The 69319-nt window shown below is 51.2% G+C and overlaps 3 protein-coding genes and 2 long non-coding RNA genes across 20 annotated transcripts; 2 read left to right on the top strand and 3 right to left on the bottom strand.

Annotated features, from left to right (window-relative positions):
* Positions 1 to 17925: 17925 nt before the first annotated feature.
* LOC143438032 (uncharacterized) lies at positions 17926 to 33057 on the bottom strand. 9 transcript variants are annotated; one of them, XR_013107135.1, is made up of 6 exons: positions 27800 to 28318; positions 26844 to 26978; positions 25389 to 26203; positions 22219 to 22394; positions 21441 to 21549; positions 17926 to 18880 (listed from the first exon to the last, which is right to left on the bottom strand). It is a non-coding gene; the product is annotated as an uncharacterized LOC143438032 (long non-coding RNA). The 9 variants fall into 9 exon arrangements; XR_013107130.1 differs by lacking the exon at positions 17926 to 18880 and adding an exon at positions 32836 to 33057 and having other exon boundaries at positions 21272 to 21549; positions 27800 to 27951; XR_013107132.1 differs by lacking the exon at positions 17926 to 18880 and having other exon boundaries at positions 21272 to 21549; positions 25389 to 25500; positions 26098 to 26207.
* Positions 28360 to 31696, top strand: Psmg3 (proteasome assembly chaperone 3). 2 transcript variants are annotated; one of them, XM_076923494.1, is made up of 3 exons: positions 28360 to 28730; positions 29160 to 29396; positions 31246 to 31696. In XM_076923494.1, the coding sequence occupies exons 2-3, from the start codon at positions 29181 to 29183 to the stop codon at positions 31396 to 31398; spliced, it is 369 nt and encodes a 122-aa protein (XP_076779609.1). In that variant the 5' UTR covers positions 28360 to 28730; positions 29160 to 29180; the 3' UTR covers positions 31399 to 31696. The 2 variants fall into 2 exon arrangements, with proteins under 2 accessions (XP_076779609.1, XP_076779608.1); XM_076923493.1 differs by having other exon boundaries at positions 28367 to 28817.
* A 1450-nt stretch (positions 33058 to 34507) lies between the features above and the next one.
* LOC143438030 (uncharacterized) lies at positions 34508 to 35920 on the bottom strand. Its single transcript, XR_013107127.1, has 3 exons — positions 34973 to 35920; positions 34764 to 34815; positions 34508 to 34657 (listed from the first exon to the last, which is right to left on the bottom strand). It is a non-coding gene; the product is annotated as an uncharacterized LOC143438030 (long non-coding RNA).
* A 126-nt stretch (positions 35921 to 36046) lies between these two features.
* Tmem184a (transmembrane protein 184A) lies at positions 36047 to 50453 on the top strand. 7 transcript variants are annotated; one of them, XM_076923486.1, is made up of 9 exons: positions 36047 to 36189; positions 42781 to 43008; positions 46938 to 47103; positions 47389 to 47479; positions 47565 to 47640; positions 47725 to 47816; positions 48305 to 48474; positions 48985 to 49179; positions 49673 to 50453. In XM_076923486.1, exons 2-9 carry the CDS (start codon positions 42781 to 42783, stop codon positions 49930 to 49932), a joined length of 1278 nt encoding a protein of 425 aa, XP_076779601.1. In that variant the 5' UTR covers positions 36047 to 36189; the 3' UTR covers positions 49933 to 50453. The 7 variants fall into 7 exon arrangements, with proteins under 7 accessions (XP_076779601.1, XP_076779606.1, XP_076779599.1 ...); XM_076923491.1 differs by lacking the exon at positions 36047 to 36189 and adding an exon at positions 41710 to 41734; XM_076923484.1 differs by lacking the exon at positions 36047 to 36189 and adding an exon at positions 41741 to 41908.
* Positions 50454 to 53009: 2556 nt separating this feature from the next.
* Mafk (MAF bZIP transcription factor K) lies at positions 53010 to 64018 on the bottom strand. The gene is made up of 3 exons (XM_076923492.1): positions 63829 to 64018; positions 56386 to 56465; positions 53010 to 55490 (listed from the first exon to the last, which is right to left on the bottom strand). Exons 2-3 carry the CDS (start codon positions 56419 to 56421, stop codon positions 55056 to 55058), a joined length of 471 nt encoding a protein of 156 aa, XP_076779607.1. The 5' UTR covers positions 56422 to 56465; positions 63829 to 64018; the 3' UTR covers positions 53010 to 55055.
* Between the last annotated feature and the right edge of the window lie 5301 nt (positions 64019 to 69319).

Below are 69319 nucleotides of genomic sequence, written 5' to 3'. Positions count from 1 at the left end.
CAGACTATGGCAGTCCTCTTGTCCCTGCTCCATGAGTGCTGGCTGTCATGAGAGGTGTATACTACCATGCCAGCCTGTGAAGGAGTTCAGAGCTTTGACCAAGAATGTGTTTAGAGACTAGTCTGACAGACAAGTGAGCCAACCATCCTCTCTGAGCCTTCATTTTCTCCTGCACAGAGCCTCGGGGATGGCTCCAGGAACCTGTAGGATACAGGTAACTTATTTACATAGACATGGTTTCCATTAAAGATGGCCATTCACCCCACGGCTGTGCCCAGGAAATCAGCTGAAAGCTAAGGACTAGAAAGGCCTCAGGTCTTCTCACAGATCTCTACATGTACCTATCTCCCTTTGTGGTGACTTACCTTGGACAGCACCTTTGGTCTACTATTAGTTCATGTGTGTCCCTACAAATTCCTGTGTGATGGCCCTTAACCCAGACTCTCAGACTGTCTGCATTTCAGCCCATCTTATGAGGTCATCAAAAGTAAAATGAGGTCATTGGCTGGGCTCTAATCCCACCTGTTTGCTATGCTATGGGAAGAGATCAGGCTGAGTTTAATGGCACAGCCCTCCCAACCCAGAAACTTGGGAAAGTGAGTCCAAAAGGTCAGAAGTTCAAGGCTTAAATGAGCTACAGAGTGAGTTCAAGGCCAGCTCGGATAATTTACTGAGACCCTGTCTCAAAATAAGAAATTAAAAGAAGCTGCAGGCATGGCTCAGTGGTAGAGCCCCTGCCTAGAATCCCCCAGTGAGGGGCTGGGGCGTGGCTCAGTGATAGAGCCCCTGCCTAGAATCCCCCAGGGAGGGGCTGGGGTGTAGCTCAGTGGTAGAGCCCTGCCTAGAATCCCTCAGTGAGGGGCTGGGGCGTGGCTCAGTGGCAGGGCATATGGGTGGCCTTCAGTCCTATCCCCAGTAACACATGAGGAAAGCTATCCTCTAAACTTGAGTGGGTGTAAAGTTAGATTCTTTTTTTAATCCATTCTTAGGTACTGAGTGACCTGGAGAAGTCCTGCCTTCCTGGGCCTCCCTTGCATCAGCTGCATTTCCTGTAGCCTCCTGCCACCTCCTAATCATGGGCCCCCAAATCTGGCAACTCAAATCGTCGATAAATGCAGGATCTGAAAGACTCTGCCAGGTCATTAGGTCCTCAGGTAAATACACAGCACCTCCAACCCACACCTGTTTCCTCCCCTCATGAGACAGGACCCATGGCTATCAGAGAGGCTACATTTGAGAAGCAGGTAGCTGAGGGCTGGAGAGATGGCTCAGTGGTTAAGAGCACAAGCTGCTCTTCCAGAGGTCCCAAGTTCGATTCCCAGTAACCACATGGTGGCTCACAACCATCTGTAATGGGATCTGATACCCTCTTCTGGCAGGCAGGTGTACATACAGATCGAGCACTGATAGAAAGTTAATAAATCTAAGAGAGAGAGAGAGAGAGAGAGAGAGAGAGAGAGAGAGAGAGAGAGAGAGAAGCAGGTAGCTGAGTTGCTGAACTTCCTTGGACCAGCCTGACCAGCAAAGGCAAGCTCAGTGGACTCCAACATTTGGTGGAGGGAGCAAAGATGGGTGGGCATGGGCTTGGCATCAACACTAGTGTGCACACAGTTGTGTGGCTCCACACCCAAGACCCAGGAAGCTGTGTTACCCAGGTCTCTGAGACCTGGTGGACCACCAGCCCCAAACACACAATACAATCCAGAAGGAGCTTGGCATTGGAGCATCTATTTTATGGCGTGTCAGCCTCGGGAGTCCTTGTGGTTTAGCCTACAGAGATATAGGAATGGCAGCAGGGTGCTTGAAGAATCAGGTGTCAGGTGGGGGCTAAGATCCAAACTGATCGCCAGCTGGGAGTGGCCAAAGCCAAGGAATTGGTGTGGATGAGCAGGGAATAGGAATGGCAGCAGGGTGCTTGAAGAATCAGGTGTCAGGTGGGGGCTAAGATCCAAACTGATCGCCAGCTGGGAGTGGCCAAAGCCAAGGAATTGGTGTGGATGAGCAGGGAAGATGGAGCTGACTTGAGACCTTGCGGTTACTCCATGGATGGTGTCCGTGAATCACTGTGCTCGGAGTTCAAGTGAAGGCTCACAGAGCCCTGCATGGCCTAGGCAGCCTATCCAAGGGCAGCTGCTCACTGAAGAGTACTGTGAACAAAGGGGTTGGGCTCAAGGTTAGCGTGCTGTGTGCAAACCTCCAGCTCAGCTTGAGGAAATAGGGCTGACCTTGTAGAGCTCACAAGGATTTGAAAAGTCAGGAAAACTAGGGTGGTGTGGCCTCTTCCTGGGACCCTCAGTCATGGTCTGCCTGCTTCCAAAAGGACGTGGAATGGAGGTCTCTGAGAAGTCGGGGGGCTCAGGAATAGGAGATACCCAGAGACGGGTGGGGTGGGGGAGGTCATAGCCTGGGGGATGTGGTGACCAAAGTAAACGGCCTTGAGAAAGGACAGTGCAGAGCCATCCTCGGGAACGAGGCAGCAGAGTGGACGCCAGCCCTTCCTGGCTGGTGTCCCCATGGAACCCCAGGCGCTCACGAGCTTGGCAAGCGTCTCCTAAACTCTAATTTGTGGACGAGGCGACCTTTTATATTTCAGATCACATGAAGTTAATTTGCACTCCAAGTTCAAGAACGCGCAGTGAAGGCAGGGACGAGGCTTCCCAACAGCTGTTACCGTAGGGCTCAACATGACAGAGAATGTCGGGTTTTATACAGAAAGACTCTCCTCCCTCTCCCTCTCTCCCCTCTCCCCTCTCCCCTCTCCCCTCTCCCCTCTCCCCTCTCCCCTCTCCCCTCTCCCCTCTCCCCTCTCCCCTCTCCCCTCTCCCCTCTCCCCTCTCCCCTCTCCCCTCTCCCCTTTCCCCTCTCCCCTCTCCCCTCTCCCCCCTCTCCTCTTTCTCCCCTCTCCCTCTCCCCTCTCCCCCTCCTTCTCTCCCTCTCTGCCACAGGGCAGGTCAGAAGAGAAGAATCCAAGGAACTGTGAGCATCAAGTAGACACCTTATTCAACATCACTGTCACACAGTGGTCTTCACACTGAATGTCTCCAGCGACAAAGGGCTCATTACTCTCAGGGTCAACCAGTCTATTCCTGGCCAAGTGGGCTATGACTGGGTCTCACAGGTATTAAGGTATCTGATTTAACTGGCTCCATGATGCCCCACCTGGAGTCATGTGGAACCCCCTTCCATAGTCCCATGACAGTCCTGTAAATGTTCACAGTAGCAGAGGCGGGTGGATCTCTATGAGTTGTTTCACGGTTAGTCTGGTCTACATATCGAGTTCAGGTCAGCCAGGGCTGTAGACAAAGACCCTGTCTCAGAAACAAATAAACAAAAAAAACAAATGTTATAAGTGGCCAGCCTATTAGACTACCTCTGGTTTTGTCTCTGTGTCTCTGACTCTCTCTTTCTGTCTCTCTCTCTCTCTCTCTCTCTCTCTCTCTCTCTCTCTCTCTCTCTCTCTCTGTGTGTGTGTGTGTGTGTGTGTGTGTGTGTGTGTGTGTGTGTGTGTGTGAATATGTGTTTGTGCATGCATGTAGTGGCTAGAAAGCAGTGTTGATCTTGCATCTTTTTGTGTTTGTAGTTTGTTTATTTGTTCGTTTGACACAGGGTCTTTGCGCAGCGCTGGCTGTCCTGGATCTTGCTATGTAGACTAGGATAGCCTCAAACTCTCAGAGCTCCACCTGCCTCTGCCTCCTGAGTGCTGAGATTAAAGGTGTGGGCCACCATGCCCAGCTAGGTCTTGTTCTTTATGTGCTGTCCGCCTTGGGATTCCTCCTGTCCCTGGCTCACCAGTGCTGAGATTACAAGTGCGTACCATCATGCCCAGCAATTTTACATCAATTTTAAGGATCAAACTCAGGTCCTCGGGACCTGGCAGTGAGCATTTTTCCCACTGAGCTCTCTCTTCAGCCCCTCACTTCTGATTCTGGACACCACATGTCCCTGGGTGGATGTTGAACCCATCCTGGTCTCTGGGATGTTCTAGTTTGGGCTGAGCTGCTGAGATCCCTGATGCTTCCCTGTCCTGACGCCTGTTCCCTACACCATTCCGCTGAGCTCCAGGGTGTCCTGCAGCCTCTTGGAAACTGTCCACAGAGTAGATGCCACCTGCTGGTCCCATGTCCTTTACCATCAGAGGCTAAGTGGGTGAGCAGCAGGAGGGAAGCCTCTGTCCCTGTGTCCCAGGGGTTGTGTTTTCCCAGGGCCCGTCACATGGCAGCAGCTGGACTCAGCCTCCTCCTCACCCACTGTGGAAGTCAGGAGGAGCTCAGGCCCCTGCAGCGGCTGTAGGACTGCTTTCTTCTGGCCTTCCCAAACCTGAAATGGGGTTAAAAGAAAGGCAAGCAGAGCCTGGTAGGGGGTGGGCAGAGCTTCAATTCTGGGTGAGTATGAGGCCAGAATGGGCTACAGAGGAAGGAATATGGAAAAGGAGAGAGATAGTCAGACAGAGACAGAGAGACACAGAGACGGAAGACAGAGACAGACACAAACAGAAAGACAGAGACTAAAAAACAGACAAAAAAGAAAGGTAGAGCCAGGCAGTGGTGGCACACACCTTTAATCCCAGCACTTGGGAGGCAGAGACAAGTGGATTTCTGAGTTCAAGGCCAGTCTGGTCTACAAAGTGAGTTCCAGGACAGCCAGGGCTACACAGAGAAACCCTGTCTCAAAAAAACAAACAAACAAACAAACAAAGGTAGAGGTAGGAAACATTGAGAAGGGAGACAGAGAAGACAAAGGAGACACTGAAGAAAAACAGGATGAGCAAGCACACTGAGCTCTAGGGGAACTGAAAGGAGTAGTAAAATAAGGAGTTGTGGAGAGAAGCTACACCCTAATCCCTCCATGTGAGGTTCTGGGCAGGGGCTCTACCACTGAGCCACACCCCAGCCCCTCACTGGGGGATTCTAGGCAGGGGCTCTACCACTGAGCCACACCCCAGCCCCTCACTGGGGGATTCTGGGCAGGGGCTCTACCACTGAGCCACACCCCAGCCCCTCACTGGGGGATTCTGGGCAGGGGCTCTACCACTGAGCCACACCCAGCCCTTCTCTGGAAACTGTTATTTTGGCCAGGGTCTTTGTGCAATGAATATGCATGGAATCTATGATTCAAGTGATGGTCCCTGGAAAGGAAGACCCATGGCTTTGAAGAGAAGGTGTCTGGGGTACATTCCAGCCCTACACATCACTTACACTAGGGTTCACCATACCCCAGTTCAAGGCTAGAAGAAAGACTAGGGGTTCAGGTCTCCAGTAGACTGATGGGCACAGGAGGTTCTGGTTTCTTAGCATGTCACACCTCTCACAGCCCCCTGAGTCACCAGGACAGAAACATAAACACACACACACACACACACACACACACACACACACACACACACACACACACGTCATGTTGTTGATTCTGCCTGAAAACCCAAGCTCCATGGAGAGACGGACAATCAGCATCACCACCTGGGGTCATCACACCATTCTGTCCTATGTCTGATGTCCCTCGGGCTACATCATAAACCATCCCCACTCCCAGAGCACCCCAGGTTCAGCTGGGGCTAGAAAGAGGTAACTGCAGACTGGCGGGACTGTTTTTCTCTGGCTGGTTCAGAGGAAAGCCTTGTAGCTATGAGATACCCAGAAATGGAAGCGTTTAATTAATTTTTGATGATCTATGTTTGCGAGGCCTTTTACAGAGGAGAGGCCCCTGGGTCCCCACCGTGTGACTTCGCTAATGAAGTAATGAAGTAATGAGTCTGTAGGGTGGGTTAAATAACACCCAGTCCCCAAGGATCTGTGAAGCCAGAGCTGGTGCCTGGGTGAGTAATAAGCTTCAACTGGAGAAGCAGGAGGTGACTTGGGGCGGGTATCATCCATTAAACCTCTCTCCCCTGATGCCACTTCCCTCTCATCTCAGATGGGCTGACAGGTTCCTGTCTAGCAAGAGAAGATTTGGGGAGGGGCAGGGCAGGATGGACACTTTCTGTGAACCCCACCTACTCATGTGGTCTTTCTGTGTTGTGTCCCTAGCCAACCTCCACCCTCCCAGCCAGAGTGCCTTCTCTCTGGTCCTCTGGGCCCCCATCCAAATGGGTCCCTTTGGCCCTTGCTTGCTAGCTTGCTCGCTGCTCAGCGCTCACTGCACACGTGAATGTGGGTTGTTCCTGTTTGTTGTCTTCTCACTCTCTTACTGAGCAGAGCTCTACAGAAGTGAGGGTATTTCCGGGCTTGCTCACCCCAGTGCCTCTGAGCAGCTCAGCTGCCTCCCTGTGCTGATCAGGCAAAGATTGGCTGGAGAATTCTATGCTGTGATTGGTGGGGGAAGGGGAGGCAGGAGTGTGGGGAGGTGGGTGGATGGGAAGGATAGTGAAGAGGGGAAGGAGGGGGAAAGAAGAGAGAGAAGAAGAAAGGAAAGGAAGAACAGGAAAGGAGGCTAGAGGAAATGAGAAAGGAGGGAGGGGGGAAAGAGAGGGAGGAAGGGGAAAAGGAAAGGGTGGGGAGGTCAGGCAGAATAGCATCCTTGACCAGAGTCTCCAGTCCTCAACTAGAAGGGTGGCTGGGGACCTTGGGAAAATCAACAACTATGTTTCTGACCTCAGAGGTCTTCTGACAATCCAGCCTCTCTACCCTGTTGCTCTCTGGTCATTACTCTTTGTGACAGCACCCTATGGTCCCAGTGAGAGAAATAATATGACCCAGCTTAGGTGTTTGGCTAAGAGCAGAAAGCTGTTCAATGCTGTTAAATCATGAACGTGTGATTTTGATGTTTCTTTCGCCTTTAAATAAGCCAAGATGTTGGGGTCCAGATAACTCTTTTAATTTGATAGTTTCTAGACCCTTCCCTGGTGCTCAAGCTGTCTTGAGTTGAGGACTGCTAGCCAACAGTTGGCTGCGTTTCTTTGAACTCTGCACTGATACCTTGAGGAAACTGCACAGCACATACTACTACTTCCTGCTGAAGCACAACTCTGGTTGCTGAAGGAGCTCTCCCCGCCATAACTGTTTCAAACAGTTTGCACTGGACTTTTACCAAAACATACCTCAAGGAAGTCTCCATGACACTGCAGACATTTCCACCCACACCAAAAGGGAACAGCTTCTCCTACAAGCTCAGTGGGAGACCCGTGGGTGGTGCAAACACAAGCCTTCATTGCCTACAACACTGTGCTGTGATTGGTGTAGATTCAATCCTTCATTTGCATGAAGAATTCTATGCTGTGATTGGTGTAGATACAATCCTTCATTTGCATGAAGCATTGTGCTTGGATTGGTGCACATATCCTTGTGATACCCTTTCTCCAGCTATATAAGTAGGGTGCTTGGCTCACTATTTCAACTAGTCAGGAGAAGCTCTGGTGAGCTGCTCACCTTGTATTGTAGTATCAGACTCAACAAAAATCTCCCAAGTCATTGAACTGCTCAGAAGAGTATATGCGTTGGTGACATAAGGAAAAGCAACAGCAGGTGACAACCCGCCTAGATTGTAGGAAGCAGCAGTGAACGCTTGAATGACTAAAATGTCCTAGGCAAATGCCAGAGAGAAATAGAGACAAGGGATATTGGTGAGGCAAGTGAGCAGAAGGAACATAGGACCCCCATTTGGTGTGGGAGACCCTTGTAGTAAAGCACTTGACAGTCTAGTTCCTTCATATGCACATACTGTACACACACCTCTCTCAAAACAATGCACCTAGCAGCCTCAGAACATTTTGACACCCCTCCCCCATACGCCTGCATCAGGCTACACGTACTCCCACCTGAACGTGTCCTGCACCTGGTAACACGCAATTTTAGACAGTTTCTATTCAAGCGTTTCCCCAACTCTTCAGGAATGAAGACTAGAAGGGCTGATCTGGTTTGGAGTGGTTTTCAATGCACACTCAGTAAGGCAAGATCTGTGTCCTCTGGTAACCTTTTAGGGAGTATCCCCTATTTACCACCTTATGCCTATGCATAATTGAGCATGCGTATTATTAAAACCAGGTGCATTATGGGAAAGGATATATAAAGTAGAGAATAGTTCCATGATCCAACTTGTCAATCAAAACAGAAAAGGGCCTACTTCTGCCCCTTAGCAACAAGCCCCTCCTTCCACAAAGAGACACAGGCTATACCCAGGGGGCCCTTGATACCCTCACTGGGTAGTTTGTCAGTACTGACCGTGGGCCCCTCCATAGCTTGAATGGGATCACTTTACTCTGAAGAAAAGTGTTTGGCTGCATCTACAAACCTGCATGAGTCCTTGTTCCGAATTCCTTGGCTAAGCGGCCAAGGACCTGGAAACACTGGCCCAGCCCCCAACCACTGGTAATAGTGGAAGTAAGGAGAAAGCTGGGCTGAGAGAGCAGGCCATGAAAAGCCAAAGACAAGAAAGCATATGGCCCAGTCACGGGAGGCAGTCTGGAAGCTGTTGAGGCTTAAGGGTTCAGGTTCTAGATATTCTGCATCTGAGAAACTGGACTTTACATATGGGAATCTCAATACCCAAAGACCACCTACAATGCTAGCAGACACCCCTGCCGATGTTCTTAGCTACTCCACTGAGGAACACTTGCTGGGCAGCTCCAGGTCATGGGCATAGTAGTAGGCTCACAGTTATTAGTCTCTGCTTCTTGAGCCTGGAGCCATACACCCCTAGCTCTCTGAGTCTGGAGCTAAAAGTTTCCAGATGGGTCAACCAGCACATAGCCCTTGGCACTCCAGGGCCCAGGACTGATCTCCATCCTACATAAACTCACCCCTGATTAGCTGTGATTTGTAGTTGGATGGAGCAGGATCCCCAATCACGTCCGTCTGTAACATGAAGCTGAGAGCTGGAAGAGTTTAGCATGTGCAAAGCCCTGGGTTCTAGTCCCAGTATTGATATGCCAAGCATAGTGGTTGTCTTAGTTAAGGTTTCTGTTTTTATGAAGAGATGCCATGACCATGGCGACTCTTATAAAGGAAAACATTTAATTGGGGCTGGCTTACAGTTTCAGAGGTTTAGTCCATTATCATCACAGGGGAAGCATGGCAGCATCCAGGCAGACATGGTGCTGGACACGGAGCTGAGAATTCCACATCCAAAACTGTAGGCAACAGGAAGAGAATATCACACTGGGCTTGGCTTGAGCATCTGAGACCCCAAAGTCCGTCCAGAGGAACACACTTCCTCCAACAAGACCACACCTACTCCAACAAGGCCACACCTACTGCAACAAGGCCACACCTACTCCAACAAGGCCACACCTACTCCAACAAAGCCACACCTACTCCAACAAAGCCACACCTACTCCAACAAAGCCACACCTACTCCAACAAAGCCTCACCATCTTTTTTTTTTTAAGATTTATTTATCTATTTTATGTGTATGAGTACATGTCTTCAGACACCAGAAAAGGGCATTGGATCTCATTACAGATGGTTGTGAGCCATCATGTAGTTGCTGGGAATTGAACTCAGGACCTCTGGAAGAGGAGTCAGTGCTCTTAACCGCTGAGCCATCTCTCCAGCCCCAAAGCCTCACCTTCTAATAATGCCACTCCTTGTGAGCTTATTGGGGACATTTTCATTCACACAACCACAGTGTGGTACATGTCAGTCATCTCAGCATTCAGGAAGTAGAGGAAGGAGGATCAGAAGTTCAAAGCCAGCCTTGGACCATTGCAAGTTCAAGGCCAGCTTGGACTACATGAGATTCTGCTTTTAAAGTGGTGATGATGATGATGATGATGATGATGGTGGTGATGATGGAGGAGAAGGAGAGGAAGAGGAAGAGGAAGAAGAAGAAGAAGAAGAAGAAGAAGCTCCAGATACCATCCCCAAGCAGAGATCCACTCTGATTTCCAGGACAACAACTTCTAATCTGAACACACAGATCTCTGGAGCCCCAGTCTCCAAAAGGATGGCGGGGTAGGATGGGTGCAGACGGAAGAGAGCAGCTGCCTTCCTTCCGTGTGGCTTCTGCCCCACTGCTCCATGCCAAATGGTTCTGCCGAGTGGTTGAGGTGCCTATAAACTGTCATCTTCCTCAGACACAAGTGTGGTCAGGGATGGCCTCTCAGCCACCTCCTCCCCAAACACCCTCTCTTCCCTTCTGCCTCCCAGTTCTCAGAGCAGGGGCAGGCCAGGGAGGGGGAGGCTTTTGGCGCTGAAGTTCTGTGGGTGCCAGAGAGTTAGCAGTGAGCTACGGAAACCCCAGGTGCGGCCTAACCTACAAATGCAGAATTATGGTAATAAGGATGCAGGATATTTGATGAGGCAGAATCTTGGGGGAATTGGATTTTGGCTGACGTGCAAGGAAAAGGCAGGCTGGGGGAAGGTAGAAAACTGCTGCCATCAGGGAGGGCAGGTGTGGGAAGCTCCAAGAGCGGATGTGGAAGTGTGGCAGCGGGAGAGGAAGGAAGTGGCACCCACAGCCCCAGAAGGACACTCACTGCCAGGCAGCTGGCCCCAGGGACAACCAAAAAGAGCAGCAGCCTGATCCTCTCCCATCCATCCTACAATAAGTATGCACCTGCTGAATGCTCCCAGGAGCCCTGATGGCTGAGGAAATGGCTCAGTGGCAGTCATATCCCAGTGTATGATGGTCCCCAGGTTCTACCCACAGTGCTGCACTTCTGAGAGCAGCCTCAAGTTGTTCTAGGCTTCTGCATAGGTCTGCAGATGCCAGCAAGCTGGGCCGGCTTCTGCTGGCAGAGGCCACACCCAGACCATGATGGAAACCGGCACACTCAATGTCTGTGTGATCAAGGCCCTGAGTATGGGCATGCGTGACAGCTGTGACCCAGATGTTCCACCTGGACCCTTCCTCACCTGACCTTCTGGGTAAGTGCGCCCCAACTCCGACCCATACAAAATCGGACCTCTGCTCATCATCTTGGCTTGTGTGCCCACAGGTGATCAAAGGGAATGCCACAACTACAGCCTCCCTTGCCCACCTACCCATCCCGAGCTGGGTATCCAAGTTCTCAGAAAGGGGTCCAGACAGCTGAGGATCTGTGCCCTCCTGAGTTGGTTCTTCATACCCCACTATTCTGTGTGGACAAGCACCTCACTCTTCCTTTGCAGCAGTTCAGAGGCGATCCCAGTTGCTTACCTGAAACCTAACAGCCAACTGACTGTGAGTCACATCTTCTATGAGGCCCCCGTGCCCCTGTACAGCCACGAGAGCTTGCCCAGCTACACCCAGGGGAAAGAGATGCAGGGTACCCCATGTGTGAATGCTAATATAGAAGCCTGAATACAACCTGCAGGGATGTTGCCTTGCAGACTCTTTTGGGCCAAGGCAGACCCACAGGCTAACAGAAACAGCAGTGGAAGGAACTAAAACCATCCCCACCAGCCCCACAAAGCCTCCAGCACTCTTGTCACCTTCATGACAGTCGTCACCCTCAGAATAGTGACCTCATACACCTTCGTGACACTTAGCAAATCTGGGCATCAAAACCCCCCACGTCCAACTGAATTAACCTCTGCCTGATTAGCTCAGCTAAATAAATTACTCTCAGCCCCAATGAGATTATGAGACCCGACGTAGACTGCCCTCATTCAGTGGGAGATTCAGTGGGCTTAATGAGTTCCCCAGCCCCGTGTCTTCCTCCCTGTTTCTCTCTAGCTTCAGGCCTCCTGGGAACCACAGTCCCTGGGGTTCTGCAAAGGGAAGCCAGGCCAACTGTTGGTATAGTGAGGAGAGAGTAAAGGTGGCAGAGGGTTCGGAGACACTCATGATGATCAAGATATCCATGATGGTCCTGATATCCACGGAATATGCACATGCTGGCATCAGGAATATTATCACTACACACCTACCTACCTGAGCATCTTCCTGTATACCACCCCATGGTCAGGAGACCCCAAGTAGAGAGTCCTGCAAGGTCTAACTCCAGACTTTACCTCAGTCACATAGGCACACAGGGGACTGAGAAGCTCCCCCGGGTAGGCACCTCCAACAGCACAAGATCGTGAGAAAGGACAAAAGACTAGAAATGTCTTGAGACGGAGTCTCATTATATAACCCTGGCTGGCCTGGAAGTCACTGTGTAGACCAGGTTGGCCTCAGAGTCACAGAGATCCACCTGCTTCTGCCTCCTGAGCTAGAATTAAAGACCTGAACCACCACACCCAATGAAACTTTATGTTATGTTTTTTGTTTTGTTTTGTTTTGTTTTGCTTTGCTTTGTTTTAAGACAGATTTTTCTCAGTGTAACCAACCCAACCTGACCTGGAACTCCTTCTTTAGACCAGACTGGCCTAGAACCCAGAGATCTGTCTGCCTCTGCCCCTGCCCCTGCCTCTACCTCTGCCTTGTGAGTGCCAGGATTAAAGGTGTGCACCTGGAACTTCACTTTAAAAAAAAACAAAAACAAAGAAGCTGGGTAGTGATAACACATGCCCTTAACCCCAGAACTCAGGAGACAGAGGTAAGTGGATCTCCTGAGTTCAAGGCCAGCCTGATCTAGAGAGTGAGTTCCAAGACAGCCAGGGCTAGACAGAGAAACCCTGTCTCAAACAAACAAACAAACAAACAAACTTAAACAAACAAAAGCTGTTTTAAACAGCTCAGCAGATAAAGGCGCCTGCTGGCAAGACTGAAGAGTTGAGTTCTTCTACCCACATGGTAGAAGAAAACTGTCTTCTGCAACCTCTGCACATGCGCTGTGGTACACACACATTAATGAAAGAAAGAAAGAAAGAAAGAAAGAAAGAAAGAAAGAAACAAAGAAAGAAACAAAGAAAGAAACAAAGAAAGAAACAAAGAAAGAAACAAAGAAAGAAACAAAGAAAGAAACAAAGAAAGAAACAAAGAAAGAAACAAAGAAAGAAACAAAGAAAGAAACAAAGAAAGAAACAAAGAAAGAGAGAAAGAAATTAAATGTGATGGCAAAGGTCCGTCATCCCAGCTCTACTCAAAGAGTCTGAGGCAGGAGGATTGCAAGTTAGAAGCTGCCTCGGCTGGATGTGAGATCTTGCCTTGGCAAAAATGAATGGCTGAAGAGCTGGCTCAGCTCCTAAGTGTTTACCGCACGAGCATCAGGACCCAAGCCACATCCCAGGACCCATGTAAAAGGCCAAGAATGCTGGTACACACTTGTAATCCCAATGCTGGAGAGGCAGAAACAGGCAGATCCCTGGGTCCTCTGCCCAGCCAGCATAGCTCATTTGGTGAACTCCAGGCCAGTGAGAGGCCCTGTCTCAACAAACAAGGTGGATAGACCCTGAGGAACAACAGTCAAGACTGACCTCTGGCCTTTGTGTGTATACATGCCTACAAACACATCTGTGAGAACAGGAGTGAGCACACACACACACACACAGAGAGAGAGAGAGAGAGAGAGAGAGAGAGAGAGAGAGAGAGAGAGAGAGAGAGAGAGAGAGAGAGAGAGAGAGAGAGACAGAGACAGAGACAGAGACAGAGACAGAGACAGAGACAGAGACACAGAGAGAGGTGGGAGGGAGAGAAGAAAAGAGGAAAGCGGAGAAACCATGCCCACTGTGCCCCAGTGTGGTGCCTGGACACACACTTGTGTGAATTGAGTCCTTCCGGGATGCTGCTGGGTGGTGTCCACACAAAGCTATCGGAAACAAAGGTGGAAGTGGAGAAAGGGTCCAGCATTGTCACTTCTAAGTGACTGCCTACGGAGGAAACATGATGACCATTAATTCCCAAGGAGTAGGCTCCATGTGGAGGCCCTGAGGTGGACAATGGATGGGATGAAATACGCGGGCCATCAGCAGACACAGACAGACTGGTTGGAAGGGAGACAGCACAGTACCAGCCTCAAGCCCCACCAGAAACCTGGCAAGTAGCAGGACCTCCCTCCCCAGAGGCTGGGGGCGGGGCATACAGGAACAGTCACAGACTTGTCCTGACCACAAGAGGCCAGGGAAAAGTAAAACTCAAATGCAGATCCTGAATGGACTGGTTGGATGTCATGGTGGTGACATCCTGCGTGATGAATGAAGGACTGACTGACTGGCCAGTGTCCCCAGCACAGTTTATCTAATGACATTCTAGGGCTGACATGGTGCTCCATCAGTACAGGGCGGGCCACAGCTGCAGAAAGCTCTGGTTCCATTCCTAACACCACGTAAACTGAGATCAGGGGCTCAGGCCTATCACGTTAGCATTTCGGACATGAAGGCAGGAGGATCAGGAGTTCAAGGTCATCCTTGGCTACATAGCAAAGTTAAGGCCAGCCTAGGCTACAAGAGACTCTATCTATAAATTAATTAGTTAATTTGTTTGAGATAATATTTTGGAAAATGGGACTAGAAAACACAGAAGAGGATGCTGGAGACATGGCTCCAAGGTTAAGAGCACGCCTGTTGTGGACCTGGATTTGGTCCCGAGCACGCACAAGGCAGCTCACAACCATTAATAATTCTAGTTCCAAAGGATCCATCATGCTTTTCCAGCCTCCTCGGACACCGGGTACATGTGTGGTGCACAGACATATACACAGGCAAAACATTCATACACATAAAATAAAATAGATTAAAAAACAAAACAGAAAACACGGCAGGGTCATGGGAGTCAGGGACTGGCTGCCTGTAGAAATGGAATTTGATTTGGGAAGATGGCAACACAGGCCCACATCTCAGCTGTAGCCTAAGGTTTTGTGTGTGTGTGTGTGTGTGTGTGTGTGTGTGTGTGTGTGTGTGTGTGAAAATTCATACAGCTGTGCCCCCAAAAGAATGACTTTGGTGTGTGCAAATTATACTTTTTTTTAATTTAAAAAAAAACAGGCACAGTAGTGGTCCCACTGGGTCTGGTACTCAAGAAGCTGAGGCAGAAGGATAAGGAGGAGGTTGAGGCTAGCCTGAGCTACAATAAGCACAGCTTTGGCTCCATATTGAGTCCTTGTCTCAAAAAGCAAGCGATGTGCTGGGGGTTAAAAGCAATTCCTGTTCCTCGGGGAACCCAAGTTCAGTTCCCAGTGCCCATGGTGGGTGGCTCACAGTACCTACAGCGCCAACTCCAGGGGGCTCAGATTTGCTATGGCCTCCACAGGTGCCTGGGTTTACATGATGGACATTTGACAGACAGACAGACAGACAGACAGACAGACAGACAGACAGACACACACACACACACACACACACCCCTTCACAGAAATAGTAAAACAAACCACTTTTTTAAAAGGAAGAAAGACACTCCCAGACAAGAAGGCCCCTTGTTCCATGAGCCCTAGAGACGCGTTTTTCTGCCTGTCTCTGTTCATTGCTGGTGGCTGAGCAGGTCAGAGGACCCCCGCCCTGTCCTGACACCTCAGCTCCTCTGGAGAAAAATTTCACGGTCATTGGGGGCTTTGGAAAGCTTCCCCCTCGAAAACCACTCATCAGTTAGGAGCACCTGCTCCACTTCCGGAGAGCCGAAGTTCAGTTGCTGGCACTGACATCTGGAAGCTCCCTGGCTCCACTCGCTCTGGGAAACCACCATTCTGGCTCCATGAGCACTTGCACACATGTGCAAACACATATAATACATATAAATAAAAAAAATAGTTTATAGAGAAGAAAGAAGGCTAGCATAATGGTACATGCTGTTAATTCTAGCACTCCAGAGGCAGAGGCAGGTGGATCTCTGAGTTTGAGGCCAGCCTGGTATAAGACCCTGTCAGAAGAGGAGAAAGAAGAAGAAGAAAAGGTGGAGGAGGAGGAGAAGGAGGAGGAGGAGGAGGAGGAGGAGGAGGAGGAGGAGGAGGAGGAGGAGGAGGGGAGGAGGAGGAGGAGGAGGAGGAGGAGGAGGAGGAGGAGGAGGAGGAGGAGGGGAGGAGAAGGAAGAGGAGAAGGGGAGGAAGAGGAGGACAGGGAGGAGGGGGAGGAAGAGGAGGAGGGGGAGGAGAAGAAGGAGGCAGAAGAAGAGGAAGAGGAGGAGGGGGAGGAAGAGGAAGAGAAGGAGGGGAAGAGGAGGATGAGAAGGAGGAAGAGAAGAAGGGGAGGAGGAAGAGGAGGAGGAGGAAGAGAAGGGGAGGAGGAGGAAGAAGAGGAAGAGGAGGAGGAGGAAGAGAAGAAGGGGAGGAGGAGGAGGAAGAAGAGGAGGAGGAGAAGGAAGAGGAGGGGAGGAAGGCGAGGAGGAGGGGGAGGAGGAGGAGTGGTGGAGAGGACAAACCAGCTTTCCTCATGCTATGCAGCTGGTGAGAAGGAATTAGGACTCTGTGGGCCTTATCTTCTTTCCCTTTTGGACAGAGCTACCAGGGAATCGAAAGCTAAATCTGAGACCTGAAGTAACAACCACTAGCAAGCCTGTATCAGCCATGCACAGACTTTATGTTTCCACTAGTTCCTGTCCCCAGCTTTTGGTCTATGCCTCTATATGCTTTTGCCCTTGAACATCCAAGCCATTCTCTGTGCCATAATCCTACCATCTGTGCACACTGAGGATTCACCCCAGACAGTGACAAGCTAGGCCTGTGTATACAGCATACGGAATCCATTCTAGCCTATGTCGTGGGCTCAGCAGGCATCTGAGTGAATGAGTATAGCAGCAGGTGAATGAATATAGAGGTATCAGATAAGATAAAGAGAGGGAAGAAGGACAGGCATAGACAGAAGGACAGAATTGTCTTCCATCCCTTTGGAAGACATAAGATTTCCTGATGCAGCCAAAGGAGTGGGATTCATAGCTTTCCCTGAGAGAGGAAGCTGGTTCTCAATTCACAAGGGTTGGGTTTGCATGCTTCAGTATTCTATGGCCTCTGCTGCCCCCTGCAGATGATGTCTGGAAATACATGCTCTTTACCAGGCGGGGAACCCTGAGGTTTTATTTACTCAAGGTGCCTGGGTCCACCTTAACTCTCTCCCTAGGTTCACACAGGCGTTCATAGATGGACCCCCAGCCTCCAGGTCTGTAAGGACTCCAGCATTTTTCTTTCTTTTCCTCTTTTTCTGATTTATAATAAATTATTACCTACATGATGGTGTGTGCTTCTGTTCCCAGCACTTGGGAAGCAGAGATACGTGGATCCCTGTGAGTTCAAGGCCAGCCTGGTCTTCATAGGGAGTTCCAGTCCATCCAGTGCCGCATAGTAAAGTCCCATCTACAAAATAAATGGAAATACTAGCTATTCCACCAAGACCAGAAGTGTGAAATCCCAGTTCAAGGTTGCCTCTGCCCGCACAGAACTGCTACTGCCCAGGCTGTGCACAGTAGACAATGTGCTTGCAAACCGTAAGCCAAAACAAATACTTCCTGCTCCAAATACATTGTGCTTAGTTGTTTGTGTGTGTGTGTGTGTGTGTGTGTGTGTGTGTATGTGTGTGTGTGTGTGTGTGTGTGCGCGCGCGCGCGCCCGCGTGCATACAGGATACTCTCATGTAGCTCAGGCTGGCCTCAAACTTCCTCGTAGACAAGAATGACCTTGCACCCCAGGTTTTCCTGCCTCCCCTCCTAAGTGGCGAGATTACAGAACTGCAACGCCACACCTGACAAAATAAATAAGCGCATAGCATGTACATGTGAACATGGAATTGAATTCATCTGTGGCACATGCTTGTGGCAGTCAATCCCAAGTGTCATTCTTTTTTTTTTTTTTTGGTTTTTCGAGACAGGGTTTCTCTGTGTAGTCCTGGCTGTCCTGGAACTTACTCTGTAGACCAGGCTGGCCTCGAACTCAGAAATCTGCCTGCCTCTGCCTCCCAAGTGCTGGGATTAAAGGTGTGCGCCACCACCGCCAGGCCCAAGTGTCATTCTTTATGTGCTATCCACCTTATTCTTTGAGGCAGGGGTTCTCCCTTGGCCTGTAACTTATCAGTTAGGCTGGCTAGCCAGTAAGTCACAGGGATCTTCCTCTCTCTGCTTGCCTGGTGTTGGAATTATAGACACATACCTCCATGCCTGGCCTTCCCACGTGGTTTCTAGAGCTGAATCAGATCCCTGTGTCACAAGCGCTTTTCCATCTTAATTACTTTTTTTGTTGTTGTGAAACAAAAATACTCTGACAAGAGCAACTGAAGGGAGAAAGGTTTTATTCTGGCTTGTACAGCCCATTGAAGCTGGGAAGTCAAGGGTCTTGCAGCAGCTGATCCCACTGTATCCACAGTCAGGAAGCAGAAGGCCATGAGTGCATGCTGCAGCTCCGCTCCCTTTCTCAACCTGTACAGCCAAGGATGGAAGCCAGGGAATGGTGCCGCCCACAGTGGGAAAGTCTTTCCACCTCAGTTAACACATCCAAAATAATCCTGCATAGGCAGGCCCAGAGGCCCAGCTCCAAGATTATCCTAGAAGCAGATGGGGTAGGTTGGCAGAGTGTTTACCTTTACCAACTTTATTTGACTAAAGTGCATGTGGGAGACTCTAAGTTCGATTCCCCAGTACTGACAAAATAAACTGCCAAAGCAGGATTGAAGGTGTAGCTCGGTGGTAGAGCATTCGCCTTCCATATGTGAGGCTCTGAGTTCTACTCCCAGCACTGAAAACAAAGCAAAGCTGTTCACCCAACTGCTTTCCAGCAGGTCAGGATTTCTTTGCATGCCTGCCAACAATAGTAGGCATTCCAGTTGACCTGCACCCTTGTTAGCTCTTGGCTTGTCTTCAGCACCGGGCTTGTTTTGCATAGGCAGGATTTAGCAGCAGCTGTCTCATGGTTGAGCATTCGGCATTACACTAACTTGCAGCGCTGTCAACACTGGGTTGTGGGAAAACCTTTCTGACTCTTTGCAAAGCTGCAGACATTCAAGTGTGGGGAAACCTTCCAAACATACGAAGACAGAAAGCCCTGTTGAGTCCTTCCACATAACCCCTGGGGTTCCATTTAGTTCCATTCATGAAAGTTTTGTGACCAGAGAGCCCCATGTTGAGCCTCCTCCACCACTGTCCCATGCACCTCTGCACCAGCCTCAGGACATACATAGGCCATTTAGAAGAGTCACACCTTACTGTGTCACTTCACAACACTGCTTTGCTCCTGAAGGAAAAAAAAAAAATCAGTCTGCAGCTGGACCTACTGTCCCAGGCCTGTAATCCCAGCTCCTCAGGAAGTTGAGGCAGGAGGATTGCAAGCTCAAGGCACACTTGAGCTACACAATGAATTCAGGGCCAGCCTGGGGGAGTCATTCTGTCTCAAAATAGTAAAGAGGGGGCTGAAGATGCAGCTCAGTAGTAGATTTCCTACCTAGAATTTCCCCAGAAAGGGACAGGAACATGGCTCCATAAGAGATCACCTGCCTAGACTTCCCCAGGAAAGGGCTGGAGACGTGGACCAGTAACAAAGCATTTACCTGGTTGGCAAAGTATCTGGGTTCAAACTCCATCAAAGCTGGAGGTGGAGGTGACCAAAACAGGACTACAAGGCCATGGCCTGGGGCAAGGAAGAAGACAGCAATGCCGGATACAGCACCCTTCTCTGACACGGAAATCGTTTTCAGAAGCTCTAGAATAATTCTATTCTCTTCTGAAGGCCTCTACTCCCCTGTCTGTGAAACGAGCAAACAATGAGATGGCCCAAAGTTTCTGCTACTATGATTGCCTTAGTCCTAAGCAAACATAAACCACTGAGCCACACCCCAGCCCCTCACTGGGGGATTCTAGGCAGAGGCTCTACCACTGAGCCACACCCCAGCCCCTCACTGGGGGATTCTAGGCAGAGGCTCTACCACTGAGCCACACCCCAGCCCCTCACTGGGGGATTCTAGGCAGAGGCTCTACCACTGAGCCACACCCCAGCCCCTCACTGGGGGATTCCAGGCAGGGGCTCTACCACTGAGCCACGCCCCCAGCCCCTCACTGGGGGATTCTAGGCAGGGGCTCTACCACTGAGCCACACCCCAGCCCCTCACTGGGGGATTCCAGGCAGAGGCTCTACCACTGAGCCACACCCCAGCCCCTCACTGGGGGATTCCAGGCAGAGGCTCTACCACTGAGCCACACCCCAGCCCCTCACTGGAGGATTCTAGGCAGGGGCTCTACCACTGAGCCACACCCCAGCCCCTCACTGGGGGATTCTAGGCAGGGGCTCTGCCACTGAGCCACACCTCCAGCCCCTCACTGGGGGATTCTAGGCAGGCCTACTACTGCTGAGCCACACCCCAGCCCCTTACTGGGGGATTCTGGGCAGGCCTACTACTGCTGAGCCACACCCCAGCTCCTCCATATCGCTTGAAGGGAAAAAAAGCACATGCATCTTTTTACATTTTTTACATTTAGACTGACACTCTTGACAGAGGCAATGAGAATGGGCTTCTTTGTCAAGGAAAATTCTTCTTCTACTTCTTCTTTGGTTTGATTGTTTTGGGTGTTGTTTGTTTGTTTGTTTGTTTGTTTTGTTTGTTTTTTGACACAAAGTTTCTCTGTGTAGCCCTGGCTGTCCTGGAACTTGCTCTGTAGACCAGGCTGGCCTTGAGATCTGCCTACCTTTGCTTCACTAGTGCTTGGATTAAAGGCATGTGCCACCACCTCCGGACACATCTATTTTAATATATATATATTTTTTCACATGATGCCCAGTCTGGCCTCAAAGCCTCTGTAGAATCCAGAGGAACCTTGCACTCCTGGCCCCTCTGCCTCTGCTTGCCAAATGCTGGAACTGCAGGTGTGCAACCACACTGGGTTCTGTTGTTTCTTAACTGTATGATAGTAAATGAAAAAGGCCCAGGGCTGGTGAGACGACTCAGCAAGCCTGCCAACCTGAGTCCAATTCTCAGGACCCATGCGATGGAAGAAAGGAATCAATCCACTCCTACAGGTTCTCCTCTGACCTCCATGTGTGCAGTGACACAGTGCGCCCCTGTGTGTGTGTGTGTGTGTGTGTGTGTGTGTGCACATGCATACCTGTGCGCACACACATGTGTATGTGTTAATGTATAATGTGTAGGTATGTGTGTGTATATGTATCTGTGTGTGCATGTGTGCATGTGTGTGTATATATAATGTGTGTGTGTATATATGTATCTGTGTGTGCATGTGTGCATGTGTGTGTATATATAATGTGTGTGTATATATATGTATCTGTGTGTGCATGTGTGTGTATGTGTGTATACACACATATATTAAGTTCAGTGGTCAGAGCCAGGTGATGTGGACGGTGCCTGTCATCCCAATATTGGAAGTAACTGTGAACTAAATCCCAGTATTGGAAGTAATTGTGAAGTAACAGGAAGAAGAGTCATGAATAATCGATTAGTGACTCATCTCCATAGAAACAGATGTGGTGACCTCTGACCCTGTGCAGGTCAGACCAGACCTGACATGTGAATGTTCCTTGATTGTAGGACTTCGCCTGTTTCTGAATATTCTCTCCCTATAGCAGCCGTTTTCAACCTGTGGGCTATGGTGACCTTTCACAGAAGTCACCTAAGGCCATGGGAAACACAGATATTTATTTACATTATGACTCATAACAGTACCAAAATTACAGTTATGGAGTGGGAATAAAAATAATTTTATGGTTGGGGGTCACCACAACAGGAGGAACGGTACTGAAGGGTCACATGTTAGGAAAACTGAGAACCACGGATCGAGAGCCTTACAAGCTGGATTCGGTTCTACTGGAATCCACAGTTCCACTCAGTGAAGCCCAGAGCATCACACAGCAGGAGACAGGCAAACATCGATGAAGCTGTGTGTCAACTGCAGAGCCTGAGATGGAGTGGAGGGATGAGACATTCATATACCCACCATCCACCCATCCATCTGTCCATCCACCCATCCATCTGTCCATCCAACCACCCACCCATCTAATCACCCATTCACCCATCCATCCACCCACCCATCCATCCACCCATTCATCCATCCATTCACTTATCCATCTACCCACTCACCCACCCAGCCAGCCATTCATCCACCCACCCATCCACCCACCCATTCCATTCATCCACCCATTTATTAATCCATTCATTCATCCACCCACCCACTCATTCATTCATTCATTCACCCACCCAACCATCCACCCACTCATCCAACCACCCATTCACCCACCTACCCATCCATCTGCCTTCAGGTGCAGAGTGGCTAGCATGAGGAAGGCTCCCCAAAGCAGTCACTCTCCATAGCCTAACTCCTTCTTTGTTACCTACATCCTCTAAGCCATCATCCCAGCACATCTGGAGGATGGAGCTGTGTCTCTGAAGCTATTTAAGACTTACCAAGCATGAGGTGTGAGCGACAGAGGCAGTACAGCTCCCACACCGCCAGCCCTTGTCCTTCTTTGAATTATTTTTATTAATTTTTTTTGAAACAAGATGTTTAAGTCAGGATTTTCTAGAGGAACAGAATGGCTTGTTAGTTTTATGTTAAAAGGAGACTTACCAAATTGGCTTATATAAAGTGGTCTGAGTAGTCTGGCAGTGACTGCCTCACACCGAAGGGGGTAAGAACTTGGTATCGGCCTTGTCCATGCCCAGGCTGGATGTCTCAGCAGTCTCAGTCAGTGCTGAAGGCAGAGGATTTCTGCAGAGGTGCTGGTCTTTGGTCCATGCTGGGTTCTGGTGGCAGTGGCAGCAATATGATAACAAAGTAGATGCACTTGTTAACATGACATGAAAGCAAGCAGGCAAAAGAACAAATGCTATTCTTTTTTTTTTTTTCTTTTTTTTTTTTTTTTTTGGTTTTTGGTTTTTGGTTTTTTGAGACAGGGTTTCTCTGTGTAGCCCTGGCTGTCCTGGAACTCACTCTGTAGACCAGGCTGGCCTCGAACTCAGAAATCTGCCTGCCTCTGCCACCCAAGTGCTGGGATTAAAGGCGTGCGCCACCAGCCACCACCGCAGGGCCACAAATGCTTTTCTTTCTCAGACTTTTTTTTTTTTTTTTTTAATCTGAACAGTTAACAGAAGGTACCACCTGCTGGTAGAATCGGTCTTTCCACTTCAATTAGATTGAGAAAGTCCCTTTCAGGGGTGCTCAATGGCTTACCTGTTGGCTGACTCCAGATCCATTCACATTAATAAGCAAAAATGATCACTTCACAGAGTCTCAGTAAGTAACCCAGGCTATCTAGAACTCATGCTTCTCGTGTCTTGGCCTCCCAAGTTCTAAGAATACAGGTACACCCACTGGCCCGACTCACCATGCTTCCACTTGCAAATGAGAGAGCAAGTCGCTGACCTACCACTGGTCTGTGTGTCCAGCAGCTACAATGGTTCTGTTGACCCAGAAGGGGATGAAAACTCTAGCAAGCCCCAAGGATGTGTCAGGTTCCTCAAAACAAAGCCTTTTGGCAAATGGTGTGTCAGTCCCTGAAAGGATGCAGCAAGAAGGAACTACAGACACAGGCCATGCTGTGAGAGAGCTTTCTAGCTTTGGTGCTCAGTGAACAAGACAGATGAGAGACACACCACAGCCATGGGGACCCTTTGTATGAACTGTCTAAAAAAAAGTTGAATCACCGACAGAAAGCTGATGGTGGGCTCCAGGGACCTCTAGAAGCACCCAGGCCAGCTACTCTAACCTATACAGTGAATTCCAGACCAACAATACATCTTGTCTCAAAACAAAAGGTGAAGAGAGCCCAAGGAAGGACACCTGAAATCGTCTTCCGACCTCTACATGCATGGTGTACACATAGGAAGAGTGCCCAGGATCCCAACAGATGACACTTCAACAAGAAGTCATTTGATTGAATAGCCAATGAGAAAGTAGCACCCTCAAAAAAAAAAGTAAATAAATACAAACTCACCACACTCCTCTTTACTACAGAATTGGAAAGTCCTTCAGGAGAATCATGTTTGAACTACCATCCAGCTTATTGGAAAAGTGTGACCCTATAAACATGCATTCAACTCTGCATTTATTATCTCTGCAGGTTAATTCTGACTACATTCATAACTAAAATGTAACAAGTACTAGACAAATTTGTGGTATCTGGAGTTTCAATTTTCAAGACAACTTTAAATTTTTTTTAAATAATGTTTCAATGTATTTGTATTTATGTATATGTATGAAGGTATGTGACGTATATTGGGTACTTTGGGAGGCCAAAATAAGGCATAGGATTCCCTGGAGCTGGAGTTACAGGAGGCTATGAGTCACAGGTATGGGTACTGTGAAAACAACCAGGTTCACTGTGAACCCAGTTCTGCCTCTCTGTCGTGGGTGTCCAGGTGCCACTGGTACACTGGCTGGAGAAGGCAGGGCAAAGTCCAGAATGGGTCCACAGCCTGTGTTTCCTTGTCAGATGCCACTACACACCGAACTGGAAGGGGAAGGCAGGGTCTGGGACAAAGGCTGTGTTTCCTCATCTCCTCTCTGGGTACCCAGATACCGCCAATGTCCCACATGGAGAGGAAGTCAGGAACAGAGGTCCACATGCCCTACAGTTCACTGGGAAACCCACAAGAGCTCCTAGCTCCTGAGGCATCTCTCCAGACCCTCAAGACAGCCTCTCAACCAATTTATTTTAGTTATTTTTGCATTTTTAATTGTTTTATGTGTATGAATGTTTTGCCTATATACATGTGTGCACACACCTGCCTGGTGAACACAGATACCGGAAGAGGAGCTGGAAAGGTTCCTCTGAAAGGGCAACCAGTTCTCTTACTTGTCGAGCCATCTCTCCCAAAACCTCAGTCATTGTCTTTTTGAGACACAATCTCATGCATCCCAGGCTAGCCCTGAACTCACTATGTGGCCCAGGCTGGTTTTGAACTCCTGATCCTCCTGCCTTGGCCTCCCAGGCAAGCACAATAGCATGCACCATCATGATCTGCTCTATGCTGGGGATCAAACGGGGCTGTATGCACACAAGGCGAGAGTTCTGTCAACTGAGCTTCAGCCTCAGCCTCTCAAGTCAATTTTCAGTCAGTCAGGGTCTCGTTAGATGACCTCAAATTAACCATCTTCGTGCCCCAACCTCCCAAGCACTGGATTACAGGAATGACCTACCATACTTGACCTTAATAAAACTCTTGCCCCTGTATTGACACTATTAATTCCACTGTTGTCTTGTTTTGTTTTTCTGTTGCTGTCATAAAATACCCTGACAAAGGCAACTTAAGGAAGGTATTCTGGCTCACTGTTCCAGAGGGATAACGTCCACTGTGATGGGTTGGAGGCAGGATGCTGACAAGTCATATTGTACCTACTACTCAAAAGGGGGAGCAGAAAGAGAAGTGGAGTCTGTCTATAAAGCCTCAAGGCCCGCCTTCTGTGACCCACTTCCTCCAGCCAACTTCTACCTCCTTAAGGCTCCACAACACTCACTTCAGACCAAGTTTTTAAACACTTGAGCCTGAAGATATATGACTTTTATATGTGTGTAGAGGGTGCATGTGTGTGAACGAATATTATCAGTAGGCATCAGATTCTCTAGAGCTGGAGTTACAGGTGGTTGCAAGCCACCATATGTGGATGCTGGGACCCAAACTCAAAACAACAAGAATAGCAAGTGCTTGCAGTCGCTAAACCATCTCTCCAGCCCCAGCAACAGCCATATTATATGTGATTACTTAAGTTTCTTTCCAGCCTAGCCTTGTGACACATACCTTTAATCCCAACACTTTGGAAACAGAGGCAGGCAGACAGATTTCTGTGAGTTCCAGAATAGCCTGGTCTACATGGTGAGTTCCAAGACAGCCAGGGCTCCATAATGAGATCCTGTCTTGAAATAAAAATAAATAAAATAAAAAAGGGAGGGAGGTGTCATTCTTTCTAGCACAACAATCCCTCTAGCACACGCTGGAGAACAGCCAAAAATTAATGAGACTCTTATCTTTTGGATTTTAATTTACCCTTGTGTCTAGTGTGTGCCTGGGGAGTTCTCATACTGTGGCACACACTGAAGTCAGAGGACAACCTTGAGTTTTGATTTTCATTGTGAAACAGAGTCTCTTGTTTGCTGCTACATACACCCCTCAGGCTTTTAGGGATTTTCCTGTCTGCACCTCCCATTTCCCCCAAAAAAGCACCAGGATTCCAAACACACATCACCTCACCAGGCTTTTACATGGGCTCTGGAAATCTGAACGCAGGTCTTCAAGATTGCAGAGAACGTGCTTTCCCACCAAGTCCTGAGTGTGTGAGCCCCACCCACTCATCCAGCTAAGCCCTGGGGAAGCCCCTTTCCTGAAACAACAGCAACTCAGCCCAACACACTCTTTTTCAGAAACCTCTGTTTTCCTTCAGATTTGTTCTTTATCATCAATAGCTCAAGATCCACATCAGCCCAAAGTGGACCCCTCAGAGCTACTTAACGATGTGATCAGAACACCGTCCACCTTCTTCTCCAACTCTCTTCTGCAAAGATCATCAGTATGTGTCCAGGGCTTCCGTGTGCTGGGAAGGCAGAGTTCCTGGACCTCTGCCTCAAAGAGAGAAGGCAAAACAAGGTGCATCAAAAGCTTTTCAAGATTTCTCCAGGCAAAGCAACACGCCAGCAATTTGCTTTTGCAGTGTGTGGGCGGGCGGGTGTTTAAATTTAGAACCAACAAAAAGACTTTGCTGAGAAATCTATACGCTCCTTGCTTCTTGAGTATTAGTGGCACGAAACCCTAATCTTCCCCCTTCACGTGCTAACTGTGAGGACGCCCAGAAACTCGTTTCCTCTCGATCTCTGTCTCCTCCCATCATGCTTTGTATGCATGCCTTTTCTTTTACACCACCAAGAAATCATTTCAGGAGAAGCAAGCTTCATACGGCTCGCTGGAGCTTGGATAAGAAGTCATTAACTCAAGGAAAGAGAGGGTACATTTATTGAGAAAAATGCCTGAGCTATCTAAGGACTTTAGTGTGTAAGCAGAAGTGTGGCTTTTTTTTTTTTTTCAGAACTGTCAGCAGTAGGCACAGACAGGCTTCTCGGGTAGAGCTTTCAGGACTATCAACCTCTGGGGAAGGGGCTTGGGGCTGGAGTTTCTTCCATTATTTGCCCGCGACTTTCCCAGACAGTGAAACTTCTCTCAAGGAGACTTGGTGGGGCTTTCTGGTTTGGATACAAGACTCACCCTGCAGGACAGGGCTTCCTCCTACTTTCCCCTGAGCTTCAGGGAGGGTCAGATGTTCCAGGCATTAGCTGGGACCTGGCAAAGGTCAGTGGTCCAGGTTCCAGCATCCTCTGGGTCTCAGCAAGGGTCAGGGAACTGGGACAAACATCAAGTTGAAGGTGAGGGTAGGGTCAAAGCATTTTACTTTCACAATGTTTCTGTCTTAAGGAGCTGCAAAGATTAAGTGATCTAGGCATACTACGAAGGTAAGGAGACTATGGAGTGTACACAGGGTGTTCAGCCATGAAGAAGAATGAGATGGGGCTGGGGAGACGGCTCAGTCAGTTAAGTTCTTGCCTTGCGCCAGGCAGTGGTGGCGCACGCCTTTAATCCCAGCACTTGGGAGGCAGAGGCAGGCAGATTTCTGAGTTCGAGGCCAGCCTGGTCTACAAAGTAAGTTCCAAGGCTATACAGAGAAACCCTGTCTCGAAAAAACAAACAAACAAACAAACAAACAAAAAAGTTCTTGCCTTGCAAGCACACACACACACACACACACACACACACACACACACACACACAAAGAATGAGGTTATGCTAGTCTTAAAAATAGATGTTCCAGGACAGCCAGGGCTATACAGAGAAACCCTGTCTCGAAAAAACAAAAAACAAAAAACAGACAAAAAAAAAATAGATGAAACTGAAGACAATCATGTTAAGCAAATTATGCCAGTCTCAGAAAGACAGATACGGTATGTTTTCTCTGACTGGTGGTTCCTAGATTTTACATGATCACACTAAACCGTGTGTGTGTGTGTGTGTGTGTGTGTGTGTGTGTGTGTGTGTATGTGTTTACACAAAGAGACCTAACAGGAAGGGAGGGAAGAAAAGAGCAGGTCGAGGGAATGGGAGGAATACATTCAATTTACAATCTATACTTTTAAGAAAAAAAAATTGTTTTAATTTTAATGGCTCACCATTAAGAGCATTTGCTGAGGACCAGGATCGGTTATCATCACCTACATGGCAACCCATTGTCTGTAACTCCAATTCGAGGTAATTCAGTGCCCTCTTCTGGCCTCTGTGGGTACTGCATGCACATGGCACCATATACAGGCAGGCAAAAATACTCATGCGAATAAATAATAAACAAATAAATACTGTTTAATTCTTTTAAATATTCTGCAAGACGAGCAATAGCTACTGTAAATGAGACTTGTCCCTCAATACCCAAAAGGAAGAAAATGAAAGAAAGAGGGAAGGAGAAAAAGTTTAAATGAGGGTTGAGATTTAGCTCAGTTGGTCAATGCTCGCTTAGCTTCATAAACTCCCGGATGTTATCCCCATACCAGTAAACCATGTGTGTGGTGCATTCCTGTCACCCCTGCACTTAGAAGGTGGAAGGAGGAGAATCCAAGAAGTTCAAGAGTTTCCTTGATCAACGTAGGGTACTTGAGACACTGTCTCAAAAAAGAGGAGGGGGAGGGGGAGGGGAGGGGAGGGGGAGGGGGGAGGAGGAGGAGGAGGAGGAGGAGGAGGAGGAGGAGGAGGAGGAGGAGGAGGAGGAGGAGGAAGAGGAAATGAAAATAATCCCAGAATTCGGGAGGATGGGGCAGGAAAATCCCGAAGATAAATATTAATTCTTATTGCCATCCCAGTCCACAGCTAGGACACAAAGCCCCCTACATCGGGGTTCAAGCGAAGTCCTGAAGCTCGGAGAGGCACACTGTCCCTTTAACACAAAGCCTGAAGGGCTCCTTAACAACGCGGAACCTAAGTCTCTGGAACTGCGGCGACCCACGGACCTTAGGCCCAACGGACCGGAACCGGAAGTTCTCGCCGGCGCTTCTGCTAAACCGGAGCTGGCTGAGTTGCTCGCTGAGTTCTCTTTCTTGCGCAGCTGGTGCGGTGAGCGCTGGTTGCTGAGGGTTTCGGTCCCAACTGCTGTCAGTAGTCATCCAGCCATCCCCACTCCTGTGCGGTCGGGGTTCCCTGGTGAGCTCGGCGGTTCCCCTCATCCCTAGTATCTAAAAGTGGGAGACCGCTGGTCGCGGGAATGGCCGTACTCGTTAGCAGCGGCGACACACGCTAACAAAAGCCTGCATGAGCATGCGCACACTCACTTTTGAGTCGGGGCGTGGTATTGATACTAGGGTCTCCCTCGTGTAGCTCAGGCTGGCCTCGAACTCAGGATGATCCTCCTTTGTGTTGGGATGACGGACATGTGCCACCACTTGCAGCTTGAGATGGGTTGTTTGACGTGGCTGCTTTGGAGCTTCAGGTTGTATCTGACTCTGATTGCTCCATCCCTTTTTTCTTTTTCTTTTAAAACTAAAGCTTCCGCTGAAGAACGGAACCATGGAAGACAAACCACTGCTAGTATCTAAACAGAAGACAGAAGTGGTGTGCGGTGTGCCCACCCAAGTGGTCTGCACAGCCTTCAGCAACCACATCCTGGTTGTGGTGACCCAGTTCGGGAAGATGGGTACGCTAGTCTCCTTGGAGCCCAGCAATGTGACCAATGACATCAGCAAGCCAGTGCTCACCACAAAAGTCCTCCTCGGGCAGGACGAGGTAATAGAGTTGAGAGAATCTTTTTGCAGGTTTCATCTGTCCATAGGGACATGGGGTGTCTGGTAGGCACAGTGAGCATTTTCCAGGATCTTTCTGGTCCGAGTGTGTCCTGGCTGGCCCTAGTCACGCTTTTCCCAGCATGCCAGCATTTACTCAATACTCTGGGGAGGTATTGATTTTTTTTATGACACAGCCATCTCCTCAGTTTGACCCTGTTGCGATGGCTTTATGATCAGGTCTACTTCTTGAGTCTTGACAGCAACCCCCTTTGCAGTCATGTCTGTCTCGATTAGGGGTGACCAGAGAAATGATAGGCAGAAGCACCAAGGAAGAATCTTAATGATACCTCATGAACAGTTTGCTATGTCTGCTCTATGCAGTCCACTTGGTGCTCTGAATCACTGTGGTCTTAGCTTAGAGAAAGTGTGAGAAGCTGGCCTGGATCCCTTAAGGAGCATCAGGAAGATACTGTGTTTGACGATACATATCTGTAATCCTCTCAAGTGGGTGGCTGCAGCAGAAAATTTGCTCCAAGACTGAGCTGTATTGTGAGTTTGAGGCCAGCTAGGAATAGACCCTGCTCTCCCCCCCCCCCCCAAAAAAAAGGAGGAGGAGGAAGAAAATTTAAAAAAAAAAAAAAAAGACTGGTTATGGTGACATGCTGGTGTAGTCCCAGCACTTGGGAGGTGGGACCAGGAGGATCAGGGTTCAGTTTCATTCCCAGCTACATAAAGCTAACTTGGGTTACATGACACCCTCTATTTAAAAAGTCAGGGAGCGTGCTCACTTCGGCAGCACATATACTAAAAAAGTCAGGGAGCATTGAGTTGTCTCAGGGGCTAAAGGCATTCGAGCCTGACATTCTGAGTTCAGTCTCGTAAACCTACAGTGGACAGAGAGAATTGACTGCCACAAGTTGTACTTTCTTTTACATACATACATACATACATACATTTATTTTTTAAGTGGAGACTAAAATAGCCATGTGCATACCTTTAATCTTGGCACTTGGGAGATTAAGGTAGACTGACCTACATAGCAAGCTCCAGAACAGACAGGGCTACCTTACCGAGCGAGCTCTTACGTCAACAACAATTAATAAATCAGTACACAGTGAGTTCTTGTCTCAACAAAAACAAATGAATGAATAAATAAGTCTAAGCAATGGAGACTGAGGGAGTATCTCAGTCTGTAAAGTGTTTGCAAGTACAACCTGAGTTTGATCCTCAGAATTCACATAAGAAAGCTAGCTGTGGGGCCCGGCTTGGTGACACATGCCTTTAATCCCAACACTGGAGAGACTGACTGGGCGGATGATCTGTGTGAGTTTGAGGCCAGCTTCATCTACATACCAGGTTCTAGCAAGGGCTGCATAGAGAGACCCTTTCTCAAAAAACAAACACACACACACACACACACACACACACACACACAAAAAAAAAAACCCTGCAAATGTGGTACATTCCCAGAAGGCAGGAACAGAGGATCCTGGGGTTGGCTGGTCAGGCAGTGTGGCCTAATTTGTGAGTTACTGGTCAATAAGAGATCCTGTCCCAAAGTAGATGGTTGGTGTTCTGAGGATGATTCCTGAGGCTGACCCAAGGCCCCCTCATACGCGCACGTGCTCACACTCATTAAAAGAAGAACAACAAAACTGGATATGATAGCACATGTCCGGAATCCCAGCACTCGGGAGAATCCCACCTGAGGCAGGAGGATTGCCATGAGTTCAAGGCCACCTGGGCTTATGAATTCCATGATGCTACAGAAAATGACAACCTGTCTTAAAAAGAAAACCAGATGAGGTTTTCTGTAGTCATGGCCCTGTCTTCCTTTCCTCCCTCCCCAGCCTCTCATCCATGTCTTCGCAAAGAACCTGGTAGCGTTTGTGTCGCAAGAAGCAGGAAACAGAGCTGTCCTCCTGGCCATGGCAGTGAAGGACAGGAGCATGGAGAGGCTGAAGGCCTTGAAGGAGGTGATCCGGCTGTGCCGGGTGTGGTGACCTGTAGTCAGCAGTGCCAGACACAGACGTGCGGACGCTCAGTGAGCGGGGCCTTTGAGACCCGTCTTTCCAGCGCCAAGACAGCTCGTTCTCTGCCTTAGCCCTCGAAGCTGGAAACAACAGTCAAGTCCCGCGTGACTGCTGTGTTCTGCCTAGGCCACTGGAAACGGTTCTGGGCTGCAGCAGGTGTATCCACTGAGTGGGATCAGTGGCCAGTTTTGGGGATTAGTAACCCTGGGAGTTTGGGAGCACTTGTGGGAAGATGTTTTTTATTATTATTAAAAATAAATGTAAAGTCCTTGGCTGCCTTGTCACTGATCCTGAGACATTTTGGTCATCTATTTATTATAGGTTCACTTCGGGACACCTGAGGTGGCAGGGAAATCTGCTCAGCAAAGATACGATACGTGGTTGCTGGGTGTGAGGTGAATCCTAGGCGTGTGTTCAGCCGGCATTGGATACTGTCCCTCCTGTGCTGGGGGCATGGGCCAGAGCCTCGAGTTACAGAATATAGTGAGGGACACTGGACCTGCAGCAAGCAGAGCAAGGGTGGCCATGCAGGTGGGTCCCTAAGGATGGGCTGGATGGGAGATCCAGGGACGGAGGTGGCAGGCAGAGGCCAAAGGGTGACCCTGAGCTCAGAGATGAGGAGGGGTTCTGACATTAGGCTGTCATTTGTGCCCAGAGTTGGCCTGTTGGTGCCCACCCCTGCTGGGTGACATCCTGAGACCTGGGGTCCGCTGCCATGGGAATAGGGGTGGTCCCTGATGACAGCTGAGTGGGAATTTCTGAATCCAATAGAGAATCTGCTCTGACATTCTGATGGTCACCAGTGAAGAAGAGACCACAGAAAGGCCAGGTAAAGAACCTTTTTTCTAGGTCCAGAGATGAGCAGTAAGCTTGAGTGGCCACTTTTCAGAACTAGCTAGCCGTGATCCTTGTGCAGGTCGGTGCCTGCTGTGTGCTAAGCCCTGTTCCCCTGCCCTTGGGAAGCTTCTGGCCTCTCCAAGGGTAAGTGGGGAGGGCTGTAGGCTGGAGCCAGCTCAGCTGGGATGGGAGTAGGGACTGCAGACTCAAGCTCAGGATTACCTTTTGGTCTCTTGCGTCCCAATGCCCCATGGATCTCCCATCCAGCCCATCCATCGAGACCCACCTGTATGGCTCTCATTACCACATGTTCAGTGTCTGCCAGACTTGTGGAAGGTGTCACTGCCTAGAACAGGAGTGTCCAGAGTTCTTGACAGCCCCGTTCCTACTGTAGCTCCCAACCACCACTGCATCTACACCCCCATTCCTGAGGGGCACCTCTGCCTCACCACTGTGTGTTTTGTCCACCCTTTCCCAGACCCTGTTTTCCCCTTTCCTTTATGTCCCCTGGGTAGGCTGGTGTTGGAGTCTGGCAGTTCCTACCCAGGTGCCCCTTCTGTAACCTCTTACCCATCATCCCAGTTGCCATCAGCCTCTGGAGAGCATGGACTGTCAGGAATCTCACAGGCCACTCAGATGAAGGAAAGACCAGTGTTGGGTACACACAGTTGGCAGATCCAGCCAAGCAGGACATGCTCAGGGGAGCCCTGTGAGCTGGCTCTGTTCAAAGGTCTCTGCTATCAGCCTGTGATTATTCAGATAAACAACCAACCTGCAAGCCCTGGCTTCTCTATCTTAACAGATAGCACCCTGGGTGGAGCTCAAGGCCAGGTCCAAGTTCAGGTTTGTACCTTTGGTTTTCTAATTTGGTCCCTAAGCCGACAACAAAGCCAGATCACATGGCCCCATCTGGTGACCCATTATATCCCTTTCAACAGCCTGCTCCTGACACCTGTCCCGTGCCTCTGAGAGGCCATGCAGCAGCTGCTCCCAGGTGGAAGAGCCCAGATGAAGCACCTGGCACCTGCCCCATTTCTCCCAGCCACCAGGCCCTGTGACAGCTGCCAGCTCCATTAGTCAATAAGGCTCAGGAATGCTACCTTTGCCTCCAGGCTTCTGGGCCTGTTTCAAGCGGTTTCCTTTCCAGCCATCCCCTTGGGTCCACCCCAAAAAGCAGGTGTCGGGAACACCTTATCTTAGGGTCAGAGTGTGTTCCACATGATAAGTGACTGATGGGGACATAAAGGGAGCGTCTCTCCGATTTGTGTGTAAGGCTAGAGGCTCCCTGCCCTGGAAGGGGTGCTGAGACTCACCTGTAATTGAGCCTGCTCCCTCTCCAAGCCAACCAGTATTTACAGCTGCTCTGAGCTGTCTGATACCCATAAAACAGACCAATACCAGATGCTTTAACCATCTAAGCCCGTGCCCCTTGCCCAGATCTGGTGTGTAAATCAGACAAGGCTCTACCAGAGAAGGCACTTGGTCAGGACTTCCTCTGCTGCCACCATAACTCAGAACAGATCTACGTCACCCGGAAGAGAGCCACGGTGCCAGCAATTTCTGGGTAGAAAGTATTTCTATGTGTAGAGGGGCCACATGTGGTCACACCCGGCGTAGATCTGTAAACTCCTAGCGCATGTAAAGCATGAACTTGGGTTACTGTCTACCTGTCACGTGCCACAAGGCAGGCTGCCTCCCACAGCCATGCCTTCACTGCCATAAGATCTTTTAGTGGTTTTCTGCTGAGAGCAAGCAGCCTCCCCAGTGGATAGGAAAAAATGTGTCCTTGCTCAGGCAGTGAGTTGGCACTGTAGAGGTGAGGGAAAGGTAGCTGTCCCTAGGAGTCCTGCAGGTACCTTTCCAGGAGCTTGACCAAGTTTCACCCTGCCCCTATGACCAAGTGAGCAGCATGCAGGGCAGTGAACTGCTCTGGCTTGAGGTTGAGGACTGGCAAGTTTAAGAGACCCAGAGCTGGAGTGAAGGGCTTACCAAGCTTGAGGACTGGAGTTCAGATCTCCAGAACCCACGTAAAAACCAGGAAACGAACCAGCGGCCTGAAATGCTCACTCTTGCACGCGCGCGCGCACGCACACACACACACACACACACATACACACACACACACCACATACTGTAGCCGCCAGCGGCTACGGGTAACCGGGTTTACCTGAGAGGAAGGCTGGGAATGAAAGGGGGAATGGAGGGCAAGAGAAGCATGGGGCCAAGATAACGTATTCTGATCAAGGCCCGAAGTTTAATATTTTGCTTTCACATATAAAGGGGAAGCCACAACCCCCCAGAGTCTCTTCTCCAGCGGCTGGGTGAGGGGATAGCAGCCCAGGTCCTATTGGTTTGGTCTACTGTGGTAAATGGCTTGAAGGCCTGCTCAAGGCTGTGGGGGAAGGGCACAGCATACAAAAAGAGTAAACAAACAAACAGTAAGCCCCAAGTGAGCAGGGGTCAAGGGTGACCGCAGGGGCATTACCACCATAGCTTACCGTTTGCTATCACATCGGGGCTTATCTGTAGGGTCAAAACTGCTTGGGACAGCTGGAAGTGAGAGCAAACAGATTCTACAAGGACCAGGAGATGAAAGACCCCAGAGCCCTGCTCAAGTGGGAGAAATCCTTAGATTACAAGCCCAGGTCATACAGGTTGAAGAGAGTACCTATGCCCCAGGTCCAAGAGCCCACCGAAAAGTAGATACCTTGCATATGGCTGCATGGAGCCCTGAGCCCATCCCCACCACACAGACACCATGGCCTGGATCATGAGGAGAGTGCCTCCATCACGGTGGGCCTGAACACAAATAAAGGCACAAGAATAAAGGATGATTGGAAGGAGCATGGAGCTGAGGAGAGAGAGCGCTCCAGGAGAAAGACCTAGCAGGACCACCCAGAACATGAGAGACATTGGGCATACTGCAGAAACAGGGCCCAGTTACAGCTCCCCAAGCCTGCACCAAAGATGTCGGACACATGAGATGGTGATGATGATGATGGTGATGGTGGTGATGATGATGATGGTTGCTGTTGTTTTCACGTTTATTTACGTGTGGGGGCATGCACGTCACATTGCGTACATATGGAGAACAGTTAGGAAGTAATTTCTCTCTTACCATGTGGTTCCCATAGATCAAACTCCAGTCATCAGGCTTGGTGGCAAGCACCCTTTTATCCACTGAGCCATCTCGCTGTCCCAATACGAAAGATTCTGATGGTGCCCTGACCAACTCACCTTCAAAGCTCTTCCATGCCCCTGTCCCTGGACAACCATGATAGGCACTTACTTAGCCTATATGTCTCCTGTTGCTAGCCATCCTATGACAGGTATCAGTGACCTTGATCAAGGTTAGAGGTGAGGTGGGCCCTCTACCTTCTTCGGGTGCTTCAGAGATGAAAGGAGAGTGAGCCATGTGGATAGATGGAAAACAGGAGTTATCACTACCCCTCAGTACACATATGTCACCAGCATCATGACCCTACCTAAGAACCCAGGTTGGATCTGGAGACCAGATCCCACCAGGTTCAAGGTCACAAACTCATCTAGGCATCATAAGCTCTGGACTAGGTCTGAGGGCACCACGGACCAGGACAGGTGTAGAAAGGCTGATCCCAGAATCCTGAATGGGAGAAGGTGTGGCCTGTTAAAGGGTGTGGCCCAACAAGGTTGTTGGGCAGGCAGGGCAGGCCAGGCAGGACTGGGAGGAGTTTCTGGGCCCCTGAGAAGCCATGCTGGGGCAGCAGCAATAGTGACCAAGGGGCCTAGGCTGCCTCAGATGCTGAGAAGAAGCACGACAGAGGGCTGGAGACCATACTGAGGCAAGACCTCCTCCAGCCCAGAAACTACAGAGTGTGTACTGAGAAACCAAGGCCAACGCACCAGCCCAGTGGGCCCTGCCAGCCGCCCAGAGCCACCAGGGAGGTGAGCTGAGTGGGTGTGAGTGTGCATGCTTGTGGGACTGGCTGGCTCAGGAATAGAATGGTGTCCGAGCCGGGGCCCCATAACACCAACAGGGTGGGGTGAAACTTGCTGCCAAGAGCCAGCATTGTGCTCTCCTCATCCAGCCTTCTCCACCTGTGTCCAGACTCCACACAAGGCTTTGCCCATCTCTAAGTGACGGGGCCCCCAGGTTCACACCCAAGTCTGGCATCTGGCTCTGGGGCAAAGTCAAGCACAGACAGGCCCTGACAGATTCTCCAAAGACTGTGAGGAAGATCTGGAGAGGAAAGGTGGGCATGGGAGGGGGCACAGCTGGCAGAGGAGTAAGGAGCAGTGTCCACACATCAGCAGGATGGTCTACCATGGGGTCTAAGCCCATCGGACACAAGTAGACCATCGTCATCCCCATTGATGGAAGCCAGGGTTCTGCCTGCACTCCATCAGGCGGCTGAGCTGACTGGACTCTGAGTCTCAAGTCTTCATGAGCCTGGTAAGAGGGCTGATAGCCATCTGAGATTAGCAACCCAAGTCCCCCAACTGAGTGCCCAGACCCTCTGTAGAACCATCATTAGAGGGCTGGGCAGTGGTGGCGCACGCCTTTAATCCCAGCACTTGGGAGGCAGAGGCAGGCAGATTTCGGAGTTTGAGGCCAGCCTGGTCTACAGAGTGAGTTCCAGGACAGCCAGGGCTACACAGAGAAACCCTGTCTCTAAAAACCAAAAAAAAAAAAAAAAAAAGAACCATCATTAGAGATTCAGATAGCCTGGGGAAACTGAGGCAAGACTTGGTTGGAGCTTTCTGGGCCTTCCTCCTGTTCTCTGTTTTTGAACCCATCCAAAAGAGAGGCCACATCTGGCCACCAGGAGGCGCTACATATGCATTCTAGACTCTCAGGCAGGTATACTACTGGGAAGCTCAGGGGGGCAGGAAGCACAGGCAGAGGGAAGGGTAGCTGTATGGTTTCCCAACATGGAAGGACAGCAGTCTGGACTCATCGCCCAGGCTTTCTGGAACCTATAGAGATAGAAGGGGGCAGAGAGAGAGACACCCATGACCCCTCAACCTACCTGAGCACCTTGACCCACAAGGATCTGGCTCTTAGCTTCCGTCTCCACCCCGTCACGCCTCCCGTGTGGGTGCTACTTGAATCAGGGCCAGAACACTGGTGGAATGAACTTCCCTGTAGTCATAGTGGACACCAGCAGGGGATCCAGAGGATTTGGAGGCTAGCCTGGGGTCAGTGGATGTCAAAGCCGTGCTGCCTGCTCTGCAGGACCTGACCTGGACTTTAGGCTCAGCCAACTGATACCACTAGCAGATGGTTTCTTAGGAAGTGGCCTCGAAGTCCCAGGGCAAGCAAAGCCTGACCCCGTACTCTGGAGAGTGACTAGAGAGCTACAGGAGGCTAGTCACCAGCCAGCCTGAAGCCAGGGGTGGGAGCCTCAGCAAGCATCAGAAATGGAAGCCATGGGGCAGGGTTGGAAGTGAGGAACAGGCAGCGGCTCTTCCCTCCCTTGTTCTCTCAATACGGCTTTCTGGATTGGCCAGGACTCTTGTGTCCTGGACACAGGGAACAGTGGTCAGAGGTCCCTCTGCCCCATCTGGGCTAGCAGGTCTATCCTGATATGGGTGTGGCCAGGGTCCAGCCCTCTGTGAGTTAGCCCTCTGGTGAGGCCTAACTCAATAGATAGTGTGTGAAAGAACAGGAACAAGTGGCTACCTTCTCTCTTGCTGCTCTGCCCTGAGACCCCTCACTTCTGTAGTCCCAGCTCCCTGGTGGTTCGTGAGCGCAGCATGACACAGCTCCTCCCTCCTTCTGCAGTTCCCAGAATGTGGTTCTATGTGGAGAGTATGGACCCCTCTCTCCAGGCAAGTTACTTGGCAAGCCCTTCCCCGGTCCCAGAGCCAGGCAGCAAAGACGGTCCCAAGCCCTAGCCACAACAGAGACATGTGTACCAAACACACACTGCACCCAGCAAAGGCCCGTCTCTACTCCTACCTCACCTGCCCAGTTTTGAGCCAGAAAAGGGGCTCCACCACCCAGAATGGTATCATTAAAGCCCATTACAGAGCCCGGCAGTGGTGGCACACACCTTTAATCCTACCACTCAGGGAGACAGGGTAGGTGAGTTCTCTAAGTTCAAGGCCAGCCTAGTCTACAGAGTAGAGACCAGGATAGTCAGAGCTATCTAGAGAAACCCTGTCTCAAAAAAAAATGCCCATTACAGAGCTGGATGCCCTGACCTCTCTTAGCGTGAATGGGATGCCCTCACCGTTTGCCCATGACCATAAAGCCTAGGAACCCACTGGGAAAATAGTGCAGTGACTATATGTGTCCAGCAGGGGGCAGACACTGCTGAGATGGGGCAGGGGGTTGGGGCAATCTTTATGTCCAGGAATGGGTGGGGTTTCTGTGCCTTGCCAAGAAGGTGGGTCAGACTGTATCTCATTTTTTTCTTCCCAGCAACCCAGAGGCAGTCATTGCTGACCTATCTTGCAGGTGGAAACACTGAGGCTCAGACACTCCCAGAATTCTAGAATGTTTGACAGGCCTGATGATCAGAAATGTCCCAGATGGAGAGGACAAGAAAAAAAAGAAAAAGAAAAAAGAAAGCCCATGCTAACAGGAATAGAGGCCAGTTGGGCAGTCCAGTTCCTGACTAAACCCACTTTACATGTGGGAAAACTGAGGCCTAGAGAGGCAAAGGGGTCTGTGGTCACAGGCAGGCAGGATAAGGCTGAGGGCTGAGGTCACTTCTGGAAAAAAACGAATGAAGTTGGTAGAAATGTCAGGGGCCCTCACAACTCTTGCCTTCCAGGCCTGGGATAGGTTTAGACAAACTCTCCAAGGCTTCCTGGGATGACAGAGCTAAGCATGGACACACGAGGCGCAGGACAGCTATGAGGACCATAGGCATGTCCCCGGGCCTGGCCTCCACACAGGCAGCCATGACTGAAGGGGCTTCCCAAGGGTCAAGGACACCTCTGGTTGATGCTGGCTCTGTTCTTAGCAAGCAGGCCTCCCTGCCTACCAGGCCCTCTGTCCAGTACCCTCTTCCTAGAAACCTAGCCCTTTGATGCCAAGCAGGGAAGTCCTCCTGCTGTCAAGCCATAGTGCTTCCTGCTGTTGCCTCAGTCATTCTGTCCAGCTGGCCTGAGGTAGAACCTGGGGTTGTTCATCTCTTGTGCTGGGTTCTTGGAACAAAACAATCAAGGGCCAGAGAGGCCTCAGTTTCCCTTCCTTGCAGCAGCAGGAGTGGTACAGCGAGGTGAATCACAGACACTGTAAAGCCCAAAAGCCACTGATGCCACAGACAAAGCTGGCTTTGGCCTTCAGCATTGTCACCAAGGATGACAGTCTGTCCCCCCACACTGAATGGTGTCTCTGTGGGGCCAAGTGGGACTCGGGAGGTGGGGGTGCCCTCGGCACAGTAGAAACTCCAGCAAGGAGGAGACCGGCAGGCCAAGGCCATCACAATTGTGCCACAATTATTAGGGATCTAGGCGCAGTGCCAGGTTCCAGAAACTCCTACTAAGGACAGATAAACACACAAACGGTTCTCAGAAGAAAATGTACAGCGATGGGATTGGGGAACATTGTGGCTAGAAGTGACAGCCAGTTCCGTGCAGGGTCAGCTGTATCTGGGAGGAGAGCTGGCCTAGGGGCAGGAGCCACGGCCCATCCAGGGCCTGCATATGAGGAATGGAGGTTGCCTAAGTAGTCAGGGAAGGAGCTCCATGGCACATGCAGCCTTGGAGAATCTATGGTGAGAAAACACGGGTGGAGCAGCACAGGAGCAGGGGATTGAATATCCCAGAGATGTGGTAAGACCCCAGTGTCTGCATCCCAACTCCGAAAGGAAAGCGGCCCGAAGCCCTGTCTACTGAGTTACCAGTAGGGTTAGACAGCACAGGGATAAGAAGAGGGTGGGTACATCATGACCGTACTCAGAGTGGTATGACACATATGGGCTCGGAGCAGGCTTGAGATATGGCCAAAGCCCCCACCTACACTAGGAACCAGAGTAGGTGAGCCTCTCTCGACAGAAGTGTTACATGTCAGATCCTTCCAAACGCTTTTTGAAGTGCTAGACATAGAACCCTGAGCTTGAAAACTAAGCAAGTGCTCTACCACTGAACCACACCCCAGCCCCTTACTGGGGGATTCTAGGCAGGGGCTCTACCACTGAGCTACGCCCCAGCCCCTTACTGGGGGATTCTAGGCAGGGGCTCTACCACTGAACCATACCCCAGCCCCTCACTGGGGGATTCTAGGCAGGGGCTCTACCACTGAGCTACGCCCCAGCCCCTTACTGGGGGATTCTAGGCAGGGGCTCTACCACTGAACCACACCCCAGCCCCTTACTGGGGGATTCTAGGCAGGGGCTCTACCACTGAACCATGCCCCAGCCCTTCACTGGGGGATTCTAGGCAGGGGCTCTACCACTGAGCCACGCCCCAGCCCCTCACTGGGGGAGTCTACACAGATGCTCTAATGCTGAACTATATTCCCAGCACACATTTTACATTTTATTTTAAGACAGGGTCTCACTAAGTTGTTCAAGCTAGTCTTGAACTTGCTCTGTATCCTAGGATGATCTTGAATTATTAATCTTGTCTCAGATTCCCAAGTGTCTGGGATGACACAGGCCTGTGCCATGAAGTTTGTCTAAACTAACCCCCCACACACACACACTCTTTTTACTCATTCATTCATTCATTCATTCATTCAGTGAGACACGCTTTCATAAAGCCCAATTTGGTCTAAAACAGTATATAGCAGTGACGAGCTTGAATTTTTAATTCTCCTGCCTCTACCTCCCAAATTCTGGGATAACAGGTATGCACCACCATGCCTGGTTTATGCAGTGAGGGAATGGAATCCGGGGCTTCACGCACGCTAGGCGAGCGCTCTACCCACTGAGCCACACCCTCAGTCCCGCCTAGTTTTAAGTGTACAATTCTGGAGCAGTGGGGACACCCACGCTAACCACCACTTTGTCTGGCTCTAGACCAAGGGTTCTCAACTGGTGAGTCTCCAACCCTTCAAAGTCAAATTACCTTCTCACAGGGGTACCCTAAGATCATCACAAAACACAGATGTTTCCATTACGATTCATAACGACAGCAAATAAGAGTTATGAACTAGCAACAGAAGTGATTTTATGGTAGGCGGGTTCGCTACAACATGGGGAACCGTATTAAAGAGTGCAAGCATGAAGACGGTTTAGAAGCGCTGTTCTAGACCTTTCTCCCCGCCCAGAAGGAAGCACTGTGTCAGATGAATCCTCGGGCCCTTAACCCTTGAGCTTGCATAGCTCGGGCAGACCCTTCGTTCTTCCTGCTCAACTGCCTACCTAGTACCAGCAGGTGAAAGGCACCTGCCAGCCACGCAGTTCCTGGAAGCCAGCTGCTGCCGAGCAAACAGCCCCAGCGGGATAGAGTGTCGCCAGGGGCGGGGACAAGCCTCTGCTTCTCCTCCCTTCTCCCCTCCCTCAGCCTGAAGTCCAGGTGGGCCACTGGCCAGGTGAGGACCTGTGTGCCTTTCCTAGCCTAGCGCAACCCTCCTGAGACCAGCCTTGCCCCAATCAGAAGCTTGGCCTCCACTGGGGGCCACATGGCCCAGTGAATGACCAGCCAGGCTTCCCCAGAGGAGGCCAGGCCTCCAAGGCCCGGGCCAAAGAGCTTCCTGCTCACGGAGGTAGGCTCCCGCCCCCATGACAGCCAACTGAGAGTAGGAAGGAGGTCCAGTGACGCGGCTTCCCGGGAGGTGCTTACTCTGTCACTTGCCAGGAGCTAGTGAGACCCTAAGGTGTACTTGGTCAGGGTCAGAGGCAGGCTGAGGCTGGGTGCGGGCGGATGGCACCGGAAGAGAAGGAGGGGGAGGGGGTGGATCACCTTCCCCTGCAGGAAGGTGTGCTTACTGTCCTTCCCTTCCAGATGCCCCAGGCAGGTGGATCCCCACCTCCCAGCTCATGATAGAAACAAGCTTTGGAGTTTTGTTTGTTTGTTTAAGTTTGTTTTAGGTTTAAGTTTCTTCAGAGATTTTCTCTTCTTTTCTGAAACAGAGCAACTAGGTAGACCAGGCTGGCCCTTATACTCACAGATGCACAGTCCACCTGCGTCAGCCTCCCAAGTACTGGGATTAACGGGGTGTGTGCCATGGACACCTGGTTAGAAGCAGTCTTAGGTTCCTATGAATTTGCTGTCTGAGGGCCAGGGCACCGAGGAACCTGAGGAGCTTGCCAACCGAGGATCTGAGCCCCAGGCCGTAAAGCAGCCAGGTCCCTGTTTTTCCAGCATAAGCCCACAACTGCCCAGAGTCAGGAAGGCAGGTGGGGAAATTAGACCCAAACTCTCACAAAGGGGACAGGTGGCCACCGTGGGACCCCAGGGAAGCTTCTGTGAATGATGGTGTTAGGGGTGGTGGCCAGGCAGGCAGAAACTGCATTGGGCAGAACTGGCCTCGAGGTGACACCCACATGGCCTTGGCCACCTCCTGCCCCACCTCCTGCCCCTCACACTCCCACGGGAACCTTCACTAGGTTCTCACTCCTCTGCTGGCTTCTGCAGATGAGGAATGCATCAGGGTTTCTGAAGACAGCCGGAGCCCCCCTTGTGTCAGCGACCTGGCTTCCGCCCAGCCCCCCTCCGGCAATGCCCACAGTGGCAGCCGGGCCGCTGATGGAACGCGTGGACAATGGCTCGCAGGGGGCCCCCCAGCTCTTCCTCACCAGCGCATTGGCCCGAGGTGTTTCAGGCATATTTGTATGGACTGCTCTGCTGCTAACGGGCCACCAGGTAAGCACCCCTGCACCCCCATCCCTGCTGAGCCCGGAAGTCTCAGATGAGCCCCCATGGACAGATGCTGTGATCATGGGACCTCCAGGGACAGCTCCCAGTACTAGACACTGAGACATGGTAGGACCCCAGGCATTCCTAGTCATGTCTGAGGCCCCTGCCTCTACTCCCTGAGGTCAGTGCTTGGTCCCATTTCACAGACAAAAACACCAAGGCTCAACAACTACCAGGGGCTTACCCAGGCTCACACAACTGGAGGAGAAAGGGCCTTTTCCCTCCGGAAATGGCTAGGGCTTGGACCTTACTCTATAGGGAACCTCAAGCCAGACACAGGGAGTTTGGGGAGGACGGGGTGTGGACTGAGCCAGACAGGAACTTGGACAGTGGAGAACTGGAGGAGTGTTGGGGGTGTGAGGTAAGAGATGGGGAGCTATGAGAGTAGGGGGCAAGGAGCAGGGGTGGGGGTTGGGCAGGCAGGGAGTGGAGAACTAGGGAATTGAAGCTAGGCGTCTGGAATATGGGGGGGAGGGGCAGCTGGGGCGCTGGAGCCAGAGGGCTGAGGAGTTGGATCTTGGTTAAGGGAGTGGAGAGCCCCAGGCTCTCTGGGACACCACCCGGCACCACGGGGCCTCAGGCAGTAGGTGAGCTGGAGGTGGGAAGCAAAAGCAAACACCTCAGCTTGTGACCAAAACCTGCTGGCTGGGACCTGTCCAGGTGTGCCCCCCCCCCCAACCAGGATACAAGAGAGAAAGAGCCGTGCCTGAGGGCAGGCTGTTAGGGTCAGCAGGAAGACCTCTGGGAGGAGGAACAACTAGACAGAGGACCAACGCCTCCATTTACCAATGGAGAAACTGAGGCAGAAGAGAGCAGCAGCTTGCCAAGGTCACCAGCCATGCGGTGCCAGCCTGGGAAAGGTTTCTTGTTGACTGGGCACATTGTGTCCTCCCTCCACTGTGGCTGGGGAGGGAGGAAGAGACTGATAAGGAGCTGTCGTGGATGCCAGCAGCCTTCCCACCACCCCACTCGGCCCCTGCACACACACACACACACACACACACACACAGCTCCTTCTAACAGAGTGACCTCCATGACGTGAAGGGCACCTCCCCAAAGAGCCTTCCCCATGGTGGCATGGAAGGGGCAGGAGGCACCCAGCTCCCAGCAGGCTTCCTTTGAAAGACTCTAGAGGCATAAGCTGATCCAAGAGGGTCACAAGCCCAGGCTGCCCTGAGGTCCATAGCATGTTTAAGACCAGCCTGAACAATCCAGTGAAACCCCCATACACATCTCAAAATAAAAGAAAGGTAATAGAAAGGATTGGTAGTAGAGGTTTGGGTTCTGGTCCTAGAACTGAGTGGGGAGAGGGTAGGGCATGTCCCTGTTCTGTTTCTTGTAGAAAAATACAGAAAATCCAGACAGTTTCAAGGTGAACAGTATAATCACCTTTCTGGATTTTTTGTTTTGTTTTGTGACAGCATCTTGTAGCCCAGGATGGCCTCAAACTCCCTATGTAGCAGAGGATAACCTTGAACTCCTGATCTTCCTGCTTCCACTTCCCAAGTACTGAGATGACAGGTGTGCACCACTTACCCTTTTTCTATGGGGCTGGGGATGAAGCCCAGGGCTTCCTGCATGCTAGGTAGGCACCCCACCACATCCCCAGCCCTTCCCTTCCATTTTTGTCAGGCACGCATGACACTTGACACCCTGTTTGGTTTCCTACTCTGATCTCAGGTACCTTATCATGTCAGAGGACTTCTCATAGAGCTGTGCGTCTGAGCGTCATTTTTACTGACTATATAGTGTTCCTTCACACACACAGGCTCTATGGTGTAACCAGTCTGGCCCTCCCACGATGAGCGTAGCCGCTGTATTTGTTCCTGTATTTTGCAGTGTTGAACCTCTTTACACACAGTTTCTTTCCTCTTTACTTCTGGATACATGTATTCCATGGGACAGACTCCTAGAAGGGGGGGTCAAAGAGTATAAGGCCTTCTGTGGTCCCCATGTTGAGAGCCTACCTGTGCTGCAGGTCTGCGTTACCCAGTTCTGACACTTAGCAGGACCCAGGATCTTTTTTTTTTTTTTTTTTCCGAGACAGGGTTTCTCTGTGTAGCCCTGGCTGTCCTGGAACTCACTCTGTAGACCAGGCTGGCCTCGAACTCAGAAATCCACCTGCCTCTGCCTCCCAAGTGCTGGGATTAAAGGCGTGCGCCACCACCGCCCGGCAACCCAGGAAACTCTTGTTGAATGAGTGAACAAATGAATAAATGAATGAATAGTCCAACTTCTGGAATGTTCTTCAAGATGACTCTACAGAGTATCAGAATATGTCAGAGGCTTGAACATGCCGAAGGAATGAATTTTAGGCCTGAAGTGATGGGCAACTGAAGTGGTGGGAGAGGTTGAGGCAGAAGGATGCATTCTAAGCCAGTTTGGGCTACATCAGTGGTTTCTCAACATGCCTAACGCTGTCAGCCTTTAACACAATGTGTGGTGACCCCCAACCATAACATTATTCTGTTGCGACTTCATAACTGTCATTTTGCTACTGCTATGGATCTTAGTGTAAATATCTGATATGCAGGATATCTGGTATGCAATCCTTCAGGGGTCACGACCTACAGGTTTAGACCCACTGGACTACGCCGTGAGACACACCCCCTCCCATCTCAAAACCAACAACAGCAACCTATTTTTTTTTTAATTTCTTTCCTTTTTAAAAAGATTTCACACTGTGTTGAAGAAGCAATTAAGAGCAAAGGTTGGCTGGTTTCAGCCTCTTATGTGTCTATCAAAACAGGAGATAGGTTAGCAGGAAAAGTGCCTGCCACGTGAGCCTGGGGACCTGAGCTCAATATAGCAGCCGCCATATTCTCCAGGCACAGTGGGACACATCTGTATTCTCAAGCAGGGCTGACCAATCAGATCCCTGAAAGTCACCAGCCAGATCAATAGCTCCAGGCTCAGTAAGAGATCTTGTCTCATAAAAACGATGAGGGTGTAGACCAGAGAATGACACCGGAGATGTCAAGAGGAAAGGACTAGAGGTGTGGCCTGTGGTAGAGCATGTGCCTACAGATCCAAGGAGGGGCTGGAGAGACGGCTCAGCAGTTGAGAGTACTGGCTGCTCTTGCAGAGGACCTAGCACCCACATTGAGAAGCGCACAGGTAACTCTAGTTGTAGGGGATCTGACGCCCTCTTCTGGCCTCCACAGGCACTGCATGCATATGTGGGATATAGTCACACGGATGCCAAAATGCATAACATTTTTATTTGTTAATCACAGATATTTTTTGTCTTCGTGGTACCGGGGATTGAACCTGGGGTTTCACACATGCCAGGCAAGTGCTCTCCCAGTAAGCCACACCCCGGCCTATTAATACAGTTTTAAAGGACTGAAGATACGGTTCAGTGAGTTCCAAGTCAGCTAGGGCTACATAGTGAGACAGATTAAACCTGTCTTCAAATGTGTGTGTGTGTGTGTGTGTGTGTGTGTGTGTGTGTGTGTGTGTGTGTGTGTGTGTGTGTGTGTGTGTGTGTGTGATTGCACTTAGTTTTGCTCATGCGTGCTGGGGATTTAAATTTAGGTTCTTAGGTGTGCCAAGCAAGATTTTGCCAACTGAACCACCTCTTCAGTCCTACTTTCCAGTTGGAGACAGGGATGCTAAGTTGGTCTTAGTGCCCATGAAGCCCCTATCATAAGCGACTCTCACTTTTCACCTAATATGTGTGCTACGTTCTCTCTGATTACTTCCGCTCTGTACTCGTCCCGTGCTCAGTAGAACATTAAATTAGGTAGTTTGAAAGAAAGAGAGCAGCCTGGACTTCCGCCTGGCTCTGGTCCTCTCCCACTTGCTGGCACCCATGTGGTGGACAGCCAGGCAGGAACAGGGGCGGCGATGCCACTGGAACTCTTCTGCCGCAGATCTACTCCCACCTACGTTCCTACACCGCCCCGCGAGAGCAGCGCTTCGTCATCCGCCTCCTGTTCATTGTGCCCATCTACGCCTTCGACTCATGGCTCAGCCTCCTCCTCCTTGGGGGCCATCCTTACTACGTCTACTTCGACTCTGTGCGAGACTGCTACGAAGGTGAGAGCTGAGCGGGGGTGGGGGACCCTCAGTTTACACACACGCGCTCACACACGCACTCATGCGCACACTTCCCCTGCCGCCTGACCGCAAGGTGTTTCACTTCCTTCTTTCATCTGGGACCTGCTTCGGGGTTGTATGATCTGTAGCCTCCGTGCCTAGGATTCATAGTCTGAGTCTGCGCACCCGCTTTCCTGGTTTGCCGACTGTATCTGATGGGAGTCTTGCTTGCAAGGGGGGGGTTCCATGACTGGCCCTCACTGTCACCCTTCTGTCCCCTTGCAGCATTTGTCATCTACAGTTTCCTGACCTTGTGCTTCCAATATCTGGGGGGCGAGAGCGCCATCATGGCTGAGATCCGAGGCAAACCTATTAGGTAAACCAACCCCAGGGCCCTGCCGGGCCATACTGGAGAAGTCCGGTTTCTTTACTTTCCTTACGGACTTCTTCCTCGCACCCAGGTCCAGCTGCTTCTATGGGACTTGCTGCCTCCGTGGTATGTCCTACTCCATCACTTTCTTACGCTTCTGCAAACAGGTGAGGGACCTGCCCACCCCACCCTGATACCCTTGCTCCACCCCATCCCTTCCCAGCCTTACTCCCTTCCCCTCCCCCTCCCAGGCCACACTCCAGTTCTGCATTGTGAAGCCTGTTATGGCGTTGATTACCATCATCCTCCAGGCTTTTGACAAATACCACGATGGGGATTTCAAGTAAGGGGGCTGTGAGCCAGTGCCTCACCGGGGGCCATGGGATGCAGGGCTCCCCCTTCTTCAAGCAGCCCCCACCCCCGGCAGTAGTTCTGTTGGTAAAATATCTATCTGGCATACGTGTGTCTCTAGGTTCTATCCCCGAGTTCATATAAGCTGGGTGTGGTGGTGCACACCTGTCATCCCAGCACTTGGGAGGTTATCCTTGTCTGTAGAACATGTTTGAGGCCAGCCTGGGCTACATGAGAAAGGCCTCACAAAACCAAAAAAGACATTGCTAAGTTTGTGGGAATGTTCAGGCAACAGCTCTAGGAGAGGGGCCTGACCCGTGCCCTACTCCTACGGGAACTCCAGGCCTCCAACCACTGCGCCCACTGATACTGCTTAAGGCCCTGGGGGAAGGACCCAGGTGGAGCTGCCCTAGGGTTGTGTTGCAAAGAGGATGTCTGTGAGGAGCAGGACCACTCTAACCAGCTGTTCCTCTGGCCCAGCATCCACAGCGGCTACCTGTATGTGACCCTCGTGTACAACGCCTCAGTTAGCCTGGCTCTCTACGCTCTGTTCCTTTTCTACTTCGCTACCAGGGATCTCCTGAGACCGTTCGAGCCAGTACTCAAGTTCCTCACCATCAAAGCCATCATCTTCCTCTCCTTCTGGCAGGGTGTGTGAGCCTGGTGGGTGAAGGTGTGGGGCCAGGACTGGTATCCCTGGAACCTGGGTTCGAATCTTACCTCCATCCCGGCCCTGTGGGCCTCAGCTTCCCTGATCTTACCAAAAGTCAATGACTCCACTGCTCAGCTTGGAGCTGGTAGAGCCTGGAGTTGGGGACTCGGTGAGGTCTGTCAACAGATGAAGGCTGCGCCTCAGCCTTGGTCCCTGCCGAGCCCCCAGCAGGCCATGAGAACTCAGTCCCCAGTGTGAAAGAAAACGGAAAGTGGTTAAGAACAGGAGTCCCAGGCCCAAGTTAGATATGTCATGGGGAGCACCCAGGAACCCCGACTTTGAGGTATGTAGCCCTTTTCAATCATAATGTCCACCAATGCGCTCAGGACCACAGAAGCCCTGGGATCAGGCTAGCTTTCCCCCTGCATACCCTGGACTTCGGTAGGAACCGTGGCAGGACTCACCTCCCATCCATGGATGGAGCCTGAGGGGTTGTCATTGTCTCTAGGAATGCTGCTGGCCATCTTGGAGAGGTGTGGGGTCATCCCTGAGGTCCAGGCCGTGGATGGCACCAAGGTTGGGGCTGGTACCCTGGCCGCTGGCTACCAGAATTTCCTCATCTGCATTGAGATGCTTTTTGCTTCCCTTGCACTGCGCTACGCTTTCCCCAGCCAGGTGTATTCAGAGAAGAAGAACTCACCAGGTAAGCTGGGCTCTACCAGCAGGGGCACCATAGCTCCACCATGATATCTAGTACTGATCAGGGGACATCCCCATGTATGGTATTTGAGCCAGACAGATAAGGGAGATTATGAATTCTAAAAGATGTGGGTGCAGCCCAGCCACTGTCTTAAGAATCCTTGATGCTTGGGAAGGTGTCAAGAGGGGCCGGGTTGGCTACTCTACTGTGTCCGCCATATTGGCCACATGGCTGCTTTCCACTTGCTCGAGGTGAAGGGCTTCCTCTGCGAAAGGATAGGCCCAGAGACCAATGCTGAGATGCAGGAGCTGAGCTGGGTCTCAGGTGTCTGAGATCACCTGCTACCCAATGGCAAGGCCCAGACACGCAGGATCTGCAGACACAGGGAGCCCAAGGTGGCCTGCGAGAGACAGAGCTAAGGGGGCTGGGTACATGAAGTGGGGAGCTGTGGACCAGAGGACTTATGACTCAGCCCGCCCCCCACTGTACCCTCCAGCCCCGCCAGCACCTATGCAGAGCATATCCAGTGGTTTGAAGGAGACCATCAGCCCACAAGACATTGTCCAGGACGCCATTCACAACTTCTCGCCAGCCTACCAGCAGTACACACAGCAATCCACACACGAAGCTCCGGGGCCTGGCCAGAGTGGGTACCCATCACCCAGCACCCACTCCGGCCCAGCCAGTGGCTCTGGAGGTGGTAAGAAGAGTCGTAACATAGAGAAACGCATGCTGATTCCCTCAGAGGACCTGTAGGGGCGTGGGGTGTGTGGACCTAGCTGGGGACCCAGCTTGCCTCGGTTTCTGGGGTAGGTAAACAGGCTCCCCACCTACCAGCATCTCTTGACAGAGACCCAGTCTCTCTTGAGAGCCTCACTGTGGGACTCAAATGGCCTCTCTATTCCATGTACAGTAAAGTCACCTGGGCAAAGTGGACAAACCCAAGGAAGGACCCAGTGGGATATCTTAGTTACAGCCTGCAGGTGGCGCTGTGGATTGGCCATTCCTTCCACGGACAGGAGACAGGCAGCAACAGAGAGGGATGGCCAGGCAGAATGGGCCCAGTCACCAAGGGCTTGGGGAGCCACATAGCCTGGGCCTGGCCATGGCTATCTTGGGTGCATGAAGAAGACCCCTTGCCCTTGCATTCTAATATAGAAAGTTGGCGAGGCTCTCGCAGGGGGAGCCTAGCCTTTTTAGCACAACAGAGTTGCCAGTGCGCCAGCCTGCCAGCTACTAGCTACTTATTTATAGATAAACACCTTGCATTTTCTAGACTTTGTTGGGCTTTCTGTTCTTGTGGGGGGGCTTGTCTTCTGAGTGATGGGTCTGTACACGGTGGTATACTGGGCCCTATGGAGTGAGTCTGGGTGTCGGGAACAGCTAAGACAGACATGTGGCTTAGAGCAGTACATGGTAAAGAAGGTGGACTTTGGCATGGGATGACCAGCTCTGTGCCACGATGGGAGCTGAGGCAGTCACCTCCCTCTGAACTTCAGGTCGACCCCACCCTAAAGTGGTTTATGAATCCCATGGCTCAGCCTAGCATGCCCCAGTACAAGGACTCGGGCCTGGGAGCCTGCCTTCTCTCTCGTCTCTTCCTGTGTACTAGACCCAGTGCCCAGGAAGTCTGAGATAGGCTCAGTATCCCAGCTAGACTGGCCTTAGAAACACAGGGGACAAAGGCAGGCAACTAGACAGAAATGCCATCCCCCTAGGAACAACAGTACCTCTTGCCTAGTTGTCGGTTCCCACAGCCCATAGTATCAGACAAAGGGGGTGGAGGGGGTGTTTCCCTGTCTTCTTATTCTCAGGGCCCAGAAAAAGGAGGACTCAAGGCCATTAGCTTCTCCCTGACCCTTCTGGGCTGATAAGATAGACTCTATTCCTTCCTGCACCTGCCTGTAAAAAGCCACCCACATCGACTTATCGGCCTTCTGGGACTGACAGGCAGAGGGTGGCCCTGCAACCCACACAGTCAGCAGGGCTGGGAGGGGCTCTGTACTCCCAGAGACCTACACTCTAGAGCCAGCGACAAGCTCTGTGCCTGCCGGTCTTCAAATATGAAGAGGCTTAGGGCTGGGCCAACAGGGGGCTGCCTTCCTCTGCCCCGGAGAGGCCATGTAGCCATGGACAATCTAGGTAAGACCCTCTCCCACAAGCTCAGATACAAAGTAGGTTCCTGGACCCTGGACAGTCAACTGACATCACTAAATACCTCTGTGCCCTGGCACTGGAAAAGGTGTGTTTAACCAAAGAAATTAAACAAGTTGCCCAAGGTTACTGAGCCAGTAGGGGATAATGCCAGTAGGGGTCACTGCACCTTGTTTCCCTCTTCCCCCACCACCTGCCCTCAGAGGTACTTCAGTAGAACATGCTACAGAGCAAAGCTGGGCCATGCATAACATGGCCCCCACCACCACCACCAGGGCTCTGATGGCTGTAGACTGATTCAGAAGGATCTGGCCAGGCCAAGCTGCTCAAAGAATGATGGAATGTCTGGAGTACCAGGGAAAGGGACTTGGCTTCAGTCTCATCGCCACCAGTAACAGGACCGTTGCAAGTCTAGCCCAAGGGGGTTCCGAGGAGGGGGATGTTTGCCAGGCAGTAACTGGGCTTGTCCTGGCACCACCTTCTGCCATTTCGTGTGTGGGTGTGTGTGCACGTGTGCGTGTTTTTGAGACAGGGTTTCTTACTGAACCGTAGCTCTTCATCAATTTGCCTGCTGGCCAGTGAGCCTCAAGAATCTGCTCTCACCCCTACATTGCTGGGATGATGTCGGTGTTGGGATCTGAACACAGGTCCTCCCATTTACATGGCAGACTATGTGACCTGAGCTACTCTACTGGCCCTTACTCCTTGAGATAGGATCTTTGTAGCTTAGGCTGGCCCAGACTATGTAGACAAGGCTGACCTCAAACTAAGTCAAGGGTATCCTTGGACTTGGGAGTGATCTGGCTACCTCATCCTCATAACTACTGGGATTTGCAGGCATGGGGCATCATGAAGGGCTCCTGCCATTTTGAACTTGTGCTGAACACTGTGCTGAGTGGATCTGGGGTGAGCATGCAACATGGGTGGACAGGGCCTTTTATAGTCTATCCAGAGGCTGGTCACCACTCAGGGACAGAGAAGTAGGCTATAGGCTGGGGACATGGGATTCTGGAGTCAGCTGTAGAGAAATCTGGCCTAGCTAGAGACTGTTTCTGTCTTAAACCTCACCAAGTCGTCTAGGGCAGCTGGCCCATGAGGACCAGAGATCTGTTTATCTCTGCTTCTATAATACTGGGATTACAAATATGCACGTGGCTTCCCAGTTCCTCAGGCTTGCAAGGCAAGCACTTTACCAACTGAGCCATCCTCAACTCTAGTCAGACTTCTTAGAGCATTCTGTTAGTGTCACTGAGCTGGAGCATGGCTGTGCCCCACAGACTCTGGCCCTGTTTGCAATGTCCTGCATGTTCACTGGAGACCCCACCCAACACCACTCAGGGGCCAGGGGCCAAGCAGGTAACACAAGCAGGTGACATCCCTATGAGGATGGCTCAGGTCCCTGAGGCGCCCACAAGTTTGCCCTGGCCATCAGAGGCCTCCGGTCAGCATATCCTGGATACTGGGGGACATATCGGCAGATGACCTAGAGTGCAGGTGGAAGGTGTCACCTGGTGATAGTCCCTACATTTTGGGAGACCAGCCTGGGATTGTGACCTGACTCCCAGGAGAGGGCCTGGGTGTGCAGAGTAGGAAGCTAGGCTTCATCAGGGAAGGGCCAGCCCAGGCGGCAGGGCAGGATGCATGCTTCCCAACCACACCATCCAGACACTGGAAGCATCTTAAACAGGAAATTCTTTATTGCAAAGATATAAAAGCAGTCACGGCGACATGTACAGCAATAAATTAGGTGGTGGCCATGAGGCAGGGTGCAGACAGGGGCTAACAGTCTGTGATCTTGATCTCTTCTCAATAATTTATAACATGAAGAAAAAGCACACACACAAAAAAATAAATATTGAAATGAAACTGCCAAGTGGCAGGCGGCTGTGGATGCCAGGCCTCTGCATGGTCGGCATGTGTCCCTGTCACCTTTTGAGAAAGTTAAAGCTTGCTTTAAGAAGTCAGAGGAACAAGACAGAAAACTCACTTTTATCTTTAAATAAAAACATCCATATATTATATAATTGTGACAATGACATTTCAGTGACACAAAGCCATGGGGTGCGCTCACACCCTTCCCAGCCCCCTCCAGGCAGGCGCCCTGCGCAGGTGCTCCAGGTGGTACTGACAGCCCTGTCTACCCTGGAGGCCAAGAGTATGGAGCCTCTGGGCCCAGGAAGACCGCCACAGGCCAAGAGTGGGCCGCAAGCCAGTCAGTGGTCATCTGCCTATCACTATAGCCTACCCTGGAGACCACTCATCCAGTGTGATACCTGCTGGAACAGGTCTCACCAGTGATCCAGCATGCCCAGTGCCACCACAGAAAGACTGAGGCAGGTTGTTGGCACCCTGGGCCTCCGTTCCCCACCCCACTGTCCAACCTACTCTGCATTAATAAAGGTCTACAGTATCAAACTGGGAAAGAAAATTGTTATGAAAAATCTGTACGATAAAATGTGTGTATAATTATATATATATATATATATTTATATATCCTCTCTCTTTAAATATGCATGGTCCTTATTGATATCCAATATGGATTACCTATCAAGGCTATGGTTCCAACAGTGCTTTCTAAGTGCTTGGCTGTGGCTCAGCCTGCCCCGATTCCCTGTCCACCACATTCCCCAGAACCTGGAGGACATGATTCCTTTAGTTAAAAAAGCCCAAGATGTCCAGTGGCCTCAGAACTCTTTGAAGGAGGAAAAGGCAGGTAACAACTGGGCACCAAAGTTGCAGAGTATTTGCAACCTTTAGTCTGCCTGGGGTCCTTGCTGACCCGCCCACAGTGGGCGTGCCCACAAGGCCCTCCAGATACAGTTTCTGTCCCTCCATACTATGCCTCTCAGGCCTCTTTCACATCCCCTGGACCTCTGCAGCCAGGACTCCATGTTTTCCCTGTCTACTTCATTCCTGTTCTTCACACACCACCACACATCTCGAGTGCCACCGACGTACCCCTTAGCATCTCTCAGGCTTAACCTGCTCTTCTCCCACCTCTCCCCTCTGCTAAGCCCCAGAGAACCCGAGCCTGGCTGTTTGCTGGCTCTGTGGACAGGTGGCCCTGTACCACAATGGGCAGGCTAACAGACCTCCAGGGACAATCCATGACATTCGTGCAACCCTCGGCACACATACTGAACAGGCTCTCCCATGTGGCCACCTGGCCAGCAGTTTCCGGTCTTCACAGGCTGTGATGGAAGCCTGTGTACACACAGGAACACATACATTAGTCCCTGCAAGGGTTTCCCATGACACAGGCCTGGCTCTATCTAAGAGATAAAGCAGGGTGTAGTGCCCTTTGATAAGGACAAGAAGGCCAGAGCCCAGAAAGGGACAGGCAGTATGGTGTCCACCCCAGCTGGAGGCCCTTAGAGGGGACGGCACCACTGGCGCTGACAAGCAGGCACCGGAGAAGTGGAAGACTTCAGAGTCCTCACACTCTGCCACAGGGGCCTAGAGTTATTCATCCTGGTTGCCCATGTGGTTTCTGTCAGCTCCTAAAAACACACCCCCAGGGGAAGAAGAGATATGAGTGGGGTTGCTTGTGGCACTGGCTCATGAGAGCTTCCCTTTTATCCTGCATCTGCCTGTCCCTGCTGTCCCTGCCCTCAGCCCCGCGAGGTCCACAGTGGGCAGGTAGACATGAGGAATCTGTGCCAGGGAGCCTGGGACAGGCATGAGGGCTGTGCCACTGCCCGTGCCCTGCCCGGCCCCAGCAGACACTAGGAGGCGGCTGAGAAGGGCACAGAGGTGGAGGAGATCTCGGCAGATTTGACAATGGTGATGACACTGGTGGTGGCCACCTTGGTGGGTGTGACAGGCCCTCGGGCCACGGTGCGTGCGAAGGTCTGCAGGGCCTCGTACTTGGAGCGCAGGGCGTCCAGCTCCAGCCGCATGCTGCTGTTCTCTCGGGCCAGCTTCTCCACCTCCTGCTGCAGCTCTACACGCTGCCGCTCCAGCTCCTCTTTCTGCGTCACACGCTTGATGCGGCAGCTGGCTGCGTAGCCTCGGTTCTTGAGTGTACGCCGCCGCTGCTTCAGCCGAGTCACCTCCTCCTTGGTGAGCCCCCGCAGGTGCTGGTTCAGCTCCCGCACCGACATGGAGACCAGCTCATCGTCGCTAAGAACAGGGGCGTTCTCACCCGCCTCCTTCTTGACCTAAGGAGCCACACAAGCAGCAGTGAGAACAGGGACAGAGTTCATGGGACCAGCACACAATCACCAAAGGTAAGGTCTGGGACAACAAAGGCCCAGCCGTGCCTCTCACCTGCCCTGTGTTCCATTCTGCATTAGGGTGGCAGCACGGGACTCCAAGATTATGCCCATGGCAGGGTGTCCACAGACAGCCCCGCTCCTGTTGCTATGATACCTCTTGTAACAGGGAGGACCTGACAGCCATTCCCTCAGGAAGACCTTGGTCAACTTCTAAAGCTTTCTAGAGACACAGGGAACTGAGTCCTTGCCCCCTCAGATGCTCTGACCAAGCGCTTTCAGGTGAGGACAGGAAGGTACAGTGCCCTGCCCTTCCCTGACGCTCACCCACTGGAGCAAAGCCTGCATCTGGCTGGTCATGGCTCACTCGAGGGGCCCAGCACACAGTACTCAGGAGCCTCTGAGGCAAGAAAGCTGACTCAGCAGCACTTCTGGTGATAGTGACATCAGGTAGTAAGGACCTGGGCTAGTCGAAGGGACACCAGCTTACCTGAGGATACTACTGTTCTCACCTGGCATGGAAGGCGGGGGGGGGGGGGGGGGGGAACACAAGTTTGGGCAGAGGAAGGGCCTGTGGATGCAACCATAGGTAGCTAGTATCTGTTCCACACCTGCCCTCCCGCCCTCCCACCTGTGAGCTACCTCCCTGGGTATCAAGGCCAGGCTCTTCTGGGCCATTGTACCGCCTTCCTTAGATCTCTCTCCAATTCCTGAGAACAAAGCTGACCTCACTTTCTAGGGCAGTGCTGTGAAAGGGGGCTTTGCCAGGGCAGGATGAGTTGTCCCTGTGCCATGCCAGGGCAGTGCCCGTCACAGCCCATGCTGGTCCTGCCCGCCTTACCTTCAATGCCTTGTTGGGTTTGGGATTAGTCGTCATAACCCGGGCCCTGTCACCAGGACGGAACCACCAGAAAATCGTAGCTGCAAAGACACAGAAACGGTAGGTTAGGTAAAGCTAGGGCCATTACCTCTGAGTAACAGCACTTAGAAATGGGGTAGACCTGACCTTAAGCCTGCGATTCTCAACCTTTTTAATGCTATGACCCTTTAATATAGTATCTCAAGTTCTCATGACCCCCAACCATGAAATTATTTTTATTGCTACTTTATATCTGTAATTTTGCTACTGTTATGAATTATAATGTAAATATCTGTGGGTTTTGATGGCCTTAAGTGACCTTCCCATAAAAGGGTTGTTTGATACCCTCAAGGGGCCGACCCACAGGTTGAGAACTACTGTCTTAAGTGCTCTGGAGCAGAAGCCCTGGCCAGTTTGCCTCTGCCTAATGGAGGGGAATGAGACCCAAGCACACCTTGTGCTCCAACATCAGTCCCCAGAGCAGACAGACCCCCAGGTCCCTGGGGGCTGCCATCCAGCTCACTCTAAGGCCACAGCCCTGTGGAGTAACTGCCAGTCATGAACAATTGTAGATCTCTGCTTTAGTTGTCCCCCTGAACGCAGACAAGATATTTAGCTGGGGAATACCAGGTGCTGCATGCATCCTCAAGACCAAAGGGACTTGCCAGCCGCAGAGCCAGCTCTATCCGCGGCAGTTCTCCACTCTGAGCAGGTCCTTGGGACAGTGTCTGTCCCTTAGCAAGAGCTCCCGGTGTTCCAGTCTCAGCCTGGCTCACCAGGGAGAAAAGTAAGGTTGCTTCCCAAAGCCTCATTTACACCACCCAAGACAGATGGGGTACAAAACACCTGCCACTCCTCCCCAGCCCCGCCCTCCCGCAACCCAAGGGACACCTACCGCTGTGAAGGACACTGCAGCTGTGACATCACCAGTCCTCCCAGGCCACCCCAGCCCCTCAGAGTGACCCCAAGGCCCCTATGGGTGGGGTGTGGGTTACTACTGGTGAGTAGCAGGTTCAGAGGACCCAGCCAGACACACGGGCAGAGAACTCCAGCCACCTGGCAGACTTACTGGGCTGTCGGCAGGCCCTGTCCCCATAGCCAGCCCGCCAGCCCCCTTGCCCGCCCTTCTCATTCTCCAGTCTGCATTGTGTCACACACCCTCATCATTCATGAAAAAGCCAGCCAAAGCATCCCAAGCATGATTCCCCTCTGATAGTTGCCATGACGACCTTGGGATGTAGCCAACCCCCCACGGTCACCATGGCAACAGAGAAGCCCAAAAGCATTTGGGACTTGTGGGTCAAGCCTGTGCAGAAAGACAACACGAGGTTCTCAGGCAGTAAACAAACCCAATCATTCCCTGACAACAGGCGAGTCGGGGTGGGGGGCGAGAGAAAGAGGTAAGAGGGACAGGGACAACTTTTGGCGGGATCCACCCCCACCTCTTATATTTCAAACCCTGACAAAGATGAGCACAGGACAAGGAACATGAGGGAAATCACACAAAGGAGAGTGTGGCGGACAGGCATGAACAAGACAGTAGATGACTTCCCCTGTCCCTTTCCCCACAGACATGGGGCACCTTTAGGCTCCATCTCTCTACCCTGTGATCCCACCTCTGATAGGGCCCTGACTCCATCTCCTACCATTCTTACTGCCAGGAAGCCATCAGTGAGAGACATAGTACCCTGGTGACATTACTGGTCACGCTCAGGGGCAATGGCAGTAGGCAGACCAGGACGGGGCAGGGCCAGGAGGCTCAGGTAAAGCAGCATGTTTCCTGTCACAGTATCCGTCTGGGACCTGAGATGGACTACAGCTTGTGGAGGTGATCCACTGTCAGTAAGAGATCACATGGGGACATGGGCAAAGGCATGCATCCACAGACCACCTCCAGCTCCAGCCGGGCAACAGTGGCACTAGAGAAGCCATGGGCTTCCGCTGCTCCATGAGGAGCTCTCAGGAGCCAGGCGCCTAGGAGCCCCAGGAGCCCTGAGAAAGTTTTCCGTGTAAGGAGGGAGGAGGGGTTAGGCATCTCTTCCAACTTGCAACCCCAGCGTCAGTGACATAGCTATGTGGTGAGTCACAGGCTGTTTACAGAGCCGGCTCACATTCCCACACAAGGACACCCCTCCCACCCGCATGCTCACGGGCCCCAGGGGCCACTGCCAGCGGAAAAGGAAGGTGCCGGGAAGAAGGGGGACTCAACTCAGACCCGCGGGTGCCGAGACGCAGGCCAGTGCTCAGCTTGGGCAGGAATCTTTCCACTCCCATGATGATGGTACCGTGACACCAGGGTGGCCAGGATATGCACAGGGCAGGGGCTCGACCCCAGGTGACCCCTGAGAGTCAACTGACCACTGGATGGAGGCCACCTGGCCAGCAGGAAGGGCCCCTTCCTGGCTCTCTCCATGTACACCCTCTTCATGGGCTTCTGCTGGGGTCTGAGTTCAGGAACCCTTCTTCAGACCTAAGCTGGCTTAAAAATAAGTAAACCCCCAGGGGCCATGGACAAATGCCAACCCCTCCCAATGCTCGGGGTCATTACCTCAGAAAAGAGGATGGGAGATAAGACCCCAAAGATGACAAGTAGTGAGAAGTCCCCACTCAGAGTCCTGGGTGTACACTTACACTGAGCTAACGTGTTTACGCAGCCGATCCTGCCCCAGATAGGCTTCAGCTCCTAGAACACCAGCAGGAACACCTGTACCCCCTGTCAAAATAACTCAGACTCTATCCTTCATGAACAACATTGTAGAAGTCTGTCCAGCTGAAAGGTGAGGTCCATGTTGGCTCTGAGTCAGACAGAGGCATGCCCTTCTGCCTGGCGGAATCATGGGGGACAATCTAAGGGACAGAGATTTTCAGCAATTCAGTGTGTGGCTAGGATGGCATCTCTGCCCCAAATATACCAAGTACATGGGTACAGTCCCAACCTACCCATCAAAGGCCAAGCCAGGTCAGTCATCCTAGAACCTGGGAGGATTACAAGTTCAAGGCCAGCCTGGGCTACAGAGTGTGTTCAAAGTCACTCTGGACAACTTAGGGAGACCCCATCCTCTGCCCAGCTTCCATTTCAGGATGGACTGGGGTAGAAGAGACCCTGTGCATAAAGAGCAGGGAGGCACAGTGCAGTGTGTGGGAATCCAGCCTGGTACCCAGAGACAGCAGGTAGTCTGGGAACCAGCAGACTGTCTCTCTAAGGGGAGTCGGGAAGTGGGCATAGCATCTCCTATCATACCCACTCTCACTCCCTGGAAGCAGTCCCCAGCACTACACTGACTGCACTATCGGGGGACCATATACAGGTCCAAAGGAGAAATAGACAGGGAGCTACAGAGACCTTGCTACGCGCTATGGTGGACCAGGAAAGGTCCCAGCCTCAAAGCGTCTCCATGTTCTGCAAGGTAGTATGTCACTTGGATCAACCATCTTACTCTGCTGCAACTGTGACACCAACCTGGGGGCTCTGAATGATAGCCCTGTTCCACAGGGTGACAGCAACTGCAGCCCCTAATCCAGCTGACCAGGATGTGAGCTCTTCAGATTCCTGCTTTCCCAGAATGGGGGAAGGGAGCAGGAAGGATGAGGAGAGACCTGTTCTGTCCAAGAGAACAGGTTCATGCACCAGACAGCAATCGTCACCCTGACAGCAGAGAGCCACAGAACCTAAAGCCACTAAGGATGTGGCCACCTCTGCTCAGGAGCCTTTCACAAATGCCCTGAGCCAAGTACCCTTCCCAGGACCCCCGAGGGTTCACGGGGCTGACACATCACCAACATACAACGCCACATGCTGATGAACCACAGCTGGTCGAATGAGCTCGCGCCACTGCAGACCACTAAGATTTCACTGCGCTGTCCTCCCACAGTGCGTGGCTGGGCACCTCCACCCAGCTCTGGCTGGCTGGCTGGCCGCCCTCCCATAAGCCATAACTGTCTGCCTAGCCTAGAGGACGTCTGGTCACCTTGCGTTTGCAATCTCAGGAAGCTGTGTCATCCCAGTTACATGCAGAGGTGACTCAAGCAGCTTCGAGGCTGACAGCGGGCTACATGGCACACCTCCTTCCACTGTGGCTGCCCTCCTTCTGCCTCTAGCCTGACCTCCTCTCCCTGACTGACTGAGTGGTTCTCTCTACTACCAGGTCCGTGTTAGGGCTCTGTCCCATCCCTGGTGGTCCTGGGGCTTCAGCTACCTTCTACTCTCCATGTTTCACTGGGGATATCCCCAGTAAACAGCTAAGCCCAGACTTGTGTGTGTGTGTGCTGTCTTTTCTCAGATTGTTTACCTTGTGTTTTGAATTTTTTCTTTCTTTGAGACACGGTTTCTCTGGCCCTGACTGTCCTGGAACTCACTCTGTAGACCAAACTGGCTTCGAACCCAGAGATCTGCTTGCCTCTGCCTCCTGAGTGTTGGGATTAAAGGTGTGTGCCACCACTGCCCATCTAGTGTTTTTTTTTTGTTTGTTTTTTTAACTTTTAAAAATTACATTTACTTACTGGATGTGGTAATGCACATCTTCAATACCAGCATTTGAGGCCAGCCTAGTTTATATATGGAGTGTGTGTGTGCCTGTGTGTGCACGTGTGTGTTTGTATGTGTGTACATGCCAAAGTGGGAGTGAAGGTCAGAGGATAATTTTGGGGAGTTAGTTCTTTCCTTCCACGATGTGGGTCTTGGAGATTTGAACTCAGCTCATCAGGCTTCATGGCAATCACCTTTAACCCCTGAGCCACCTCACTGAGCATACCTCACTTTTTTTGAAATAGAGTCTCTCAGTGGCCCCAAGCATGGCCCATCTTCTCTCTGGACCTGAGCCTTGGAGCAACAGATCCCCAACTGTGATCTTGGTGCCTCAGACTTAGTCCTACAGATAACATAGGTCTTGGGGTTCCCTTCTGAGCTTCCCTGTCTGAACTTCCTTCTCTGGCTGATGAGTGTTTCTGGCTGTGGTGGACATGGGGTCTCTACCCTCAACTTCCATTTCTTCCAGAAAGCCCTCCTAATTGTTGTCTTTGGGGAGTCAGCATTTTCCCTGGACCTAGACCTGGTTCTAGAACTTTCTTTAAATGTACTTTCTTTCCATGTACTCAACTTGTGTCAAGCAGAGAGCTTGTGTTGCTAATACCAGCTCCAGGGTATCCTTCAAGGCACTAAAAAAGGTCTGCTTTATAGACAGACATGGGGACTCAGACAGGAAAAGAAGCCTAGTAGAGTGCATGCTCTCCCCCTACCATACCCAATGGCCCCAAGGAAGAGCTGGCAGGTGTGTCACCAGACACAACAGCCCCTAGCCTCTAACCCTAACCTCTGACCTCAGGCCAGGCCATCAAGCAAGCAAGGCTGTAGTATCCTCCCCAGCACCAGGTAGTGTGGTGTTTGATCATGGGGCTCAGGTCTACCTCTGTGAAACTCTACGTTTTCAGATAACACTTTCAGTTTCCTGAAACTGCAGGAAAGAGGAAACATAACGCATGTGTGACTTATAAAAAGCAAAAGTAAATACGAGTGACCAGGCATCTTCCCGGAGCGGGGGACAGGGAGGGTGGGGCAGGAGAATGAGTCACTGTTTATAGCTCCAGAGATCGGCCACACAGTGAATTCTCCCAGCTGGCCTGATTTCCATTTCCCGTGTGGACTAGACCCGAGATCCAGAAAGTCCACTCCAAGAAACCTTTAGACTCACAACAACCAGGGCAGAAGCAGAAACAGACACAACTTCTTAGTCTAGACTGAAAGAGTTACCAGAGACTGTAAACAAACCCTGGGGCTGGTAGAGCCAGGGACTAAAAACTGAGGGTCCCCAGGACAGAACGGCCAGAAAAGACTCTCCAGAAGCCTTGTGGGTGCTAGAGAGGGCTGGGACACAGAAACAGCAGACTCTCGGGGAAACAGGGCTCCCAGGACCCTCCATCCAACTCCCATTTTTAGTAACTACCTGGAAAGTACACAGCCCTGAACTTGAAACAGGGCCCTGCTCAGTTCAAGAACAAGAGGGGAATGTAATCCAGTGAATTCTGGCTTTGTTTTTTGCTCTAATAAATCTTTTATTTTGGAATCACGAGAAGTTTAGCTTTAAGTTATCACATTAGACTATTTCCTTTACCAAGGTCAAACGCCACATTTCTCTTGTTGATTTATTTAAGGATCGAGGAAGGTTTTGCCATCAGTGAGGGCTGACCCCAGTGACATGGGCTGCAGGTTTGTCCTGCCTATCCACAGCTTTCCTGACCCCATCCACAAGCTTAAATTCATACCTTTTCGTTTCGGCTTGTTTTTTTGTGACAATGTCTCACTGAGTAACTGAGGCTGGTCTTGAACGAGATAAGTAGTCCAGGATAACCTCAAACTCAAGATCTTAACTGCCTCAGAGTCCCAAGTGCTAGGATTACAACCACCACAACGTCTTTAGATCAACACCTTTGAAAGAAGTTACCTGGCCCTAAAACACCAGACTTGGAAAATACCAGCTTGAAGCATCAAAGTGCCCACGTGCACTCCACCAGATACCTTCTGGAATGTGGCTGCCCCAGTAAGACCTCAGAAGTGCCAACCCCTGGGGTCCCAAGGCTAATTTTAATGATTACACAGAAAGGGAAGGGCTGAACTGTGACACATGCCAGCTTTATGGGACTGAGTGCACCTGGCAAGAGCAAGGTGAGTGAGTGCCTGTCCATCAACGGGAGGGTGACTTGTTAAAGTGCATCTGTGTTAGCAATAAGAGATGTGTGAAAAGCCAGGCTCAGCAGAACTTCCCAAGAGAAACAAGAGCACTAAGCTGCCTGGCCTCCCAAATACCGACTGCTTACTGCTTGTGTACTGGACAAGTTCTGGGAGGCTAAGAGTGGCTGCCATCTCCATGTGTAAGGATTCCAGAAGAGGAGCCTCTCTCCCTCAAAGAGATCTATCTAATCTAGTCACCTAGGACCCACGAGGCTTTCTTCACCCGCAATTTGCTGGAGTTTGCTTCTGAATTCTCACCGCACACTCTTAACACACCTATCCACTCACCCTACAAGGGAACCTCGCACTTCAGAGTTGGATGAGACCTTGGCCCCAGACCACACCTGAAGAAAGTGGCGGAAGCGATAGGCTGGCCAAGACGGTCACCTGCCTCGCTCCCCACCCACAGCTTCCACATCCGGCACCGCTGGCCGGTCAGCTGATTAGAAAGTGACACCAGTTACTCAGGCCCTTTTGGGGTTGAGGCCGGGGGTAAGGTGGGGGGGACGACGGAAATGGCCAGGTGCGCACAGCTCCCGTGTGCCACTCTCCCGCACGTGGTGGGTCCCGCGTGGGCCCTGAGCCAGTCCCGCGTGGCACGTGCTCGAGGCCCAAGCTGGGCCCCGCGGCCTTCGGGGTACTCCTCCCGCAGGTGCGCGAACTCGGGGTCCCTCTACTCAGTTCCGAAGCCCCTCACTCACCCGGGTCGCGCGCGGGGCCGGGCGCGGCGGCTCCTTGTGGACACGCACTCTTCACACGCGCTTCTGCTCTCGCGCTCCCCTTAGTCGCCGTCTCCGCCTGCGCGCTTCCGACTACTCGTTCAGACTCGGCGAAGAACAACAAGTCCCCGCCACCCGCCGCCCGCCGCCGGCTCCCCAGTACTGACACCGCTTCCGGGATCGCGCGTAGAAGCGCGTCACCGCCCCGCCCCCGCGATGGCCACGCCCCCAGTGATCACGCCCCTGTTGCTCACACCTCTTCGCGCACCAAAACCACGCCCTCTCTGGCCGCGCGTCGGCACCACGCCCCTGATGGCCACGCCTCTTGCTGCCCCAGTCCCTGGCTCCTCCTAGATCCTTCCACGTGCAGTTGTCTCATTGCTGAGCTCATGACCCTGTCCGTCTCCAGCACACCCGGGGCGAGGTCTGTGCTCCTTTCCCAAGGTAGGGGATGACAGGCGAGCGTGACGCACACTGGGTGTGGACCCCAAGTTTCCCTGAACTTTCAGCCTGGGCGGGCGCTATGTCTCTATGCCACCCACTGTAGTCTGTGCTACCTACCCATTGTGATCCTGAGGTCGCAGCTGCTGGAGCCTCCCTGGGTCTTGGCAGAGGGAATAGAGGCCAACTGGCTATTGACCATGTTCTGGACCTAGCACCAAGTCCACATCAAGGTGGTGAAGTGGATAGGTTACACCACATAATCAGCAGTGCAGGCGCACCCTACAAAGGAGAAAAGGGTGCCTAGCATCCTCTTCTGACCCATACCATGACCTTTAGATTTATCAGTCTGAGACAGAGGTAGGGTCTCACTATGCAGCTCAGAGTGGCCTGGAACATTTATGAAACTTTAAAATTGGGCTGGAGAGATGGCTCAGCAGGGTCCTGAGTTCAATTCCCAGCAACCACATGGTGGCTCACAACCATCTGTAATGGGATCCGATGCCCTCTTCAGTGACAGTGTACTCACATATATAAAATAAATAAAATATTTTTTTAAAAAGTTCTTGTAAAACAAATTTTTTTACTGTGTGTTCATATGTATGTGAGTTGGTGTTCACATGCTACCACACGTGTGGAAGTCAGAGGGCAACTTTAGGGAGTCGTTTTTTTTCTTTTCACTTTTGGGTTCCGGAGATCAAACTCAGGTCATCAGGCTTAGTACCTTTACCCACAGAGCCACTTTACTGGCACTGGCTTCAAGTTCTTGATCCTTCTGCCTTCACCTCCTAAGTGCTGGGATCCCAAGCATGCAGCATGCAACACCATGTCTGCCCCCCCCTCCTCCTCCTCCTCCTCCTTCTCCTCCTCCTCTTCTTCTTCCTCCTCCTCCTCCTCCTCCTCCTCCTCCTCCTCCTCCTCCTCCTCCTCCTCCTCCTTCTTCTTCTCTCTCTCTCTCTCTCTCTCTCTCTCTCTCTCTCTCTCTGTCTCTCAGCAATGGATGGTGTCTTAGTTAGGGTTTACTGCTGTGAACGGGCACCATGACCAAGGTAACTCTTATAAGGACAACATTTAATTGGGGCTGGCTTACAGGATCAGAGGTTCAGTTCATTATCACCAAGGAGCATGGCAGCATCCAGGCAGGCACGGTGCAGGGGGAGCTGAGAGTTCTACATCTTCATCTGAAGGCTGCTAGTGGAAGACTGACTTCCAAAGTTAAGATGAGGGTCTTAAAGCCCACACCCACAGTGTGACACACTTACTCCAACAAGGCCACACCTCCTAATAGTGCCACTCCCTGGGCCTAACATATTCAAACCACCACAGACAGAAAGCCATTTCTCTCCTATTTAGGAGTGCGTGGACATATGACTATTCTCTATAGGCTTTGTGAGGGGCGGGGCGGGGCAAGAGCACACACAGAATTTGGTGTACTCCAGCGAAGTGCAGTAGGATTTCAAGACTTGCCCAGGAGATGCTGGTCCTGCTATCCTTGGAGGGGAGGCAATACCCAGAATGCAATTTAACGTCCTTCTTTCAGACCTCAGTGATGCTCAGGTCTGAGAACCAGATAAGCAGGAGGCATCCCTAAGCCCTAGCAACACGGCTCTCTCTCTCTCTCTCTCTCTCTCTCTCTCTCTCTCTCTCTCTCTCTCTCTCTCTCTTCTTTCACACACACACACACACACACACACACACACACACACACACACACTGTGCCTTCCCAGGACTTTAGAGCAAATCTATGAGGCACTCTGGAAATATGTTGGAGGGCAACAGGCACAAGCACCCGGAAACCCGTGGTTTTCTGAACCGTGGTCAGTTCCATGCAGTTGTTCAGTATGCTGCAGGCACCATGACCTCTTGCAATGGGCCTTAAATCTGTTCTTGCTTCTAAATGTTCTTCTGGCGTTTGCCACTAAGGGGAGACGTCTAGATCCATCTGTGTCAGCTATGACCTGTCAAAAGCAGCTCCACCAACCCGTAAACAACATTAGTGACAAGGATGCCCATCTCGCCAGGATATTTTCAGAGCTGTCCTCTAAGAGCTGAAGGATGCTTCCCTGCATCCTCACCATACATCCACCGTCCATTAACAGCTGGACCTGTTCCAACTGGACTTCTCCAAGGGAATCTCTCTCAGGGGTCAGGTGGGTTTGGTACCGTTTATCTAACTCCATGAGGCTATTCTCATGGAGTTTTTGTTAGGATATCTTATTCCCCTTAGTTCCTTCAAGCACATGGGTTCAGTTGCTGAGTGGCTGTGGAGACCTGTGGTTGTGGCTTGGCCTGCCCAGACAAACGCTCCCTTTTATAATGGCTTTTATGGAAGAGACTATGTTGGTTACACCCTGATAATCTATCCCTTACTGCTCTGGAAAGGGTCCTGTCCCTGGGGTTAGAGCCAGACCTGCCCTTCACTCCAGATGTTTTGGGCTGATCCTTGGGAAAGGGCAATCTATGTTCATAGGGAGGCTGGCCAACCCGGGAGGATTCAGCGCCCTCCCACACGCCTTCCTCCAGAGAGCAGGTAGGAACTCCGATGCCTCTGGCAAAGCTGGAGAAATGGAGGCAACCTGAAGCTAACAACATAACTCATTCAGCATAAGGCTACAGACAGGAGTGGGTTAGCACAAGCCTGATGGGAAAGGGTAGGGCTTTCACCCCATTGCCCCCCCACCAAAAGCCCCTTTCCCAGGACCTCAGACCCTTGAAAATGGAGACTAGGCCCTTGGAGAGGCCAGACTCCAGGATGTTATGTGGTGTCCCCTCAGATATTGGAACATGACCCTCCCAGAGCTGATGGGGCAGAATCAGCTGCCAAGGTCTGTGAGTTGGATGCCGGTGTAAATGGAAGTCCCTACTGGTGCAAGGGCTGCTTCCTACTTGAATGATGGATGTAGTGTTAGCCAAGGCTGCCCTCTCACCTTTATGGGGAAGAATCAAGGAACAGACAGAGACTGCTCACTTGTCCAGCCACAGCTATGCTATGTCCTCAGGGATGTTTCTCTGAGTCCAGTTCCCTCCCAAAAGAGTGAGGATAGTGAGGTCTCATCCCGGGCACTCTATGAGGGCTGCAGGGAGAGCTGCAGGTATCCATAATGGCTTCCGGGGTAAAGACAACGCACTGGCTTTGGCTACTGGGTGAGAGGGACTTAGGGCTGTAGAGAAGAGAAAAGGGAGCACCGCAGGCCTGAAGGGTGTGGATAGAGTTTAGATTTCAAAAGCCTGATACTCTGTCCAGCTTCGTGGCCTGGGGTACATAGTCACCATATCGGTGGCCATGGCTTCCACTTTAAGATGACAATCACTTCCATGTAAGGGGCCAGTAGAGCACAGGTGCTTCCAGTGGGCATGTGGTTCAGCTGGTAAAGTGTGTGTCCAGCTTACGCGAAGCCCCGGGTTTCACCACCAACCCCAAATATGTGGGAGTACACGCCTATAATCCCAGCACTAAGTGGAGGCAGGAGGATCAGAAGTACAAGGTCATCTTTGCCGACCTAGTGAGTGTGGGGCCAACCTGCCCAGCGTCCCCATTGCCATCACAACTGTGTCTGTGCTCCATCAAATAATCAAGTTACAAGTTGAGAGCAATTCCAGTGAGTGTCCTAAGGAGTGGCTGGAGAGATGGGTGGCTCAGTGGATAAAGTGTGTGTGGCACACTCATGAAGATCTGCACTCCGACCCTCAGCACTCATGGGAAGAGCCAGGTTCAGGATATGCCGGCAATCCCTGTACATGGAGACAGAGACAGGATTCCTGGGGCTCACCAGCCAGCCTTCCTCAATCAATGACCTTCAGGTTCAGTGAGAAACCCTGTCCCAGAAAAATAAGGTGGATGGCCTTTGAGGAGAGATGCATGATTTTGACTTCTGGCTTCCACACACATGTACATGTCTGTGTTAGCACTCATGGATACACAAGTGCGTGCACACACACACACACACACACACACAGTCCTCAGATGAATGCATCTCCTGTCTCTGTGCTTACAGCCACAGTGTCCTCTCTCTGCACAGCAGGCCAGAGCCCTTTCCTCCTCTTGCTGATCACAGGATGGGGACTTCCAGGACTTTGAGGCAAGGCCTGTGCAGAGGACAATTCCTGCTTAAAGCCATGACCCCAGGTAACAGCCATGACCACCAGTTACTAAGACATCACAGAGACATTCGCCTTATTTAAGATTTGGTTTGACTTTTTTGTGTTTGTTTGTTTGTCTGTTTGTTTGTTTGTTTTAACTGTTTGTTGTGTATATGTGTATGTGTAATATGTTGTATGTATGTGTACATGTATATGTGTATATGTGTATGTTTTTCACTGCACATGTATATAAGTATGTTGGGGGTGTATTTTTATATGTGTGTGTGGTATGGTGTGTATATGTGTACATATGTATATGTGTATGTATGCATGTGCATGTGTGTATCACTACATGTGTGTATCTATGTATTGTGGTGTATGTGTGTGTGGTATGGTGTGTATATGTGTATATATATATATATGTGCATGTGTGTGTCACTACATGTATGCGTGTATGTATTATGTATGTGATATGTGTATATGCATGTGGTATGTGTGTGTGCCCATGTGTGGAGTTCAGAGGACAAGTTTCAGGACTCAGTTCTCTCTTTCTACTATGTGGGTCTTGAGGATTGAACTCAGTTCATCAAATTTTGTGGCAAGGGCCTTAACCCTCTAAGTCATCTCACCAGCCCTTGGTTTGTTTTTGTGCCCCCTCTGTAGCCCAGTCTGGCCTAGAACTCCAGGTAATCCTCCTGCCTCTGCCTCCTGCATCTATTGTATGGTAGCTTCCCTGGAATTAAAACATCTCCTCCAAGAGATTCCTGGAGGTGAACAAAAGGTTGCTGTGTCTGCCTGGGCAGTGGTGGCGCACGCCTTTAATCCCAGCACTTGAGAGACAGAGGCAGGCAGATTTCTGAGTTCGAGGGCAGCCTGGTCTACAGAGTGAGTTCCAGGACAGCCAGTGCTACACAGAGAAACCCTGTCTCGAAAAAACCAAAAAAAAAAAAAC

The sequence above is a fragment of the Arvicanthis niloticus genome, chromosome 24, assembly GCF_011762505.2.
Source record: "Arvicanthis niloticus isolate mArvNil1 chromosome 24, mArvNil1.pat.X, whole genome shotgun sequence".
NCBI classification, from domain to species: Eukaryota; Metazoa; Chordata; class Mammalia; order Rodentia; family Muridae; genus Arvicanthis; species Arvicanthis niloticus.
Note: the sequence above shows the minus strand (reverse complement) of the source record. Positions and strands in the feature narration are given on the sequence as shown.

Coding starts and splice junctions, on each gene's coding strand:
- Psmg3 (XM_076923494.1), top strand. CDS start 29,181: ATGGAAGACAAACCACTGCTAGTATCTAAACAGAAGACAGAAGTGGTG. Junction 29,397..31,245: donor TCCTCCTCGGGCAGGACGAG/GTAATAGAGTTG, acceptor CTCCCTCCCCAG/CCTCTCATCCATGTCTTCGC.
- Tmem184a (XM_076923484.1), top strand. CDS start 41,837: ATGACCAGCCAGGCTTCCCCAGAGGAGGCCAGGCCTCCAAGGCCCGGG. Junction 41,909..42,780: donor AGAGCTTCCTGCTCACGGAG/GTAGGCTCCCGC, acceptor TGGCTTCTGCAG/ATGAGGAATGCATCAGGGTT. Junction 48,475..48,984: donor CTTCCTCTCCTTCTGGCAGG/GTGTGTGAGCCT, acceptor CATTGTCTCTAG/GAATGCTGCTGGCCATCTTG.
- Mafk (XM_076923492.1), bottom strand. CDS start 56,421: ATGACGACTAATCCCAAACCCAACAAGGCATTGAAG. Junction 55,491..56,385: donor AACCCAACAAGGCATTGAAG/GTAAGGCGGGCA, acceptor GTGGCTCCTTAG/GTCAAGAAGGAGGCGGGTGA.